Raw genomic sequence first — 71,820 nt, forward strand, 5'->3', positions numbered from 1 at the left:
ATGTGCGACAGACGCAAAACTTAGTTTTATGCCCACTTCTGCACAATATGCTTTGAACTCCTTGGAAGTAAAGTTACTGCCGTTATCTGTGACGATGCTGTGAGGTACTCCGAAGCGAAAGACAATGCTCTTCACAAACTTAATCGCTGACGCGCCGTCCGGTGAATTTATCGGCTTTTCTTCGATCCATTTTGTAAACTTGTCGACAGCAACAAGCATATACTCATAACCTCCTGGCGAAGCTTTGTGTAATTTACCCACCATGTCGAGACCCCATTGAGCAAAGGGCCAAGATAGTGGGATTGGCATAAGTTCTGCTGCTGGCGAGTGAGGTCTTGCCGCAAATCTTTGGCACGCATCGCAGGTTCGCACTATTTCCTTCGCATCCTCGATTGCTGTGAGCCAATAAAATCCTGCTCTGAAGACTTTGGCCGCAATGGCTCGGCTACTTGCGTGATGCCCGCATATTCCTTCATGCACGTCCTTTAGGATGATCCTTCCTTCTTCGGGTGTAACACACCATTGTAGCACACCCGAAATACTGCGTTTGTACAGCTCCCCTTTTACCACAGTAAAAGCTTTTGATCGCCTAATTATTCGCCTTGCTTCGACTGGGTCGTCGGGTATGGTTTTCCTTAAGATATATGATATGTAAGCCTGCATCCATGGAATTTGCACCATCATGACTAGCTCTTGCTCTTCTTCTTCCTCTGCTGTGTCTTTGGCGATACTCGAGGGTTTCTCTTTTTTCTCCTTTTTTGTTTTTGCTGGCTTTGTTGATCTCTTGCTAATTTCTTCCCAGAATACACCTGGAGGAATCGCGAGGCATTGTGACCCGATGTTTGCGAGAACGTCGGCTTCATCGTTGCTCATCCTGCTGATGTGGTTTACCTCACAACCATCGAATAATTTCTTCAGCTCATTGTATACTTCTTTGTATGCTATCATACTTTCGTTGACTGCATCGCATTGGTTCATGACTTGCTGTGCCACCAACTGTGAGTCGCCGAAAATTTTCAGTCGGGTTGCACCACAAGCTTTCGCCATCTTCATCCCGTGTATGAGGGCTTCATATTCTGCTTCATTGTTAGATGCGTTTGGGAACGTCGTCCGCAGAACATACTTCAACTTGTCGCCTTCAGGTGATACTAATATCACGCCTGCTCCAGCACCTTCCAGTATTTTGGACCCGTCGAAGTTCATGGTCCAAGTTCTCGATAAATCCGGGGGTCCCGTATTTTGTAGCTCCATCCACTCGCAATGAAATCTGGTAAGACCTGCGATTTTATTGCTTTTCTTTTTCATACGTGATGTCCCGAGGAGAAAGTTCTATTCCCCAAAGGGAGACACGACCCGTAGCTTCCGGGTTGTTCGAGTATATTTGATAAGGGAGCCTCGTTGACCACTATTATCGGGTGCGCCGAAAAATAGTGTCGCAATTTTCTTCTTCGTCGTGAATACTCCATATGCTAGCTTTTGATATTGCGGGTACCGCTGTTTTGACGGAGACAGTACTTCGCTGATGAAATATACTGGTCTTTGAACTCCATGAAGCTTGCCTTCTTCTTCCCTCTCGACTACTAGGGCCGTGCTGACCACCTGAGGTGTGGCTGCAATATACAAGAGGAGCGGTTCTTTCTCTTTTGGCGCCACCAATATCGGTGGTGTCGAAATTGCTCGCTTGAGATTCTCGAAAGCTCTATCTGCTTCCTCGTTCCATTGAAATTTTTCCCCTTGTTTGATCAATGCATAGAACGGCAGCGCCTTTTCTCCTAGCCTGGCGACGAATCTGCTTAAAGCTGCAACTCGCCCCGTTAGCTGTTGTATTTCTTTCAGCTTTGTTGGCTTTCTCATAGTGACGATGGCCTGTATTTTTTCGGGATTAGCTTCAATCCCCCTTGCTGATACTAGAAAACCGAGAAGTTCTCCTGCGGGAACTCCAAAAGAACACTTTGTCGGGTTCAACTTGAGGCAGAATTTGTCGAGGTTGTCGAAGGTTTCCTTCAGATCTTCGATCAAAGTCGACCCTTTCTTTGATGTTATTACGACATCATCGATGTAGACTTGTACATTTTTCCCGATCTGTGTTGCTAGGCACTTCTGCATCATCCGCTGATATGTTGCTCCCGCGTTTTTCAGACCAAAGGGCATTGTTTTGTAGCAAAACACGCCATAAGGTGTGATGAACGCTGTCTTGGCTTCATCTTCTTCTTTTAATCTGATCCGGTTATAACAGAATATGCGTCCAAGAAGGAAAGACGTTCGCATCCTGCCGTGGAGTCGATGATTTGATCGATCCTTGGGAGGGGAAAGTGATCCTTGGGACAATGTTTATTGAGACACGTGAGGTCGACGCACATGCGAAGGACTATTGTGTGTTTTTTCGGCACCATCATTGGGTTAGCTACCCATGTGGCTTCGTAGATATTTCTCCGATGAACCCGAGCATCTTTGAGTCGATCTATTTCGATAACATGGCTTTGCGGCTAGGTTCGAAAAACGCCGCAAAGGTTGCTTTACTTGGTCGTGCGAGAGGATCCAAATTGAGGTGGTGCTCGGCAAGTTCCACAGGTACTCCTGGCATGTCGGCTGGACACCATGCGAAGATTTTCCAGTGCTCACGGAGGAACTCGACGAGCGCGCTTTCCTATGCGACATCCATGTTTGCGGCAATGGACGTCGTTTTCTTTGGATCTGTCGGGTGGATCTGTACCTCTTTTGAATCTTTGGTTATATTGAAAGTTGGCTCCTTAGAAGATCTTCCTACCTCTGGCAGCACATCATAATCAGTGAACCTTGGTGCCGCATATTCTGCTTGCATCCCGAAAGTTTCTGACAGACGATGAAAATCTTTGTCGCATTTATCGGATAATGCAAAGCTTCCTTTGATTGTGATAGGTCCTTTAGGCCCAGGCAACCTCCACAACAGATATGTATAATGCGGCACTGCCATGAACCTGGCATACGCTGGTCGTCCCAACAAAGCATGATACGGTGACGGGAAATCCACCACTTCAAACTCCAGATTCTCTATCCTGTAGTTTTCTCGGGTTCCGAACTGAACGTCGAGGTTGATCTTGCCCAATGGGTAACTTGGCTTCTCTGGTGTAATCCCGTGGAAACGTGTGTCAGTTGGTTTCAAATTTGCTAGGGATATGTTCATCTTCCTCAATGTATCCGCATACATAAGGTTTAAGCTGCTGCCGCCATCTATGAAAACTCTCGACACGTCAAAACCGGCGATTACGGCGGGTAAGATGAGTGCCGATTGTCTCGGTCGAGGGACTTGCTGCGGATGGTCTGCGATTGTGAAGCCGATGTCTTGCCCCGACCAATTTAAGTACTCGACTGTTGGTGGAGGCATCTTCTCTGCCATGAACACTTGTCGAGATATTACCTTCTGCGCCCTGTTGGACGGCCTAGCTTTCTGAATCATCGAGACCACACCGTTAGAGTTGGGGTCAACATATGGAGGTGGATGTGGTGCTGCCGCAATTCTAAGCTGGTGTCGGTTTTCGTCGGTAATTGCGGGAGGAGGTGGGAGGTGAATCTCGCTCCTTGGCTCCCGAGGATTTCTGTTATTTGCTTGGGCATTTGCGATTCCTGCGGCTCGCAGCATTGCCTGAAAATTGCGGCAGTCTTTCTGGAGATGTCCTGACTGTCTCTTTCCATTGTTGTCGAGGTAAAAGTGCATTTGACACGGACCGTTCATCATCTCTTCGGGAGACACATAAGGTCTTTGAATCCTTGGTCCACTATTTTGCCTGTTGCCACGGAAATCACCTCTATTGTCGCCTTGCTGCTCATTACTCCTTTGATAGTCATCTCGACTATTTCCTCCAGGATTTCCTCGGAAACCAGCCGATATATGGCCGGGCGCGTCGTTGTTGTAAAACTGGCGAGAAAATCGTCTTCTATTTTGATAGTTTCGGCCACGATCTTCCTCTGGCGACCTGTGTCGCTTGTTGTATATTGCGTCTTCTCCATCTGCCCATTTATTGGCTATCTCCATGAGTGCTGATATGGTCTTAGGGTTTGTTCTCCCTAAGTCCTCGATGAAATCTGCTCGGCGGACTCCTGCCACGAACGCATCTATTGCCCTCTCGTCAGATATATCCTCTGCCGAGTTCTTTATGATGTTCCATCGTTGTATATACTTCCTCATCGACTCGTCGTGTTTTTGTCGGCATGCCCTCAGCTCTTCCAACGATGCAGGTTTCTTGCACGTGGATCGGAAGTTTTTCACGAAGATGTCCTCAAAGGTCTCCCAGCTGTCGATGGAATTTAAGGGGAGTTTCTTTATCCAAGATCTCGCGGCACCACTCAGGTGAACTTGGATACTTTGCATAGCTGTTGCTCTGGTCCCTCCTAACAGCTTTACCATCTCGAGATAATCCACGAGCCAATCCTCGGGATCTTGCAGGCCGTCGAACTTCTTGAAATTTTCGAGTAACTTGAACCCTTTTGGGACTCGAGTTTTTCGAACTCTTCTCGTAAAGCACGGGAGCCCACACATATCTTCGTCGGCAAGCTCTGGCGAGTGCTGACGCTCCCTCCTTTCTTGTCGCGCTCTGTCCACCCTTACTTGGACTGCTGTGTCTCTTGCTCCACTTGCTCTTGGTGGGTCTTGAACTGCTACAGTGGATCGTGGACTATTTTGCCTAGGATTTTCTTCGGGAGGCGTTGTTGCAAACGCTGTTCCCATAACTCCTACTCCAGCCATCGCCATATTGAACAATGGTTCTCTCGGGTCCCCAGCCGGTGGTCTGGATGCCAAGATATAAGCTTTTGTTGCCATGTAACCTGCCTGCGGCGTTTTTGGGATGATATTTCCTCTTTCATCGATCGACATAAAGGACATGTCGAGATTTTGGATTATGTTTCCTCTCTCGCTTCGGGTATGTTTTGCAGCCGAGACATTGCTCTCCTCCGAGCTTCTCTGTGATTGTCTCCCGAAGTTCTAGATTGTCGACTTAAATACTGCTCGGCGTCCGCTTGATGCGAGAGCTGCTTCTTTTCTCCTATTCGGGGATGCTTGTCTGTTTTCCAACTCTCCGCTTACTCGAGCAAGTCTATATTGATATGCTTGAAGTTCTTGTACGATAGCAGTGGTGGTCATAGGTTCTGAACCATCCATGGCTTTCGCGGCCCTATCCCACGCTTCTTGCGGGAGCTGTACTCTTGCGCGAGTTGAAGATCCAGGATATTTAGTGCCTAAGCCATGTCTGAGATCAGCGGGATCGACGTATGGATTTCCCAACTCGTCGAAAGCCTCTGATGTTTGCGGGTCTGATGTGCCTGCCCCTTCTACCACATAGATCTGATGATATTTTGTGCATTGATTTTTATCAGGATTGGTGACACCATCATATAGAGTGGTGAAGACCTTTCCGATGGCAGCAGACTTGTCGATGAAGTTGAAGCTGTCGACGCTGTCGGAGTCGCTGCTTATAAAGGAGTCCGCAGACGACTCGAAGGATGTATTGCTGAAGATCTTGGCAAGCTTTGCGCTTGCCTTGTTGTTGACGAAGTATGGCGACGAAAACTCCTCGTCACTCGACGAAAAGTTAGAATCGACCGCTGAAAATTCCGACGAGATCGGAACTTCGAGACGGTAGGATCCTTCCTTGTTGACGCCAAATCGGAATTTTCCGAACGTCATGGTGATGGGCTCCTCCAGATAGGCACATGCATCCATACGGGAGGGCGGGTGAGGAATAAAATTGAATAGATCAGTTTTTCCCTTGTTACCTCGATCCATCGCGTTGCTTGCTGTTGATGAAGTCGAAGATCTTGAACGTGCCATCGAGATCAGATCCTTGCAGCCTCTAATTCCCACAGACGGCGCCAATTGACAAAGGATTAACTTGTCAATGCCTACAGATTGTAGACTAGGGTTTTGCTAGAAGTAGAGGGCAAGTAGATCTCGAAGGTTTAGGCGAAAAGTACTCGACGATTATGAAAACTAGGGTTATGTTGACAATAGATTCGATCCTTTCTTTGTCCCTCGACTCCCCTTATATAGGAGGCGGAGCCGAGGGTTTCGTTTTGTACAAGTTACAGAGTCCGGGACGGTTTCTAACTCATCCCGCCAGATTTACAAATAACACTTCCTATTACAACTCTAGCTTTCCTTAATGTATCTTGGGCTCCCGAATCTTCTTATTCTTCGGATAGTAGGCCTTCAGTAAACTCCGGGTACTATATTCGGCAGGCCCATTTGGGGTGCCTATGTCACACAGGGCCCCCCTCTGGCGGCTCTCGGGTGTTCTGGATGTTCCGGGCAAAATAGGAACCTGGGTGTTGATTTCGTCCAATTCCGAGAATATTTCGTTACTAGGATTTCTGAAACCAAAAACAGCAGAAAACGGAAGCGGCACTTCGGCATCTTGTTAATAGGCGGTTAGTTCCGGAAAATGCGTAAATACGACATATAATGTGCATAAAACATGTAGGTATCATCAATAAAGTAGCATGGAACATAAGAAATTATCGATACGTTGGAGACGTATCGGCATCCCCAAGCTTAGTTACTGCTCGTCCCGAGCAGGTAAAACGATAAAAAAAGATAATTTCTTAAGTGACATGCCATCATAACCTTGATCATACTATTGTAAGCATATGAGATGAATGCAGCGATCAAAACAATGGTAATGACATGAGTAAACAAATGAATCATAAAGCAAAGACTTTTCATGAATAGTACTTTCAAGACAAGCATCAATAAGTCTTGCATAAGAGTTAACTCATAAAGCAATAAATCAAAGTAAAGGTATTGAAGCAACACAAAGGAAGATTAAGTTTCAGCGGTTGCTTTCAACTTATAACATGTATATCTCATGGATATTGTCAACATAAAGTAATATAACAAGTGCAATATGCAAGTATGTAGGAATCAATGCACAGTTCACACAAGTGTTTGCTTCTTGAGGTGGAGAGAAATAGGTGAACTAACTCAACATAAAAAGTAAAAGAATGGCCCTTCGCAGAGGGAAGCATCGATTGCTATATTTGTGTTAGAGCTTTTATTTTGAAAACATAAAGAGAGTATAAAAGTAAAGTTTTGAGAGGTGTTTTTTGTTGTCAACGAATGGTAGTGGGCACTCTAACCCCCTTGCCAGACAAACCTTCAAAGAGCGGCTCCCATTTTTTTTTTGGGTGGCACTCCTTCCAACCTTTCTTTCACAAACCATGGCTAACCGAATCCTCGGGTGCCTGCCAACAATCTCATACCATGAAGGAGTGCCTTTTTATTTTAGTTTTATTATGATGACACTCCTCCCCACCTTTGCTTTCTCAAGCCATGGCTAACCGAATCCTTCGGGTGCCGTCCAACAATCACATACCATGGAGGAGTGTCTATTTTTTTGTTAATTAATTTGGGACTGGGAATCCCATTGCCGGCTCTTTTTGCAAAATTATTGGATAAGCGAATGAAGCCACTAGTCCATTGGTGAAAGTTGCCCAACAAGATTGAAAGATAAACACCACATACTTCCTCATGAGCTATAAAACATTGACACAAATAAGAGGTAATAACTTTTGAATTGTTTAAAGGTAGCACTCAAGCAATTTACTTTGGAATGGCGGAGAAATACCATGTAGTAGGTAGGTATTGTGGACACAAATGGCATAGTGGTTGGCTCAAGGATTTTGGATGCATGAGAAGTAATCCCTCTCGATACAAGGCTTAGGCTAGCAAGGTTTATTTGAAACAAACACAAGGATGAAGCGGTGCAGCAAAACTCACATAAAAGACATATTGTAAACATTATAAGACTCTACACCGTCTTCCTTGTTGTTCAAACTCAATACTAGAAATTATCTAGACCTTAGAGAGACCAATTATGCAAACCAAATTTTAGCATGCTCTATGTATTTCTTCACTAATAGGTGCAAAGTATATGATGCAAGAGCTTAAACATGAGCACAACAATTGCCAAGTATCACATTATCCAAGACATTTTACCAATTACTACATGTAGCATTTTTTCAATTCCAACCATATAACAATTTAACGAAGAGGAAACTTCGCCATGAATATTATGAGCTAAGAACACATGTGTTCATACGAACCAGCGGAGCGTGTCTCTCTCCCACACAAGGATGAACTTTATTCAGAGAACTAAGATAACAAAACAAAACAAAAATAAAAGCACACACAGACGCTCCAAGTAAAGTACATAAGATGTGACCGAATAAAAATATAGTTTCAAGAGAAGGAACCTGATACTTTGTCGATGAAGAAGGGGATGCCTTGGGCATCCCCAAGCTTAGACGCTTGAGTCTTCTTAGAATATGCAGGGGTGAACCACGGGGGCATCCCCAAGCTTAGAGCTTTCACTCCTCTTGATCATAGTATATCATACTCCTCTCTTGACCCTTGAAAACTTCTGCCACACCAAACTTCAAGCAAACTCATTAGAGGGTTAGTGCATAATCAAAATTCACATGTTCAGAGGTGACACAATCATTCTTAACACTTCTGGACATTGCACAAAACTTCTGAAAGTTAATGGAACAAAGAAACTCATTCAACTTAACAAAAGCGGCAATGCGAAATAAAAGGCAGAATCTGTCAAAAACAGAACAGTTCGTAAAGACGAATTTTAAAATGGCACCAGACTTGCTCAAACGGAAAAACTCAAAACTAATGAAAGTTGCGTACATATCTTAGGATCACGCACGTAAATTGGCATAATTTTCTGAGTTACCTACAGAGAATTAGGCCAAGATTCGTGACAGCAAAGAAATCTGTCTCTGCGCAGTAATCCAAATCTAGTATGAACCTTACTATAGAGACTTTACTTGGCACAACAATGCAACAAAACTAAGATAAGGAGAGGTTGCTACAGTAGTAAACAACTTCCAAGACACAAATATAAAACAAAAGTACTATAGCAAAATAAACACATGGGTTATCTCCCAAGAAGTTCTTTTCTTTATAGCCATTAAGATGGGCTCAGCAGTTTTAATGATGCACTCGCAAGAAATAGTATTTGAAGCAAAAGAGAGCATCAAGAGGCAAATTCAAAACACATTTAAGTCTAACATGCTTCCTACGCATAGGAATCTTGTAAATAAACAAGTTCATGAAGAGTATAGTGGCAAGCATAGGAAGACAAAACAAGTGTAGCTTCAAAAATTTCAGCATATAGAGAGGTGTTTTAGTAACATAAAAATTTCTACAACCATATTTTCCTCTCTCATAATAACTTTCAGTAGCAACATGAGCAAAGTCAACAATATAACTATCACATAAAGCATTCTTATCATGAGTCTCATGCATAAAATTATTACTCTCCACATAGGCATAATCAATTTTATTAGTTGTAGTGGGAGCAAATTCAACAAAGTAACTATCATTATTATTCTTATCATCAAATATAAGAGGCAAAGTATCATCAAAGTAAATTTTCTCCTCAATGCTTGGGGGACTAAAAATATCATGCTCATCAAAGCCAGCTTCCCCAAGCTTAGAATTTTCCATATCATTAGCAACAATAGTGTTCAAAGCATTCATATTAATATGTTCCATGGGTTTTTTAATTTTTGCATCAAACCATCCATGTCTTAAATCAGGAAATAGAATAAAAAGGTCATTGTTGTCCATTATACCTAACTAGTGTAAACAAGAAACCAAATGTCGCAATTGCAGAGTCTAAAGGAAATAGCTTCGAGCACACACACAATGGCGCCAGAAAAGTATTGTTACCTGGAACCGGAGTATGAGTGTCTTTTACCTTTCCTCCCCGGCAACGGCGCCAGAAAAGTGCTTGATGTCTACGGGTGCTTCTATTCTTGTAGACAATGTTGGGCCTCCAAGAGCAGAGGTTTGTAGAACAGCAGCAAGTTTCCCTTAAGTGGATCACCCAAGGTTTATCGAACTCGGGGAGGAAGAGGTCAAAGATATCCCTCTCATGCAACCACTGCAACCACAAAGCAAGAAGTCTCTTGTGTCCCCAACACACCTAATAGGTGCACTAGTTCGACGAAGAGATAGTGAAATACAAGTGGTATGAATGAATATGAGCGGTAGTATGGCGCCGGAAAATAGCTCGCCGGCGTGCGGTTGATGGTAGTAATATTGTACGAAGTAAACGAGCAGTAGTAACGCAGCAGTAGTAACGCGATAAAACGAGTAAACAAGCAGCGATAGCGATATTTAGGAACAAGGCCTAGGGAATAGACTTTCACTAGTGGACACTCTCAACATTGATCACATAACGGAATAGATAAATGCATACTCTACACTCTCTTGTTGGATGATGAACACATTGCGTAGGATTACACGAACCCTCAATGCCGGAGTTAACAAGCTCCACAATTAAATGTTCATATTTAAATAACCTTAGAGTGCATGAAAGATCGAAACGACTAAACCAAGTACTAACATAGCATGCACACCGTCACCTTCATGCTTATGTAGGAGGAATAATACACATCAATACTATCATAGCAATAGTTAACTTCGCAATCTACAAGAGATCATGATCATAGCATAAACCAAGTACTAACACGAGTGCACACACTGTCACCATTACACCGTGCAGGAGGAATAAAACTACTTTAATAACATTGCTAGAGTAGCACATAGATAAATTGTGATACAAAACACATTGCAATCATAAAGAGATATAAATAAGCACTTCACTATGCCATTCATAACGAGTGAATAAGTATTCTGTGAAATATAGCCTAAGAGACCCACACGGTGCACACACTGTCACCTTTACACACGTGGGACAAGGAGTCTCCGGAGATCACATAAGTAAAACTCACTTGACTAGCATAATGACATCTAGATTACAAGCATCATCATATGAATCTCAATCATGTAAGGCAGCTCATGAGATTATTGTATTGAACTACATAGGAGAGAGATGAACCACATAGCTACCGGTACAGCCCCGAGCCTCGATGGAGAACTACTCCCTCCTCATGGGAGCGGCGGTGGTGATGAAGATGGCGGTGGAGATGGCAGCGGTGTCGATGGAGAAGCCTTCCGGGGCACTTCCCCGTCCGGCAGGGTGCCGGAACAGAGACTCCTGTCCCCCAGATCTTGGCTTCGCGATGGCGGCGGCTCTGGAAGGTTTCACGTACCGTGGCTTCCTCCGTAAGGGTTTTCGATGCAGGGGCTTTATATAGGCGGAAGGGCAGCCTCGGAGGGTCGAAGGGGCGACGACACCATAGGCTGGCGCGGCCAGGGCCCAGGCCGCGCCACCCTATCATCTGGGGCCCACGGGCCCCCCTCTGGCGGCTCTCGGGTGTTCTGGATGCTTCCGGGCAAAATAGGAACCTGGGTGTTGATTTCGTCCAATTCCGAGAATATTTCGTTACTAGGATTTCTGAAACCAAAAACAGCAGAAAACAGGAACTGGCACTTCGGCATCTTGTTAATAGGTTAGTTCCAGAAAATGCGTAAATACGACATATAATGTGCATAAAACATGTAGGTATCATCAATAAAGTAGCATGGAACATAAGAAATTATCGATACGTTGGAGACGTATCACACGTACCGTTGATGGCGCGGCGGTCCGGCGATGCTCCAGTAGGATGAAGGTCGTCGAGCTTGCTACGAATCGACCCGCGCAACCACGAATCGGCGGCGGGAGAAATTTCCCGATCAACCAAAACGATCTTGGCGCGAGGGGAGGCTTGGAGCGGCGGTGCACGAAGCTCTCCGTGGAGAAAGTTCGCTGGAGTCGAGATCTGACGGGCGGCGCGGCGCGAGGAGGAAGATGAAGTGGTGAGGAGGTGAAAAGAATGGGAAGTTACCGCACGTAGGGGTATTTATAGACCTCACGCGGAGATTCGCGTTTCGGATCTGACGGTGGAAACTGAACGGTCTCACCGTTGGATGTTTGACGTGTGTCTTAGGTTAAAAGCGGTAAAATGACGTGGAGGTAACTTAACCGTGCGCTCCCGAAATTTCCGGCTGAAGATTCGCATCTGAAAATTTAGCGCGGGAAATTAGGAGGTTGTGCGCGGGAAAGAAGGAAACTCCGTTACATTATCGTTATTGAAGGACATATGTTTTCCGAGCAAATGATGTCGGAAACAAGAAAATTTGGAAGCTCTTCAAGATTCTCTTCGGATCCGAGTTAACTAAAATTGGAGGAATGATGAATCTCGGAGAACTTCGGGGGCTACTGTTGTGGGTATACTTTATGGGTATATCAACGACATGGCCTGGATCCGGCAAGCCCGGGTGGCCCACAGACGGTGATGGTGGCATACGGCCCATCGGGCGGTCCAGTTGCTGTTGATCATTAAGGATGAAGTCCAGCCCAGGAACGAGGAGCCGGATCCCAACCGACCTACGAAGGAGGCCGGATCCGTGGAGGCCCATAAAGTATCCGGATCCAGCACGACCAGGAGGAAGGCGGATCCTTGACGTACACGGCAAGATATTGTACCGTAGTTAGGCAACTTGTATTCCGGCTAGGACTCTCCATGTAAACCCTAGATCCGTGCGTCTATATAAGCCGGATCCCGGGAGCCCTAGAGGCACAACCACAACCATTGTAACAACGCGCAAGCGCCCAGATAATTCCAGACAAGCAGCAGTAGGCCCTGTCATCGTGCAGGTGTTCCTAAGCTGGGTAACTCGCGTACCACCGTCCCGTGTGCTCTCCGCCCTATGGCCCCTACTTCTTCTCCCCCTCGTGAGGATCCCTCCTCCGAGGTATTGTCGATTAGGCAACGATAGGGCGAGTAACTTTCAATATAAATGAGTTGAGAACATGTTACCGCAAGGAGGAACATTGGATATATGATAGTAGCAAGATAATCAAAAGACTTGGCTTGATATAATATAAATGATGAAGATCCCTTAATTCTTCATGATGTAGCCAAGTCTCCAATGCCCTCCAACAAGCACCTATTGATCAAGTTTTGGATTGTTGGTCCCCAACTAAGTTGGGTCCTAAGAGGTTAGTCACAATAGGCTTGGCAACCCAAATGGTTCTTTTCTTGACACCACTTTGAGCACCAACATATTTGGCAAACACATTGCCACCCTCATCCTTACGAAGAGAATAAACATCATCAATGGTGATAGAGTTGGATGAGGTACCAATAGTGCAAAAGGAGGAGATGTGGCCCTTCTCACGACATATGTAGCAAGTTCTTTTCTTCTCCTTCTTCTCACTAGATTTCTCCACAATGGGAGCATTGGCTTGATTCTTCTTGGGAAGTGGAATTTCTTCAACTTGAGGTTGAATATGAGTTTGAGCTTGAGGCCGCTTCCCTTTTTGCTTCTTCTTCAAAGGGCAAGATCTAACATGGTGCCCTTCAATTTTGCACTTGAAGCAAACAATCTTGGCCGGGTCTTTGACTTGTACTTAGCCCTTCTTGTTGTTGTTGTTGGACTTGTTCTTGTTGATGGATTTGAATCCAAGTCCACTCTTGTCATTGGGGGATTGTTGCACACTTAACATCGTGTCAAGTTTGCATTTCCCTTCATGACTCTTTACCAAGTCGGTCTTCAAAGAAGTGACTTGGGCCTTGAGCTCTTTGATTTCCTCTACATGGTTAGTAACAACACAAGTACTAGAGGAAGTAGAACCTTCATTGTTAGAGCAACAAGGCAAGAAAGATAATTCATCACAAGATTTAGCAATACTATGAGTGGATGAATTACTAGGACTAGCACATGGCAATATAGCTTTTTGGGTAGTAGTGCTAGTATCCACATGAGGCTCACAAGGTGTTGCCTTTGATATGATAGCCTCATGAGCTAACTTTAGCCTATCATGGGAGGCTAGAAGATCCTCATGGGAGCTAGAAAGCTTTCCATGATTTTCTTCCAATTTCCCATAATTGCTAGTTAGCAATTCAAGTTGAGCCCTTAGCTCAACATTCTCCTTCAAGATAGATGCTTCACAAGAAGTAAAGTTAGTAGCACAAGCATCATCACAAGACATATTAAGAAGAGAGGGTAACATAGCATGCTCTTTTAAATAGGAAGCTTGAAGTTGCTCATGGGACTTGGTGAGGATAGAGTGTTCGCTCTCCAAGACCTTGTGGGCCTTGTCTAGATCATCTAGATCCTTAACAAGTTTATCATGACCAACACCAACTTTGGGATTTCCCTTTTTAAGCATTTTTACTTGAGCTTTAGCATGGTCTCTTTACTTAGTGAGTTTAGAAACTATTTCATTCTGAGACACTTCAAGGGTTTCAAGTTGCTCTTCAAGAGAGGCTATGGTCTCTTGTTCTTCTTCAAGGTCATTCTTTAGGGATGCTACATCATTGGCATACTCTCGTTCAAGAGCACCCTTTTTATCAATGGTGTTCTCATGCATCCAAATAAGTTTTTGGCTCTCAATAGCGATAGTCAAGATTTCAAAGAGGTGAGTGCTAGCAATTTTATCTTTGCAAATAACCTTGAATACGCTCTCACCCTTATCGCGTAGAGAGACAACCCAATCCTCTTCTTCATATTCATCCTCATCCTTATCACCACGAGACATATTAGGTTCCATGGTAGGAGGTACCGTGGAACCCTTGGCCATAAGGCATATATGAGGACCGTGAGATAAAGATGAGGAGTTACTTGAGGCTCCTTTCAAGATCTTGTCTTGACCAATAGAATCTTTGGTTTCCTCTACAATGTTAGTCAAACAACAACTAGAGGAAATAGAAGCATTTTTATCATGGCCACAAGACAAAGCAAGCATATCATCATTAGATTTATTCAAGCAACTTACACATGATATGCAAGGACTATCAACACAAGCATGTAAATCATTTCTAGTGCTAGATGTGTTTAAGTCCAAAGATGAACCATTGCAATGAGATAGAGATGAAGAATCATCAATAGTAAGCTCAATATCAACATTGCAATTTTCATCACCACTCACCATATCATTACCTTGTGTCTTACCACACTTTGGTGAAGTGGATGAAGATGAGAACTCATCACGGCCGGAAGTGGAAGCAATACAATCATCCTCAATAATATTGGACACATCATATTTATCTTGAAGCTTTGTCCATAATTCATGAGCGCTCCCAAAAGGCATGATTGACGAAGTAACTACATTGCTCACAACAATGGAAAACACATGAGAAGCAAGAGCATCGAGGCAAGAGTTTTTCTCCTCCTCAAGAGATAAATTTTGAGGATCCTTAGGAGAAGAAAAACACATGCCAAGATATTGCTCCATGTCCGGGGACATACCCCGTAAGATTTTAAGCACATAAATTTTCCATAGATCATAATTTGTGCCATCAAATATAAACAAGTTATTATGCGCTAATCCCCTAACCGACATCTTTACTCTCAAGGCGGTGAAGCCTAAGAATGAGAGACCTTGCTCTGATACCAATTGAAAGGACACGGATGTCGCCTAGAGGGGGGGTGAATAGGCGATTTAAATTTTTTACGAGATGGGCTTAACAAATGCGGAATAAAACTAGCGTTTATTTTGTCAAGCCCAAAGCCTATATACTATTGTTCACCTATGTGCACCAACAACTTATTCTAAGCAATGGTTCACCTATGTGCACCAACAACTTATGCTAAGCAATACAAGCAAGTATGTGATAGCAAGATATATATAACTTCAAGCACGATGGCTATCACAAGGTAAAGTGCATAAGTAAAGAGCTCGGGTATAGAGATAACCGAGGCACGCGGGAGAAGATGATTTATCCCGGAGTTCACACTCTTGCGAGTGCTAATCTCCGGTGGAGAGGTGCGGTTGCTTAGTGCTCCCGAACGCCACAAGAGGCTCACCTTGAGGTGTGGTTGCTCGATGCACACCAACGCCACAAAGGCCTCACCCCAAGATGCGGTACTCACACCACACACCGAACGCCACGAAGGCGCCTCACCTAAATCTCCGGTGACCCTCGCCACAAAGGCCTAGGTCACGGTTCCACTAAGGGATTTCCTTCGAGGCGGAAACCAGGCCTTACACAAAGGTTGGGGCACACATCCACAACTTAATTGGAGGCTCCCAACAAATCGCCACAAAGGCGTAGAATCCGTCTAGGGTTCCAAGAACCCAAGAGTAACAACCTTCTTGCTTTCACCACCACGAATCACCGTGGAGAACTCAAACCGATGCACCAAATGCAATGGCAAGAACACCACAAATATGCTCAAGTCCTTCTCTCTCGAATTCCAACAAAGCTACAAAAGCTATTGGGGGAATAAGAGAGGAAGAACAAAGGAATTCACAAAGAACACCAAGATCAAGATCTAGAGGATTCCACTCACAAAGAGATGGATTTGATTGGTAGAAATGTAGATCTAGATCTCCTCTCTCTTTTCCCTCAAATGGGGGCAAGAATCATGGAGGGATTGAGAGATAGAGCAAGCTTCTCTAGTTCAACAATGGAGGAGAGAGAGAGTGAGAGAAGCCACAGCCCAAGGAGGAAGAAGGGGGGTATTTATACCCCCCCAAGAAAATCGAGCCGTTGGGCAAAACCAGGGCCGGATAATCCGGCCTAAGTAAGGGCTCGGATAATCCGCCCCCCCGGATAATCCGGCCTCAGGGACAAAACCTGGTAAAAATCCGGCCAAAAGTCCGGCCCCTGTCCAGAGCTGCTTTTCTTCAGGTCCTTAGCCAATTTCGAGGGGGCCGGATATTTCCGAAATATCCGGCCCGGATAATCCGGCCCGGAAAATCCGGCCTGGCAAACTGCAGAAAACACCAAAACTAAAACGGGCATAACTTTAGCATCTGGACTCCGATTTTGATGATCTTGTAGGATAACGTAGCATAGAAAACAAAAATTTCCCTACCGCGAACACGCAATCCAAGCCAAGATGCAATCTAGAAGACGGTAGCAACGAGGGGATTATCGAGTCTCACCCTTGAAGAGATTCCAAAGCCTACAAGATGAGGCTCTTGTTGCTGCGGTAGACGATCACTTGCCGCTTGCAAAAGCGCGTAGAAGATCTTGATCACGGCGCCACGAACGGGCAGCACCTCCGTACTCGGTCACACGTTCGGTTGTTGATGAAGACGACGTCCACCTCCCTGTTCCAGCGGGCAGCGGAAGTAGTAGCTCCTCTTGAATCCGACAGCACGACGGCGTGGTGTCGGTGGCGGTGGAGAAATCCGGCGGAGCTTCGCTAAGCGTGCGGGATATGGTGGAGGAGCGGGGCGGCTAGGGTTTGGGGAGAGGAGGTGGCCGGCCACTAAAGGGGGCGGCCAGGTTGTGGTCTTGGTGTGGCCGGCCCCCTCCCCTTGGCCCCTCATTATATAGGTGGAAGCCCCAAGTGTTGGACTACAAGTCTCCGAATAAGACCCGAACCCAAAACCTTCCATATGGTGGGAAACCTTCCCAAGCTAGGACTCCCACTAGAGGTGGGAGTTCCACCTTCCATATGGTGGGGTGGCCGGCCCCCAAAGGGGGAGTCCACTTGGGAGTCCACTTGGGACTCCACCCCACTAGGGTTGGCCGGCCATGGAGGTGGAGTCCCATGTGGACTCCACTTTCCTAGGTGGTTTCTTCCGGACTTTTCTAGAACCTTCTAGAACCTTCCATAGAACCTTCCGTATCATTTTAATTCACATAAAATGACATCCTATATATGAATCTTATTCTCCGGACCATTCCGGAACTCCTCGTGATGTCCGGATCTCATCCGGGACTTCGAACAAATATTCGAACTCCATTCCATATTCAAGTTCTACCATTTCAACATCCAACTTTAAGTGTGTCACCCTACGGTTCGCGAACTATGCGGACATGGTTGAGTACTCACTCCGACCAATAACCAATAGCGGGATCCGGAGATCCATAATGGCTCCCACATGTTCAACGATGACTTTAGTGATCGAATGAACCATTCACATACAATACCAATTCCCTTTGTCACGCGATATTTTACTTGTCCGAGGTTTGATCATCGGTATCACACTATACCTTGTTCAACCTCGTCTCTGACAAGTACTCTTTACTCGTACCGTGGTATGTGGTCTCTTATGAACTTATTCATATGCTTGCAAGACATTAGACGACATTCCACCGAGAGGGCCCAGAGTATATCTATCCGTCATCGGGATGGACAAATCTCACTGTTGATCCATATGCCTCAACTCATACTTTCCGGATACTTAATCCCACCTTTATAACCACCCATTTACGCAGTGGCGTTTGATGTAATCAAAGTACCTTTCCTGTATAAGTGATTTACATGATCTCATGGTCATAAGGACTAGGTAACTATGTAACGAAAGCTTATAGCAAATAACTTAATGACGTGATCTTATGCTACGCTTAATTGGGTGTGTCCATTATATCATTCATATAATGATATAATCTTGTTATTAATAACATCCAATGTTCATGATTATGAAACTAATCATCTATTAATCAACAAGCTAGTTAAGAGGCTTACTAGGGACTCTTTGTTGTTTACATATCACACATGTATCAATGTTTCGGTTAATACAATTATAGCATGGTATATAAACATTTATCATAAACATAAAGATATATAATAACCACTTTTATTATTGCCTCTTGGGCATATCTCCAACAGATCTTGGGCTTGTTTTGAAGCTAGGAACAAGCCCTACAAGATCATGCAGGAAACCATCATAGTCCAACAAGGGAGGATAGAAACAAATGATGAAAGGTTTGACCTATCTAAAAAAGACTTACCGGTAGATGGCACCCATGTTGTCACAGTAGATGACTAGTGGGTCCAATGCACTAGGAACCACACCGAGCTCTACAATGAACCTCTTCATCCATACCGCTTCTGATGAAGCCTCCGAAGCCGCTATGTATTCCGATTTTGTTGAGGATTTCGCCACCGTGCACTGCTTCGAGCTTGCCCGGCTGCTTGCAGCACCATTCAATATAAACACGTACCCGGACCGAGACTTAGAGTCATCGGGATCGGTGTTCCAACTTGCATCGGTGTAACTTGTTACAACGAGCTCTTGGTCACCTCCATAACAAAGAAACATATCCTTAGTTCTTTTCAAGTACTTCAGGATATTCTTGACCGCTGTCCAGTTTTCCATTCCTGGATCACTTTGATATATGCTAGTCAAACTAACATCATGTGCTATATCCGGTCTAGTACATAGCATGGCATACATGATAGAGCCTACTGCCGAGGCATAGGGGATCTGACTCATCCTTTCTCTTTCTTCTGCCGTAGCCGGACCTTGAGTCTTACTCAAGACCTTGCTCAGTAACATAGGTAAGAATCCTTTCTTACTTTCGTCCATTCTAAACTTCTTTAGAATCTTGTCCGAGTATGTACTCTGTGATAGCCCTATTAGACGTCTTGATCTATCTCTATAAATCTTCATGCCTAATATATATGATGCTTCACCAAGGTCTTTCATTGAAAAACTATTATTCAAATAACCCTTTACACTGCTTAATAATTCTATATCATTCCCAATCAATAATATGTCATCTACATATAATATCAGGAACGCTACAGAGCTCCCACTCACTTTCTTGTAAATACAGGCCTCTCCATGACACTGTATAAACCTGAAGTCTTTGATCACCTTATCAAAGCGTCGGTTCCAACTTCTTGATGCTTGCTTCGAGTCCATAGATTGAACGCTGAAGTTTGCATACTTTGTCGGCATTTTTAGGATCGACAAAACCTTTGGGTTGTACCATATACAACTCTTCCTCAATGTCTCCATTAAGGAACGCCGTTTTGACATCCATCAGCCAAATCTCATAATCGAAAAATGCAGCTATTGCTAACAAAATCCTCACAGATTTTAGCTTCGCTACAGGTGAGAAAGTCTCATCGTAGTCAACACCTTGAATTTGTCGGAAACCCTTTGCGACAAGTCGAGCTTTATAGACAGTAATATTACCATCAACATCTGTTTTTCTCTTGAAAATCCATTTATTCTCGACAGCCTTGCGGCTATCAGGTAAGTCTACCAAAGTCCATACTTTGTTATCATACATGGATCCCATTTTGGATTTCATGGCTTCTTGCCATTTGTTGGAATCGGGCTCATCATCGCTTCTTCGTACGTCGCGGGGTCTTCATCATTGTTATCCACAATCATGACATTTAGACAAGGATCATACCAATCGGGAGTGGCACGTTCCCTTGTCGATCTGCGAGGTTCGGTAGCTATCTCATTTGAAGTTTCATGATCATTATCATTAGCTTCCTCCGTTGCCGGTGTAGGCGGCACGGGAACATCTTCCGACACTGCGCTACTCGATCAACGAGCGAGAGATTCTTCAATCTCATCGAGTTCTACTTTTCTTCCAGTCACTTCTTTAGTGAGAAATTCTTTCTCAAGAAAGGTTCCGTTCTTAGCAACAAAGATCTTGCCTTCGGATCTGTGATAGAAAGTGTACCCTATAGTTTCCTTAGGGTATCCTATGAAGACGCATTTCTCCGCTTTGGGTTCTAGCTTGTCCGGTTGTAACTTTTTTACATAAGCTTCGCAATCCCAAACTTTTAGGAACGACAACTTAGGTTTCTTATTAAACCATAATTCATACGGTGTCGTTTCAACGGATTTTGATGGTGCTCTATTTAAAGTGAATGCGGTTGTCTCTAATGCATAACTCCAAAATGATAACGGTAAATCAGTAAGAGACATCATAGAACGAACCACATCTAAGAGAGTTCGATTACGACGTTCGGACACACCGTTTCGTTGTGGTGTTCCCGGCGGTGTCAATTGTGAAAGTATTCCGCATTTCTTTAAATGCATGCCAAACTCATAACTCGAGATATTCACCTCCGCGATCGGATCGTAGAAATTTAATCTTCTTGTTACGTTGATTTTCTACTTCACTTTGGAATTCCTTAAACTTCTCGAAAGTTTCGGATTTATGTTTCATTAAATAGATATACCCATATCTACTCAAATCATCTGTGAAGGTTAGAACATAATGATAACCACCGCGCGATGCTACACTCATTGGTCCGCACACATCTGTATGTATGATTTCCAATGAGTCAGTAGCTCGCTCCATCATACCCGAGAATGGAGTCTTAGTCATTTTTCCCATCAGACATGCTTCGCATCTATCAAGTGACTCAAAGTCAAGTGATTCAAGTAATCCATCGGTATGGAGTTTCTTCATGCGTTTCACTCCAATATGACCAAGACGACAGTGCCACATATAAGTAGAATTATCATTCAATTTAATTTGCTTAGCATCAATGTTATGTATATGTGTATCACTACTATCGAGATCTAACAGAAATAAGCCATTCTTTTCAGGTGCTCGACCATAAAAGATATTATTCATAAAAATAGAACAACCATTATTCTCAGACTTGAATGAATAACCGTCTTGCATTAAACAAGATCCGGATATAATGTTCATGCTTAACGCGGGTACAAAATAGCAATTATTTAGGCTTAAAACTAATCCCGAAGGTAGATGTAGAGGAAGTGTGCCGACGGCGATCACATCGACTTTGGATCCATTTCCAACGCGCATCGTCACTTCATCCTTCGGCAGTCTTCGTTTATTCTTTAGTTCCTGTTTCGAGTTACAAATATGAGCAACCGAACCGAGTATCAAATACACAGGTACTAGTACGAGAACCGGTGAGATAAACATCTATAACATGTATATCGGATATACCTTCTTTCTTCTTCTTGACAAGGCCGCTCTTCAGATCCGCCAAATACTTGGAGCAATTACGCTTCCAGTGTCCCTTCTCCTTGCAGTAATAGCACTCAGCATCGGGCTTAGGGCCAGCCTTAGGTTTCACAGGAGGCGTGGAAGCTTTCTTGCCACTCTTCTTGTTCTTGCCTTTAGACTTGCCCTGTTTCTTGAAGCTGGTGGTCTTGTTGACCATCAACACTTGGTGCTCTTTCTTAATTTCAATCTCAGCAGATTTTAGCATGGCGAAGAGTTCGGGTAACTCTTTGTTCATGTTCCGCATATTGTAATTCATCACAAAGTTCTTATAACTAGGTGGCGGTGATTGAAGGACACGATTAATCCCCGATCTGTTAGGAATCACTATTCCCAAGTCACCGAGTTTCTTCGCATGCCCGGTCATGGCGAGCATGTGCTCACTAACGGAGCTGCCTTCTTCCATCATGCAAGCCGAAGAAGTGTTTCGATGCTTCATAGCATTCCACGGCCGCATGAGTCTCAAAGATAGTCTTCAACTCATTGATTAACTCATGTGGATCGTGGTGCTCAAAACGTTTTTGAAGATCGGCTTCCGGACGCACGGGATGGCACACCGAACTTGAGAGTACCGAGTTTTCCGAGTCGCGTAAACATTCTTTACTTCATCGGTTTCAGTTTCTGCAGGAGGGTCACCTAGCGGTGCATCAAGCACATATTGCAGGTTTCCGCCATTGAGGAAGATCCTCACATGACGGAACCAGTCGGCGAAGTTGCTACCGTTGCTCTTAAGCTTTTCTTTCTCTAGGAACTGGTTAAAATTGATTGGGGACGCCATATCTACAACATATTTGCAATAGTTTAGACTAATGTTTATGACAAATTGAGTTCAAATTTTAATTTAACAAAATTAAAAACTAGGTGAACTCCCACTCAAAACAATATCCATCGCATTGTCTTAGTGATCACACGAACCAAATCCATCACACCTATGCCCGATCATCACGAGACAAGATGTAATTTCAATGGCGAACACTCAAAAGTGTTCATCATATCAATCATATGATTCATGCTCTACCTTTCGGTATCACGTGTTCCGAGACCATGTCCGTACATGCTAGGCTCGTCAAGGCCACCTTAGTATCCGCATGTGCAAAACTGACTTGCACCCGTTGTATGCACTTGTTGATTCTATCACACCCGATCATCACGAGATGCTTCGAAACGACAAGTCTTGGCAACGGTGCTACTAAGGATGAACACTTTATTATCTTGAAATTTTAGTGAGAGGGATCATCTTATAATGCTACCGTCGCGATCTAAGCAAAATAAGATGCATAAAAGGATTAACATCACATGCGGTTCATATGTGATATGATATGGCCCTTTTGTCTTTGCGCCTTTGATCTTCATCTCCAAAGCACGGACATGATCTCCATCATCAACGGGCATGATCTCCATCATCGTCGGCGTAGCGTCAAGGTCAATGGCGCCGTCTTCATGATTGTTCTCCCATGTAGCAACTATTACAACTTCTTTGAAATACTACTCAACATGAAATTTAAAGACAACCATAAGGCTCCTGCCGGTTGCCACAATACAATAATGATCATCTCATACATATTCATCATCACATTATGGCCATATCACATCACAAAACCCTGCAAAAACAAGTTAGACGTTCTCTAATTTGGTTTGCATATTTTACGTGGTTTAGGGTTTTCGAGTGAGATCTAATCTACCTACGAACATGAACCACAACGGTGATACTAGTGTTGTCAATAGAAGAGTAAATTGAATCTTCACTATAGTAGGAGAGACAGGACACCCGCAAAGCCACTTATGCAATACAAGTTGCATGTCAAGCGTGGAGCAAATCTCATGAACGCGGTCATGTAAAGTTAGCTCGAGCCGCTTCATCCCACTATGCCACAAAGATGCAAAGTACTCAAGCTAAAGACAACATAAGCATCAACGCCCACAAAACCATTGTGTTCTACTCGTGCAACCATCTATGCATAGACACGGCTCTGATACCACTGTAGGATAACGTAGCATAGAAAACAAAAAATTTCCTACCGCGAACACGCAATCCAAGCCAAGATGCAATCTAGAAGACGGTAGCAACGAGGGGATTATCGAGTCTCACCCTTGAAGAGATTCCAAAGCCTACAAGATGAGGCTCTTGTTGCTGCGGTAGACGATCACTTGCCGCTTGCAAAAGCGCGTAGAAGATCTTGATCACGACGCCACGAACGGGCAGCACCTCCGTACTCGGTCACACGTTCGGTTGTTGATGAAGACGACGTCCACCTCCCGTTCCAGCGGGCAGCGGAAGTAGTAGCTCCTCTTGAATCCGACAGCACGACGGCGTGGTGTCGGTGGCGGTGGAGAAATCCGGCGGAGCTTCGCTAAGCGTGCGGGATATGGTGGAGGAGCGGGGCGGCTAGGGTTTGGGGAGAGGGGGTGGCCGGCCACTAAAGGGGCGGCCGGGTTGTGGTCTTGGTGTGGCCGGCCCCCTCCCCTTGGCCCCTCATTATATAGGTGGAAGCCCCAAGTGTTGGACTACAAGTCTCCGAATAAGACCCGAACCCAAAACCTTCCATATGGTGGGAAACCTTCCCAAGCTAGGACTCCCACTAGAGGTGGGAGTTCCACCTTCCATATGGTGGGGTGGCCGGCCCCCAAAGGGGGAGTCCACTTGGGACTCCACCCCACTAGGGTTGGCCGGCCATGGAGGTGGAGTCCCATGTGGACTCCACTTTCCTAGGTGGTTTCTTCCGGACTTTTCTAGAACCTTCTAGAACCTTCCATAGAACCTTCCGTATCATTTTAATTCACATAAAATGACATCCTATATATGAATCTTATTCTCCGGACCATTCCGGAACTCCTCGTGATGTCCGGGATCTCATCCGGGACTTCGAACAAATATTCGAACTCCATTCCATATTCAAGTTCTACCATTTCAACATCCAACTTTAAGTGTGTCACCCTACGGTTCGCGAACTATGCGGACATGGTTGAGTACTCACTCCGACCAATAACCAATAGCGGGATCTGGAGATCCATAATGGCTCCCACATGTTCAACGATGACTTAGTGATCTAATGAACCATTCACATACAATACCAATTCCCTTTGTCACGCGATATTTTACTTGTCCGAGGTTTGATCATCGGTATCACACTATACCTTGTTCAACCTCGTCTCCTGACAAGTACTCTTTACTCGTACCGTGGTATGTGGTCTCTTATGAACTTATTCATATGCTTGCAAGACATTAGACGACATTCCACCGAGAGGGCCCCGAGTATATCTATCCGTCATCGGGATGGACAAATCCCACTTTGTTGATCCATATGCCTCAACTCATACTTTCCGGATACTTAATCCCACCTTTATAACCACCCATTTACGCAGTGGCGTTTGATGTAATCAAAGTACCTTTCCGGTATAAGTGATTTACATGATCTCATGGTCATAAGTACTAGGTAACTATGTAACGAAAGCTTATAGCAAATAACTTAATGACGTGATCTTATGCTACGCTTAATTGGGTGTGTCCATTATATCATTCATATAATGATATAATCTTGTTATTAATAACATCCAATGTTCATGATTATGAAACTAATCATCTATTAATCAACAAGCTAGTTAAGAGGCTTACTAGGGACTCTTTGTTGTTTACATATCACACATGTATCAATGTTTCGGTTAATACAATTATAGCATGGTATATAAACATTTATCATAAACATAAAGATATATAATAACCACTTTTATTATTGCCTCTTGGGCATATCTCCAACAGATCTTGGGCTTGTTTTGAAGCTAGGAACAAGCCCTACAAGATCATGCAGGAAACCATCATAGTCCAACAAGGGAGGATAGAAACAAATGATGAAAGGTTTGACCTATCTAAAAAAGACTTACCGGTAAAACCTCCAATCTCGAAAATGCAACAAGTTGCCCATGCAAAAATCATTCTTGATGAACTAGAGATTGTCATGAGAATAAGCACAATCTCTAAATCATCACATGGATAAGATCCAAATAATCAACCAAGAAAGATGATGAATCAAACTCGAAAACGCAACAAGTGATCTATGCGAAATCCGTTTTCGATGAACTAGAGCTTGTCATGAGAATAAGCACAAGCTCTAAAACATCACATGGATAAGGTCCAAATAACAACCAAGAAAGATGATGCAAGGATGCAAAGGTTTGAGCTCTCTTCGAACGATACGATCGAGTTACTCACTCGAGAGCCCTCTTGATAGTACGGCAACTAAACTATAAACCGGTCTCCAACTACACTATGAGACCGGTGAGAAAGAAACCCTATCAAGAGCAAACCTCATACTTGCGCATTCCACTTGAGCTCGATGACGACGATCTTGACCTCAACAAGATGGAACGCCTTTCTTGCTTGTGTTTGCTTGACGAAGTCTTGTGGATTGCTCCCCCATAATCCACCATGGGAGAGCTTCTTCTTCGGCGCATCTTCACATAACCATGACCACCATGTGGATTGCTCCCCCATAATCCACCATGAGAGAGCTTCTTCTTCGGCGCATCTTCACATATCCATGATCACCATATGGCTCATCTTGAACTTGCACTTCATTTCTTCATTCTTCATCATGTTGATGTCTTGAAGTAACTTGAGGGCTCACTTCATATTCATCTTCAAGACATACTTGACACTTGATATCCTTCATTAATTTCTTCTTATTGCAACCTAATACAAACATGTTGATGTCTTGAAGTAACTTGAGGGCTCACTTCTTCTTCATCTTCAAGACATACTTGACACTTGATATCCTTCATCAAATTCTTCTTATTGGAACCTTGAAGCCAACATATGGTTCAAGAATTGCCTATGGACAACTCCTACAAATATAACTCAATGCAAACATTAGTTCATAGGGATTGTCATTAATTACCAAAACCACACATGGGGGCTCCATGCACTTTCAGGCGGAGCACCCCAAACGCACGCACAAAGCGTCAAATAGGAGCTCCCCCGCGTAAACCCCAACTAGAGCCGAAGCTCCATGCAACCCCTTATTTTTCATAATTTGAAAAATATGTTCAACTGGGAACTTTTTTTGGGGAAAAATTATAGAAGAGAATGTTGTACTTTAGCAACATGTAAAATCTCAACTCGAAATATCCTACAGTCGGAGATACTAAAAAAGGACAAAATCTATTACATTTGAGAGGTTGAAAATTTTGCAATCTTCACTACTTTAGGTGTCAAATTTTGTCAAGTTGTGTGTAGCTTTGAATATAAGGTATTTTGAGTTGATATTTTAAACGTTGGTAAAGTCCAACATTATCTACATTAAGATATTTGTTTCAGATCTTTTGGATCTCCAAATTGTTGCTTTTAAATTTTCCAAAAAAAAAGGCTACATGGAACCCGAGCTCCATTTGTCCACCCCGCTCCCCCTGATTGTATTTTATTTTCTCATTTTCAGGTTGATTTCATTGTGTGTGTACCCTTAATATAAGTTATTTTATTTTAAAAATTTGTAAAGTATAAAATTATCTAATCCATCTAAGTATTTGTTTCAGATTTTTTTTAAAATCTCCATATTGTTGCTTATGAATTTTTTTTTTAAAAAAAGGCTAAATGGAGCCCGAGCTCCATTTGTCCACAGCCCTCCCCCTGATTGTACTCCATACTTTAGTTCCTTCGATATGATGCAATAATGCAATTGTGTTACTTAACGAATCGTCAAACCATCCCAAATTCACCTCCGAGTTTGGATTGTTTGCTATGGAACAAATTTACAACTAATTAACTTTGCATTTCTTGCAGTCCGGGGTACATCTGGAAGATCAAGTTATTCGAGGAGCAACTTATTTCGTAACATCGTACAGAACACACTTGGCAAACCGATCGCGCATCTATCGTTCAAACTACCCACATGGAAAGCACGCGCCAGAATTATCACACAGAATTATCGGGCATCTGAAAATCAATCACCGAGCTGAAGTTTCAGTTTCAGGGAGTCTGCAGGAGCGAGCTCCCGAGCGCGGCACGGAGGCTGCCGACCTCGTCCTTGGGGAGCACCGCCGCGACGACGCGGCCACGCCCGTCGGAGTCCGGCTGCACCAGCACGGCGCCCTCCTCGCCGACGCCAGCCATGCCGTACTCCACGTGCGCCGGCCGCTGCCCCTTGATCTCCAGCCCGTACAGGTCAACCTGCTCCATGTCCACGAACGTCAGGTTCGCGCCGTAGACGATCACGTCCCCAGGGAACCCCACCACCGCCGCCGTCTCGTCGACCAGGTTCTTGGCCAGCATCGCCGCCAGCTCGGACACGTCGGTCTTCGCCGGCGGCGAGCCCGTCTCCACGTATCCGACCGTCTGCTCGTTCGCCAGCGAGTTGCCGGTCCTGGCAGACATGTCGTTCTTCACCACCGTCACGGTCTTCACCTCCTTATTGACCCTGATCTTCGCCACCGTCTGCCATAGGAGCGCCGAGATGAGCTCGAAGGCGCCGGCGGCGGCCGCCGACTCCTGCTGCTGCAGCCTCTTGAGCATGGGCTCGGTGACGTGGAATGAGTAGCATGCCATGTCGACGCCGGTGGGTGCCAGCCAGTAGTCCTCGATGGGCCCGACCTGCCTGACGGAGCGTGGCGGCGCCGCTGCGGCAGGTGCACGGTCTTGCGGCTCCTTCACAGGGTTGACGGTGATGGCGTCCGGCTTCTTGCCGGCGAGTATCTGAGCCCAGTTGTTGAAGCAGGTGGTCGCCGACGCCACGTCGCCGATGAGGTGCGCCCAGCTGAACCCGAGCGCCATCGCTCCACATTTGAATTTTGTCACCTGTGAATCATCATTCAGTCAGAACAAAGCAGTAAAGCACCTGTGACTAACAAGATTCAGGTTTCATGCAGGGACACAGATCGAATAGAAATTTCAATTAGCTTGAGACTGAAATGGGAAACAGAATTAAGCCTGTCTTTGTTCAGAAAAGAAGCCCAGCAAAATGAACTGCAGAGATTGGATGGAATTAGCTAGATACGATCTGGCCACATAGGTTGAGACACGGTGGTCCTACATGCCAAAAGCTGATCATAATGCACCACCGGTACTGACGGCGATCCATCTAACATTGTTGCCAAACCAACACACACAAGTATGACTAACTTAAGTGCTCAAGTACAGGGATTATTGCTCTCTGATGGACCGAAAATTTGAAGGGCTACTGTGGTACTAATACTGGTGGGATCGACGGTAGGGTTGAGATTCAATCTGAGAAGTGGTAGCTGAGATGTGCAAGGGAAATTGAATTATACGAAAGAAAAGAAGCTGGGTCTCTGTCTGAGAAGCTACACTTGTTCAGAGCAGACGTGGTGCAGTGAATACTGTCGATGCTAGTTATTGGCAGACTCGGTACGCAGGACACGGTACGGGTAAGTGCAGATGCAGCAATGAATGGTGCACATGATCTCTCCAGACTCATGCTCCAAAGCATTTTTCATCTCAATACCGTGTCCGGCGTCCCGAGATCATCTCCATCCGATAGAGCACATGTTGAACGCGCCTAATGCAACATGGTGATGACGTGGCGAGTGGCGGGACAACCATGTCATAAACACATTGGATGTGTGCCGGATTCCTAGGCATGCGCAGTGGGGCGTCATGTCGCCGTCGCACCGGGGTGGTGTGGCATGACATGGCGGGATAGTGCCGGTGTTAATGCGCGCCACCGCTCCCTCACGTGTCACCGTCATTAAATTCACCTCGGGCGACACCCTCTCTAGTCTCTTCACACACCCTCCACGGCTTGCCTCATTAGAAAACCCTAGAGCCACCCTGCACCAAGAGACATAACTATTATCGCCATGTCGAGTCGCCGCACCAGTGGAAGTGTCGCGGACGCCCGGACGGCTTTGCGCCACGCGGCCTAACCGTCTCCGTGACATGGGCTCTTTACAGCGTGTGGTACCCGGTCCCGTCAGACATGCACCTGCTAAGTGGCGTTGGACCCAACGACGCCGTCAAGGACGAGCCGAACCGACTTGGACTACTAGTACTTCTTCGAGTACTACTACCGCGACACCGCCATAGCCGCAGTTAAATTTCATTCAGAATGCGTAAAATATTATCAAATGTGGATGAAATTTTAAATTATCATTTAAACTTGTTGTTTTCAAAAAAAAAAATTGGGGACACGGCTGGGAACAGGGCTGCCTCAGATGTGACATCGCGCGGCAACGTCCATAGATCTGACTCGTTTGGAGACTTGACTGGAGGAAGTTTTTGACACCAAACACTTGAATAACCAATACATGAGGGAATGTTGGGACAAACATTGCATGCACCGGTGCTAGCAGGATCAAAGCAAATTCAGGTCGATTTTCTCTCTGTTCCTCTGGTGCAGTACGTGATGGATTTACGGGTAGTTGGGATTCAATCTGAGATGAGTGCAATGGGAATTGAATTGGAGAAGCGTTGCGTGATTGTGTCTTCCCTCTCCGATGGCAAGGTGCATTCACTCTTGTCCTAGATCGAAGTGGTGCAGTTAATACTGTCGATACCTACTGTCAGACTCGGTTACGCTGGACACGGTACGGGTAAAGGCGCGGCATGAATGATGTACTAACATGGTGTACTGTATATAGGAGTATCCAGAGTAGATCAGTAGAACAGTATAACTTTGCACTCTTTTGAAGTAATTTTGCACATTTTTCGCCTATACATGACAAATTCACCGCATCCCAGACTGCTTGCGAAGGTGGAATGGGTGGATGAACGGAGATCCCTCATCAGTTCATCGCCACAACCCACAACTAATCGTGGAAGAATATCTAGTCGACAAAACCCTTATCGCGCACGAAACTGCCTCATTTGCTTGGTGTGATCAATTTGCTTCTGCGCCGCGAACACTTGAAGAAGAATAGCGTGGGCAAAACGGCCTTTCAGCGATCAGTTTTGCCCCAAGCAGCTACCACAGGGCAGCAATAAAAGTTTCCGTTTCGTGGTCCATGGTCAGTGTTCTAGCATAAGTTCTTGATGGCTACAGCTATGGCCGCAGCTGCGAACCGCACCGAAAGCTACGTCTCCTTAGCTCATCGATCCCATGTCGCGGCCCAACCAACCAAATCGCCGACGACGGAGACCACGCGAACTGGTAGTGAAGAATTGTCTACAACGATTTTTTCCAGATAATGTTTAAAATCCTCACGACCAGATCGCGAAGATTCAACGGCTGAGTTTGTTTAATTGAAGAACATGTATTCCGATAGTTGGGTCGAAATTCTGTAGTGGAAGGAATAGTCAGCGGTTTTACCTGGACGTAGAGGAGCGGGGAGAAGAAGAGCTCCGGGCCGAGCACCTTGTCGTAGCAGAGCTGCGCGACGCGGTCGACTTCATCATCGCGGAGCCACTCGTCGAGGCTCCGGTCGCACTGCGCCTCCACGATGCGGACGCCGCAGTCGTTGCACTTGACGTACGGCCTGCGCGACGCGCCTCCCCCGTCCTCCTGCTGCTGCGGCTGGTCGTCGGCGGGGCGGCGGACGCGGCCGGCGACGGGGTAGTAGGCGTCGAGCCAGGGGAACATGGGGTCCTTGAGCACCTTGGTGGTCACCCCGCGCACGGCCTCCCCCGCCGCGTAGTAGTACGCCCCGCGCAGGTAGTGCAGGCGGAACGCCAGGTCGGGGTCCGCCAGCCCGTAGCTCTCCACCTCCGTCACCGAGCTCGGCACCACCGTCGACAGCCGGTGCCCGTGCACCGCGCCGCCCGCCGCCGCCGCCGCCGACTCCGTCTCCAGCCCCATGCCGATCGCGCCGCGCAACCGCTGCTACCTAGACCGAGAGCTAGCCTAGGTGTGGGCGTGGGTGCACGGTGTCGGTTGGCCGGTGGGACGCGTGTAGTGGCGTATATATCGCGAGATCAGATAGCTCACGACAGCTCCTCCTTCGCCGGTACCGTGGCTGGCTGGTGGTGGGAGGACGAGCACGGGCAGGGGGGTTAAATACGGCTGGGGAGGAGGTGGTTGGGGAGGTGAAGAGCGGGCGGTGACGGATGAATGGAGTCCACTGTGGTGCGGTGTCGACGGCGGGCGAGGTGTGCGCATGTCCGGCCCGATCGGTTTACGGTTGCGCGCGCCGCCGGTGAGAATTGATTGCCGGCCGGCGCACTGTTTTGCCTGGCTGTTTCTCTGAATTCTGGTTCCTCGATGATGGTCCTCATCTGATCTGTCCAAGGATGGATCGAGGAATGTAAGTACACCAGCAGTGTCCAGTGTCCAGTGCCCAGTGGGATTGGATCTGGGTCTGGGAATCTCTGATCGGACCGATGCAACGCGGTGTCGGCGGCGCGCGCGCTGGACAGTGTGTGCAATAGTAGCGGCGGCGACGGTGGCGTCTCCTCGTGCGGAGTCCGTAGCAGGTGGTACCACGGATGGACCGAGCAAGCAAGAGGCGGTGGACGCTGTTCAAGACTTGAAGGTCACGTGAAGGCATGGCCCGTTGCGGCGTGAAGCAGCTGATATCTGTACCCAGCCAACTAGGACCAAATCGGACCATGTAGGCTGGCAAGTTTCAGAATGACACTAACAGAAAATTGACTGCCCTGTCGATCTCCATTTTGTTGTGTATACTGTCAGAACTCTTTTGTACGTAAAGGCTGCCAATATTTGTTTTGCCGATACTTGGCAATGTACCCGAAAATATAGGGTTGGGCTTGAAATCTTGGCCCGACAATCGGGCCGAGCTTGTGAAGCCCGAGAACATGGTTTAACGTGTTAGATTATTAGGTAATTTTTGTGTAAGATTAATTACCGAAATAACATGACAGATGCACAAGTATACTTAACCACACACATCAGACTAAGCACATGCATCAGATCCGAACATGGAACAAGTAGCAGTGCAAGGTAAGAGAGGAAAATCACGTAAATCGCGACCGGGAAGGTCGCACCAGCAGCAACACCATGGTCATTGTTGATGTCGCCCATGGTGTAGTCGGATCAGTCGAGGAAGCAGTCGAACCAGCGAAGATAAAAACAAACAGCAGCGAGCAGTCGCGCCGAGACGCTCCCCAAAAATCTTATCGCCCGCCTCCCGATGCAGGATCTCGACGGACAGGGTTTCGGAGGCCTGCTCTCCCGGATGGCTGTGCACGAAGTCGCCGGGATGGGAAAGACTAGAGAGTAGCGCATCAAAATGAACTTCTGCGTGAGAGAGGCAGACTAGAGAGTTCTGAGCGTGTGCCTCAAGATCTGTTATGTCTCCTGGTATAGCCAGGGAGTAGAGCCGACCCGACAGCGTTGCCACGCGTAGGAACGCAGGGACACGCGCCCGATCGCGTAGAAAGCCAGGGAAACGCGGCGAGCATGCACATGCAGGTCGACACGTGACCAACTCAGGTGGTGCACCAAGCAAAAAATTTAGGCTTCCTTGAGTGCGTCTCGAACTCGAACTCGAGTCACGAAACGCGACGTGCGTGACGAGGCGAGGCGGGGCGGAGGAGGAGGAGTGCGCGAGGGCTCCTTCTATTCTCACTCACTTGGAAGGACTAAAATAGTAGCCCTTATATACCACTCCAACTCCCTCCCAACTAGCAATGTGGGACTAAATTTTGTTTCCCAAGGCTGTCCCAAGCTGCCAACGTGATGGGCTTTGAGATTTCAGGAATTTGTAGGCTACATGGGCTGCCTTACTGGGCTGCATCCCATCTACATCCAACATAACGTAGCGACCCAGCTCGCTGGTGAAAGAACATCTCTCGAATTATGTTTTAAAATGTTTGATGTCAATATACGAGAGTGGATTTTGTACACCCAACACTAATGTTTGATGAAGTGGCGCATAGATTATATATATATACATGTATATGGATGTTTTGTGTGAAAAAACGAGACAAAAAGAAGCAGGCTGTTTTTCTCCAGGCCGGATTTACCGGGCCGGATATTTGCAAATATTTGAATTATTTTCTCTAGCAATATATGCACATAGTTGTATATATATAAGTTTCCAGCGAGGAAAGTAAATGTAGTGTCATAAGGCCATTTACATGTTCTGAAATACATATTTGTTTCGCATTTTTTTTACATTTTTATGATTCATAATTACATTTCTTAAGTTAATTGTTCAATTGCTAGTCAATGTGAACATAATTATTTGTGTATACCAAACACAAATACTATGCATCCTAGGTGTTGAGCATGGTGCGCTTATTAGGATGGAACAAGCTTGTCACCGCCCCTCGCATAAATCACGAGTCGACACCAGCCCATCCAGTAGCTTTCCGGGTTTTCTTTCTCCTAAACCAAAATCGAGGATATGATAGAAATACAAATTCCATTGTAGCTTCTCCTTTTGTGTAGAAATATAGACTTTTAGGCAACATGTTTATGCTTTTGCACGCTGCCTCCGTGTGGTTAGCTCGGCCTCCGTCGCCCTCCATGATCCACATAGAGCTCACCTTGTCTCTTTCTAACGAGCACTTGCCAGTCTTAGGTGTGCACTTCTTTTATCGTGATGTCAGCAAAAAAATGTTGGCAGTCGATCACGGGGACACATTTGGCAGGGTTCCCATGGCTGGTCACCCTCAATTGGGACGACGAAGCCTCCATGGCGTCCTATGGCGAAGCACCTCTTCCATTGGTGGTGTCACCGCCGCGGCAGACGATAGTTGGGCATGTGGTGCTAGAGAATCTAGACAACGACTACTTGGACGAGCTTCTCTGATTATCCGATGACAAATTTACGGCATAGGCAAGGACGTGAGGAACTTATGCCAATAATACGACAGGTGAATACGGAAGGATTTGTATTATGATGGTATTCTCAGATTATTTTAGGGAACAACATATAGAACGGAGGCAAAAAAAAATTGAGGCGCAGTTTGATGGTTGCCTCGCACTCGCAGAGCACACAAATATATGAAGTTGCAAAATAAATGCCATAAAAGCGGGCCAATGACACGATAAACTATTGCTTACCTACTTGTAACAAAACCGAGCGAGGTCATTGCAACAACATAGACAGTACTTGCTGTATTGTTGGCAGATTTTCTTATAAATAAAATAAAATTTCAAAAAATATCGAACTACTTTTGTGAAAATACACATACTTGTATTTTTTTACGTATGCAAAGTTACGTGAAGAAAATATGGCTGTTATGCCGTTTGTAGGAAAAGCAAAAAGCATATTATAATAAAGCTTATTTTGTTTTGCATCAAAAGTGTTTTTCATTGCTCTGCGGTCAGACACACCTACCACTCAAGTTTGCTCCACGGCCATTTCCACCATCTTGCAGGGGACAAACGGTTGGGCTGGAGGCCAGTACGTGCACCCGAGTTCGGAGACACACGTGAATACCGCGAATCAGATTACTTCGTGCAACGTACAATAAAGAAAGCAGAGGTTGGTAGTTGGGGAATTGATCGTCATTACTAATTTAGCATTTCCTAGCCAGCTTAAATTTGTCAAATAAGCATGACACCGACGTGAACAGAGGACGACACGTCCACATAGCTAGACATGATTTTTTTTTTTCCATTTGTGTTGGTTAGGCACAAATCAATGAAGTCTAATCTATCTAGTAATGGACAAAGAATCGACCGCATTAAACCAGTGTTAGTGACCAGGAGTAGCTGTGCCTTTCAGATCCACGGATCAACCACCTTAATCAAAAGCTTTGACCGTTGTTTTTTCGAATTGATGATTAGCTTTCGTTAGTATGTTTAAATTTCAGTAGTGTCAGCCTCAACAACGGGGGTGTAGCTCATATGGTAGAGCGCTCGCTTCGCATGCGAGAGGCACGGGGTTCGATTCCCCGCACCTCCAGCACTAAGTACCTTTTTTGCTAATTAATCAGCCTCCTCCAAATTATGAACAGTCCGCCTTTTGCTCTCGAAAACGTATTCAATCCCCGAGCAACTCCGTTTTCCGCCTCCGACGCGTGGCTGATTGTGCCGTTCATTTCCCATCCTACGGCTCCGCAACACCAGCGTGCGGCGCCGTCTCCTCCCGCAAGAAAGTGTGCCCCAAAAAGAACCGCCGAGAAAAAAAGCTCAAAATAAAGCGAGACCAGAAAGTGGAGGACTGGAGGGCGACGAAGCCGCGGCCGCCATGGACGCAGCCACTAAGTACCTTTTTTGCTAATTAATCAGCCTCCTCCAAATTATGAACAGTCCGCCTTTTGCTCTCGAAAACGTATTCAATCCCCGAGCAACTCCGTTTTCCGCCTCCGACGCGTGGCTGATTGTGCCGTTCATTTCCCATCCTACGGCTCCGCAACACCAGCGTGCGGCGCCGTCTCCTCCCGCAAGAAAGTGTGCCCCAAAAAGAACCGCCGAGAAAAAAAGCTCAAAATAAAATAAAGCGAGACCAGAAAGTGGAGGACTGGAGGGCGACGAAGCCGCGGCCGCCATGGACGGGGAGCTGGATGAGGCCATCCGCAAGCTCGCGTGGCTCAACTTCGACTGCTCCAGGAACGAGCTCGGGTCCTGCGTCGCCCGGCTCTCGGAGCTCAAGGTACCCCACCCACCCATGGCTCGACTTCCTTTACGCCCTTTGAATTTCCTCAAGGGAGTTCTGGAGTGGCGTTGACGAATCAATCCGGTCGCTACGCGATTTTACTGCGGTCTGATGCCATGTGGTGGATGCCTAGGGTTTAGATGTGGATTATCTGTACTTCTGGTGTTCCGCAGCGCGAAGGATGCGGTTTATGAGCGGGTTTTGTGGTGTTCCGCAGCGCGAAGGATGTGTTGGATGGGTCGGGAATTCGGGATGTGCTTTCCATGATCCATACATCCCCGAAATGCCCCGATTGAACCGCGATTGGTTAGGGTTTGCGCGACTTGTTGGAAATGAAGAGGGGGATTGGGGGCGAGGGTTTGCCATTTTGGAGATGAGCAGCTCCGTTCCCACATTCACAATGCACTACTGATGGTAGTTGCTAGTTTCCCTTCAATTCATCGTTTATCCATCATCAGACTTGGGAGGTGGATGCATGGGTGTGGAGTTCGTGATGTGCTTTCCCCAGGTCCCTGAAATTTCCCAACTGTACTTCGATTGGTTAGGGTTTGTGCTACTTGTTGGAAATAAGCAGATGAATTGGGGCGAGGGTTTGCAATTTTGGGATGTGCAGCTCTGGTTCCACATTGACAATGTACTGACGCAGGGCTGGTTCTGAGGGTTTGCAGTAGGACGAAATGCTGTGCTTTTTTGTTTTGAGGATTTCCCTTAATTCAGTGTTTATCATCAGGTGACACGTCTCTTCCTGTTGTTGATTTCAGATTCTCCTCACAAAGTTTCCTAGCCTGCCACCAACATTTGAGATGACACCTAATGCAGTGGAGGAGCTGAAATTCGCAAGTAAGCACTTGGTTTGGGATATATACATGATGAAACATTCTCATTTCCAGTAAATGTGGGATCCTGAATCAATTTAAAAGAATTGCTCCTGTACAATGTAACCTAATATGCTGCGTTCCATCCAATTAGAAGTTGCTATGTAGCTTTTTTGAAAATGAGTTGCTATGTAGCTGAAGGTGTTTTCTGGAATACTTAGTTCAGGTTGTATGTGTGTTCACTAGTCATGGATTACAGCGAAAAGTCTACAAAGCATTCTGCTGAAGAGAACATTGTCATAAGCCATAACTGAAACTCTTCTTTACACTGTTCTGGAAAACTCTGTTCTCGTTTTTCTTGATGCTGCATTTTGGCATTGCAGTTTATCACGTGTGTAGTTGGTTGTTGTGGGTAAGCATCCGTGTTTTTGTAAAAAAATGTTTGGTGACTTAAATTGTGAAACTTTCAGGGGCTGTATACGAGTTTGCTGTTATCTTGAGCATGGAAATGAAAGACCAAGAAGCATTTGAGAGGGACTTAGTCCAACTAAAAGGTTTCTACATGGATACAAGGTTTCTTTCCTACTTTAACTCATTTTGGCCTTATGTACTGTATAGATTTATCCTATGTAAGCAAGCATTTTAAATATCTTTCTAACTTATTTTTCTCTTGTGATCACATTTATATTTTTTCCCTGAAAATCACGTTGACAGTTGAAACATTCAGATCACGGACATACATTTATTGATACAATCTACTTCGTTCTGGTGGTAGTTGTGACCATTAACTGTAGGTTTAATCTTTGGCCATTAACAGAACCTGTGAGGTGCCAGCAGAACATCCTTGATTTAAATAGTAAATACAAAGATTAAGATTCCTCTCTGCACTCAGTCTCAACATTTGTCACTTGTCAAGCTGTCGTTGTTAGGAATACATTTGTGTTAATTGGCCTCCTGGACTTTACGAGCACAGTTATGTTGTGGCTAAATGCTGCTGAAGATTTCTACATATATATTGTATTCTGGAACGGTGTATTTTCTGAAATAATGTTTGTTGAGTGCTATTTATACCGTTTTTGCTTTGTGATTGTTCATCAGAGGCATGATCCCACCCTCACCAGACGAATACCCAATATTGGGGCTTAATCTTATGAGGCTTCTGGCTGGGAACAGAATAGCCGAATTCCACACTGAGCTGGAACTTCTGCCCCTGGGAGCCCTACACCATCCTTGCATCAAATATGCAGTAGAGCTTGAGCAAGCCTTTATGGAAGGGACCTACCGATTAATCAATGATCGAAAAGCTGTGCCACATGAGTCATACCGCTACTTCATGGACCTTCTTGCTGAAACTATCAGGTGAATGAATTTACATTATCCTTTCTACTTGGCTTCTGTGGTGAATTTCCTGATTGTGTGTGTTCTCTACGTGTTCCTTTGCAGAGATGAAATAGCTGATTGCAGTGGTCAGGCATATGATCACTTGCCAGTGAATGATGCCATGGAAATGCTGATGTTCTCCTCTGACCAGCAGCTTCTGGAGTACATATCAGAGGTAAATCTTCTTTTATCTCTTCTGCCCCCATCATCATGTTTCGATATGAGCAATGATTTAAGGGTGGCATCCACATCTTGTTAAAGGCATAAGTGCATGTGCATCCACTAAGCTGCTGCTCTACTGGCTAAACCAGATAATAGATTTCTGTACCACTTCTGACTATGCAAGTACTCCTGTTGATGGCAGAAACAACATGAATGGGAGGTTCAGAACCATTCGGTTCATTTTCACATGGCGAAGCCCCAACCTCGTGTCGGTGTACACTCGTTTAAGCTGATCAAGCAATCTCTTTGCTACGCGCTGGAGCTGGAGCAGGTAGTGTAATTTGCAAAGCAAGGTGGACTTTGTTCTGATGTAGGTAGTCCCTAGACAACGATGAACTTAGACAGCCATGTTTCGTGATTTGCGTTTTCTTCCCTGCTGAAATGGTGGAATTTCTGTTAGAAACACTGCTGATGGCTGCTCGAGGTGCTAAACTCAGCACTGTATTTTCGTGTCAGTGTTGACCCTGTCTAAGCTAACACGATGAAGATATGTTCACTTGCAGTCTGATGCTTCTGGTAAATTCAGTTCATTTCAGTTGGATGTGTTTTTAAATCAATCTGGATGCTTTGTTGGCTTGTTGAAATATCATGGTGAGCTAGTAGCTGTCAAGTCAAATGTCCGTAGAAATATGTAGAAACATCAGGACGTTAAGACCTTTTTAGACCACAACTCACCCAGCCATGAGAATTTCAGTTAGTAGCAAAAATCACTGTACATAGGGCATGTTGGGCAACAGAGGAGCAACAAAACAATTGATTTTATTTGTTTCTGCATGAGAAGGGAGAAGGAAACAGATGTGGGCTGTGTCGAGGCCTATATGCCTTGAGTGAACCAACTGTCTTATTCCTTGCCATTTCCTTGCCGTGGATTAGCATCAACCCATAGAACGAAGTGAACAAAAAAAAAAGGGTCAGCCAAGAATCTGCGGGACTCTTCATGAACCGGTTCCGATCATTGACTTGAGTATCTTCTTCAGGGTATCCACAATGCTCGAAAATGGAGGGCGCTGCCTTGGATCACTGAAAATAAAGCATAATCATGTTAAACATAGCGACTGAGCACAAATGGATATAGTTGCTTAAATTTTCATCAAGGTAGCAGGAAGATCATAGAATATGCTTACTCAGTCCAACAGGATTCAACAAGAGCAGCTAGTTCTGGAATGGTATCTTGTGGGATAGGGAGCCTTCTGTTTTGGAATGCAACTGCTCCTACTACCTGCAAATGTTTCTCTAATGAATCACAAACAAGCATAGCCCTTTTTCTGAATTGTATTAGAGAACACAATAAAAATGAGATGGGAGATTACTTGTGCGGGGCCTAGGCCGCTCCATGGTTGCTGCATTGTCAGGAGCTCCCATAAGATCACACCGAAACTGTACACATCACATTTCTCGTTGGATGGTTCGCCACGGAGAAACTCTGGCGCCATCCATTCTGGCTGCAGTTTATCGGAATTCGAACATAAGAGTCTAAAAGGGTAATGACAGATTACTAACGGAGCTAGACTGTCATATGAAGCTTACTGTTCCAGCGACTGATTTGGACGATATGAAGGTGGTAGCCTTGAATCTGGACAAGCCAAAGTCACCTACCTGAAGTCGTATCAAGGATAGTAAATAAAGAGACAAAAGCAGAACATATCCATTCTTGACCGTGCGATGCTAGGTTGGATAGGAACTCTAACTAACCTTCACGGACCAGTTCTTATCCACCAGCATGTTTGGTGTCTTCAGATCCCAATGTACAATAGGAGGGTTCAGGCAGTGGAGATAGTTGATACCTTTTGCCTGCATTCCAAGCACAACAACGTGTCATGCGACATTCAGGAGAACTAATAACATGCTACCTGCAAAAGCCAGTATTCCGATACATACAACATCTAATGCCATGCGCAAGCGACGCCGTAGATCGAGCAATTCTCCACTAGCCGCTTTGTTGATGAGACGGAAGAGGCTCCCTCTGTTCACAACATCAGGATTCAGGTATTTTATTTTGTTGCAGGAAATTAGCTCATATTGAACTGGTGGAGGTTTACCGAGGCAAATACTCGGTTACTATCGACAAATGTGGGCATTTTGTCACTGCACCCATGAACAATACCACATTTGGATGGCGAACTCGTTTCATGATAGAGATCTGCAAGAGTTAAAGAATGAGACATATTGAGATCCATACTAGGGATAAGTAATGTTTTGATGCAAAAAAGAAGTGTTGAGTTACCTCTCTCAGGAATTCCTTAAGCTGAGCTTCGCCAACATCCTGGTCTGTAAGCACTTTGACTGCAACATCCTACATACCCATAAGTATGGTCTTAGTTTCGTGAGCTCTCCAAAGGATACTTAACTCACTTGCAAAGAGAAAAAGTTTCCATAGAGAAACGTTTAAGGTACTTACAGAACCGTGCCAGTCAGCTCGATAAACGGTACCAAATGAACCTGCATTATTCCAGTGAAGAGTGATCACTTTCACATCAGGCAGCAAGTTGAATAAGAATACTGAAGCTAAAGAAGTACCAGCGCCTACGCGTTCCTTGAGGTCAAGCTCATCCCATGATATCTCAAGCCAATCCATGGCGAAAGAGGGCTCAACGATCAGGCGTTTCGGGATTGCAACACCAGGGATGTTCTCCTTATTGACTAGTATCTCGGCACCGACCTCCATCGCCTTCAACTGCTTTGATACTTGAAACACTGACATGTTGTTGCAGTTGTCATTCTGCATGACCTGGCCGCATTTCGAGACCGCACCTTCCACGGCGGCTGCTTGAATAGAGTTCTTGTCCCCTGCAACTGCAGTAGAACATGACCAATCAGTACGTGCATCTGCATGGTCTAGACATTTGATATCGACGCGGTATAATGATGTTGTAAATTGTACCTGAATACTGGGAATTTGAGAATATCGAATTGCAATGATCATCATCTACCGGACGATTCCTTGTTGCGACCGGTGTGATATAGTTTGCCAAACCTGCTGTGCAAGAAGTCTTGAAAGGCGAAGACACAGAGGAGAGCAGCTGCCCGTTGATGGAGGAGTCTGGATTGGAGATGCTCCCTGGCACAACGACGAGGTCCACGACGTACTCCCTGAAAAAGCACCATCATCATTGTAAATAAAGTGTTTTGGCTAGTAAGTAAAAAAGAGGTTGTGCAAGTTCAGGTCTACAATATTTATAGCTGCAAGAATTCTCCGAGCACATCTGCACACACCTGGTATATCTTCTCTCGTCGATTTTGACGAGGCATGATGATCGGTGAGGCGCGGAGCAGTACTTGCAGCCTTGCGCAATCCGGCATGGCAGGCCGACGAAATCTGCCAGCTCCTGCGTGGATTGATTTGAAAGACCGCTACTTACTGAACCTGTTGGCTAAACCACAATGCAAGCGCAGCAATGTCGGCGAAAGTACCTTGAACAGAATAGCACGGTGCCTGCAGAAGCCGATGGAAAGGCGGCCGATGGGGACGACGACGCTCTTCTGCTGCTTCCTCAGCCGCTTACTGACCGCCTTCCACCGCATGTACAGGTCCCCGTCCTCCGACCTCAGTGCACCCCTTCAAAAAACCCAGCAAATTGAGCAATGTGCTGTGCGTTGTCTGCTCAGCTAACTGGACACATTTTCATCAACAAAGCTCAAGTTCTATATGATTAAAAAAAAAAAGCTCAAGTTCTATATAAACAGATCCAGTACAGACAGAAACGTGACTATGTCACCATGACGGTCGCAAAGTCACCACTGAAATTGAAGTGGTGGTCACATGTTCGTCAGTTACCAGGTTCGGAGGTTCACGGACAAAAAATCGCGTCCCTCCCATGTCTGACTGTCCATCGGTCGCACGCGGCCACCGTCAGTCACAGGGAGTGCATGCACAGCACGGACATAGTACACACAGGAGCGAGACATTACGTCGACACGGACCAACCAAACCTTTTTTCTTTGTAAAGCAAAATCACGGGCATGCACCGATCGAAGCTACAGCAGCAACTAGGATAACGTACCCCATCTGGTCGGAGACGAGGACGGCGAGACGGCGGACGAAGTCGAGCGTGGAGCCGAGGGCTCGGTGGAGGTCGAGCGCGCGTCGCTCGAGGTCGACGAGCACGGAGTCGCCGCACTTGTCGACGAGCAGCACCTCCAGCGACGACTGGTCGCTAGCGTCCACCTCCCGCAGCGCGGCCAGCGTGGGCAGCCGGCGGCCTTCGTCCTCGTCGGCGTTGCACATCGCCCACAGGTGCGGGTCGATCCCCATGATGTTGTAGAACCCGTGCGCGATCTTGTCGCCCCACGGCAGGCACCCGTTCACCTGCACGCGCGCGCCATGCACATTGCTAATCAATCAAGCTGATAATGATGTTTACTCGAGAGTCGAGAGCATCCAGTTAGTCAGTAGCTCTTGATTAAAAGAAAGATCTAGCCAATGATGGAGCTGGAGGTTGCACGCCTTGATTTGCTTCAACTTGCAGTTTTTAATGAGCGAAGAATCGAAACATAAAGAATTGGATGGAGAAGAGAGACTAGCCGCACTGATTAGTTTAGCGTCAGCTCAGTGATGATATGCCTAATCTGGTCATGACGCGTGGACATTGAATAATTGTGCGTACCCAGAGCCGGTAGGAGACGGCGGCGGCATCGGCGGGCTGTTCCGGCTGTTCTTCGCTGGGGCCGAGGCGGTGTAGGAGGAGCTCAGGCGGGACGCCGGCGAGGAAGGCCTCGGAGGTGATGCGGACGGCGAAGGACAGCTGCAGGTAGTAGCTCTCCCTGGAGCGTTGGACCCACGTGTCATCCCTCCCGCCGCCACCGCCCGCAGTCGAAGGCGGCGCCTGCGAGGAGACCGTGGCCGTGGCGGTGGAGGCGGTCGCTGGCTCGGTGCTGCTGCTGGTGAAGGCGCTGCTCCCGGCGCTCCAGTGCGTGGACGGCGGCGCGGCGGGGACGTCGACGGGTTTGAGGCGCGCGTAGTCGGCGAGGAGCGGCAGCCGCGCGTCGGGGTCGGCGAGGTCGAAGGCGGTGTGGGCCGGGGGCAGCGGTGGCGCGAGCGCGTGGAGGCGGCGGCGGTGCGGCATGGCCGGATCGAGGAGCTGGCTAGAGGCTACGCGTGCATGGGCGAGCTAGCAGATCGAGGCGCTGGTGCCGGGTTGCCGGAGACAGCCAGAGAGAGTTTGCGTGTGGAATGTGACGGCGGTGTTGAAAAACTCGGTGGAGCGGGCGGGGGAACAATGGAACGGCTCCAACTTGCATGTTAGCCCTTGAGATTTCCGTCGCCTTTCCTTTCCCAAACGGGATCACGAGGGTGCGCGAGCAAAAGGGCGCCGCCGGTGCACGTGGAAAGCGGAGCTCGTGGCGCCATGGCGCGCTGCCGCGTGTGGCAGCGAGGACACGCGTCGCCCGCCGGGCCGTCGCGTCGCGCGATGCGGCCGTTCTTGACTTGCGACGCCAGAGGCAAGTCCGCAACCGCAAGGCATTGGCGGATGGGCAAGTTCGAGCCGCTTTCACTCGACTGCGCGCCACCGGAACGACACCCCAGGCCCGGCAGGAACACGCGGTCGTCTCGACACATGCACCAATCAGATAGTCCCTCCTTTCCTTCCTCAAACTTGTGTAATTTTATTTTTTTCTTAAATCAAAATTTAAAACTTTGACTAGTTTTATTGATGGATGGGTGGGAAGTTAGGTTCTAGAGGATAAATAGCTAGGTAATATGCCACACTTGAGAATAATATCCGATATTGTATAATATTGTGCGGCACAAAAGCGATACACTCGTTAAGGTGATTTTTTTTCGAAAATGGGCACTTTATTACTTGCGCAATAGACCCGGCCTCTGCATAACTAAGATGCACACAGCCGCACACAAATTCGTTACAAAAACAGAAATGTGTTCAAATGGTAAAATAAGGTTCAAAAGACAGAAACAAAGACTAGCTAGGAGGATCTAGCCGAAGGTCACGCTGCCACCCATGTTGGGAGAAAATATCCCTCGCCGTATCCTCCAACCGTGAAGACACCTCCGTAAAGAGGTCCCGGTGCTCGACACGCCGCAACGGTATCCATGAGCGGAGCAAAGCCGTGCATCGGTAGATGACACCGCAAAAAAGAAGAAGAAATATTATTGAAAATCTTGTCATTTCTACATAGCCATAGCGACCGGATAATTGCAATCGCTCCCATCCTAATAAGACGTTTAAACCTAACATCCACACCATTGAGCCGGTTGCCAAATAAATTGACAACACTACGTGGTGGGTATAAGGTAGACCCTATTTGGACGGCTGACCATATAGACCTAGCTAACTTACATTGGAAGAATAAGTGGTTAATTGTCTCGTCTTGATGACGGAAGACACACTTTTACTTCCATGCCGGTTGCGTTTGGCAAGATTATCTTTAGTAAGGATTACCCCGACGAAGATACCAGGCAAAGATTTTTGTTCTCGGCGGTATCTTCATCTTCCAAATCTTTGAATTATTATCGATCGGGAGTTACGGCTGAATTAAAGCATTGTACATGGAAGCCACCGAGAATGAACCATTCCCGTAAGGTTCCAACGAAATACATCCGGTCCCTGCGTCAGTTGAACTAACTCAAGACGCTGTAACAATTCCTGCCACGAGGTTTGTGCAGGACCGATGAGACTTCTTCTAAAATCCACATTTGGTGGGAAATCTTCCAACACCTTAGCGATAGTATCGCTTTTGTGGCGCACTATATTGTACAATGCCGGATACTGTTCTCGGAGCGTGGTGTTACCCAACCATATATCCTCCCAGAAACGAATTTCCGATCCATCCTTAATAGAGAAAGATCCATATGGAAAGAAAAACTTCTTTGTTTCCATAAGACCAGCCCAAAAAAGGTGATGAAAACTTCACCACCAAATGTGCGTTTAGAAGAAATCTCATTGATCCTAGACAAGCATCTTGGAATGCTACAACGTCTAAATTCGGTCCTTGACGGAGGGATCTCAATGAGAGTGGCAAATTCTCGGTAGATTCTATGTAATGTTTTATCCAACCTAATGTACCAGTTGATAATAATTGCAAATTTTGAAACATGAAGATCCCGCTTAAAACGAAAGTGCTTGCATGGTATCTTCGTTGAGGGATAATTCTTACTAGAGATAACCTAGCAAAACACAATTGGTATGGAAGTACACGTGTGTCTTTTATCATCAGGACGAGACTATGAAAACTTATTCTTCTAGTGTAAATTTGCTAGATCCATATGATTAGTCATCTAGATAGGTTCAACCTTGTACCCACCATGAAGGTTTGCGAATATATTCGGCAATTGGCCTAATGATGTGGATCATAGACTTAAGATGCTTATTAGGATGGGGGCGATTGCTGTTATTTGATCGCTATGTGTAATATCCCAGGATTTGGGGTTACAAAAATAGAGGAAACAGATGTGTGCATTGCATTCATGCATAGAAAATCCGGGGAATTTTCGCGCTTTAAAGTAAAACAGTCACAGTAACTGAAGTTTCACTTGACCTTGATGGAATTGAAGTAGCTCATCAAGTCAAGCGCTATAAACCTCAATGTGACCTTTCTTTAAAACCTTGTTTTGGGTAGAGTTGATTTGATCTAAGGGGTTAGATCAAATGGAACTAAAATCAACACAACAACACTTAACTCAATGATCAATTGTTGATCTTATGAAATATTATAATATGGTATTCTTTGCTATATCATATGAACAACTATTCAACTATAAATCAAGTAGTAATAAAATGGATAAACCATTCTTCACTCATCTTTTCCATGTCTTAAACTAATCCATGATCCTACCATGAACTTCATGGTATTCATTTTACCTCATTCTTGGAAACTTGACAATAAGATCAACTCTAGATATATATATTCTTCTCCATTCCAAATTATTATACATCAAACCTAGAGAGGTGAGAGTTCTATGTTAATTATTAGAGAAGCAATGGCAAACTTTGAGCTAAACCTTGAATATACATCCTTGTGTTTAAATCATCATCCTTAAGAGGAACCCTAGGATACTATTCAAGACAATCCCTAGAGAGAGAAACCATTTATGTTAAACATAGATATTGATGATCACATCATTCTCTATGGAGCCTAACATTAGGTTAGCATTGAAGTCCTTCCCAAATGAGAGAGACCATTGATACCAATATTAGTTGTACCTATTTAAGAATCAAGAACAACTTTAAACTTAAGTATTAGAATGTAAACCATTTCACCTTGGAATGGTGAGATAACCAATATCAAATGGAATAAAACTATATCCATGAACTGATGAAGAAAAGTAGTGACTAATCCAATTAAGTTATCTAGGTGGATGATAATGCGTGAAGCACACATCCGTTGGGAACGCCAAGAGGAAGGTGTGATGCGTACAGCAGCAAGTTTCCCCTCAGAAAGAAACCAAGGTTATCGAACCAGTAGGAGATGAAGGCCACGTGAAGATTGTTGGTGAAGGAGTGTAGTGCGGCGCAACACCAGGGATTCCGGCGCCAACGTGGAACCTGCACAACACAAACAAAATACTTTGCCCCAACTTAACAGTGAGGTTGTCAATCTCACCGGCTTGCTGTAAACAAATGATTAAACGTATGGTGTGGAGAATGATGTTTGCTTGTAGAAAACAACAGAGAATAGAGATTGCAGTTGATTGTATTTCAGATGTAAAAGAATGGACCGGGGTCCACAGTTCACTAGTGGTGTCTCTCCAATAAGAAATAGCATGTTGGGTGAACAAATTACAGTTGGGCAATTGACAAATAGAGATGCACATACATATATCATGATGACTACTATGAGATTTAATCAGGGCATTACGACAAAGTACATAGACCGCTATCCAGCATGCATCTATGCCTAAAAAGTCCACCTTCGGGTTAGCATCCGCACCCCTTCCAGTATTAAGTTGCAAACAACAGACAATTGCATTAAGTATGGTGCGTAATGTAATCAACACAAATATCCTTAGACAAAGCATTGATGTTTTATCACTAGTAGCAACAACACATCCACAACCTTAGAACTTTACATCATCGTCCCAGATTCAATGGAGGCATGAACCCACTATCGAGCATAAATACTTCCTCTTGGAGTCACAAGTATCAACTTGGCCAGAGCCTCTACTAGCAACGGAGAGCATGCAAGAACATAAACAACACATATATGATAGATTGATAATCAACTTGACATAGTATTCACTATTCATCGGATCCCAACAAACACAACATGTAGCATTACAAATAGATGATCTTGATCATGATAGGCAACTCACAAGATCTAAACATGATAGCACAATGAGGAGAAGACAACCATCTAGCTACTGCTATGGACCCATAGTCCAAGGATGAACTACTCACGCATCAGTCCGGAGGCGGGCATGGTGATGTAGAGCCCTCCGGTGATGATTCCCCTCTCAGGCAGGGTGCCGGAGGCGATCTCCTGAATCCCCCGAGATGGGATTGGCGGCGGCGGCGTCTCTGGAACTTTCTCCGTATCGTGGCTGATGAGGCGGTTCCTCGGCAATGCCCACCATGAGGGGCTTGGGTTTTAGAGAAAGGCGACGACGGAAGTTTCGGGAGCGAGACGGTACACGACGTACCCAGGTTCACGTCCCCACGGTGGAGGATCGCTACGTCCTGCTAGCAATCCACTATATGAATATATGTATACAGGGGCCGCCATAGGCGGAGTTGTTGGATCTAGTCTAGTTCTAATCCGCGGGTTGCGGTGTCTAGGCGTGTCGCCTCTATGATTATGTTTCTGATTGCGTGTCTAAGGGGTGCCCCTGCCTGGCTTTATATATCAGCCAAGCTAGGGTTTACAAGAGTCCTAGTAGGATTCATATTGGAGTCTTCTTTCCTTGTAGTCCAAGTTGAGGCGCGTGCAGGTCCAGCTTGCCGAGTCCTCGTGCTGGTCCACCTTCATAGTTTGCACCGGGTATGGCAATGTCGAGTACCCGAAGGGTTATGCCCACGTCAGTAGCCCCCGAGTGTCTGGCCGAAGTGAAGCTTCGGGCAGGGACTAAAGTTGTCTTCGCCGAATGACTTGATCATCTGTTGAATCTTGTGCTTGATGTAGAGTCGAAGTTGCTTTTGGTCGGGTGCGCGAAGCGCTCCCGATGGGAGTAGCCCCCGAGTCTATGGGCGGGTGCTTGCAGCCACACATAGACTCAAGTTGTACTACTCGAAGATCTTGATTGTTGATGCTGATGTCTTCAACTTTATCCTTCTTTGTTGGCGAGGTTGCCATATTTTTTTATCGGGTGCGCGACTAGCGCTCCCGATGGGAGTAGCCCCCGAGCCTGTAGATAAATATGAAATAGTTATGTATAGGGTGCAAAAAATGCTAAGTCAAACACCGTAGGCTTTTTCAAGTTCCGAGAACTTGATGCCGATGACTCTGATGATGCCATAGATAAAGGAGTTGATGATTCAGATGATATCCCAGAGGAGCCGATGATTGAGATGATGGCCCTGAGGAGACGATGATTGAGATGATGGCCCAGAGGAGCCGATGATTCGGATGATGGCCCTCAGGAGCCGATGATTCGGATGATGGCCCAAAGGAGCCGATGATTCGGATGATGGCCCAGAGGAGCCGATGATTTGGATGATGGCCCAAAAGGAGCCGATGATTTGGATGATGGCCCGGAGGAGCTGATAATTTTATCGGGTGCGCGTCCAGCACTCCCGATGGAAGTAGCCCCCAAGTCTGGGCACTGATGCTTGCAACCGTGAGTAGACTCAAGTCGAGCAGCCCGGTGTTTATAGTTTTCTTCAGGTGCCGTTGACACATTGTTGTATATTTCAAGGGGATATCCTCAATGCACCTTTGAGCATCGTTGATGCCATTATTCGTAAGTTTTTCGGTAGATACATATATATGCACTTTTACCGTGTCAATGCCGTTGGCAAATTTTGAAGGAGCAAATCTTAATTGCCCGTTTAAGCGTATGTGTATTCGTTGGTCAGCAAATTGTTTGAGTGATCAGCTCGTGTTGCAGGTCTTGCTAAACCCATTGTATGTGCTACTTTGCTTTCAACCGATGTATGTTCTGCCGATGAGCCCGTTGTTCTTTGATATTTCCATAAGTAAAATATCGAACGTGGGTTGTTTTATATATATTTCATGATCCTTGCTATCTGCGGCACTCTTTGAGGCATCTATAGCAAAGGAAAAAGAGTAAAGGTCCCCGTTGCTTCATGATCCTTGCTATTTGCGGCACTCTTTGAGGCATCTATAGCAAAGGAAAAGAGCAAGGTCTTCGTTGCTTCATGATCCTTGCTATTTGCGGCACTCTTTGAGGCATCTATAGCAAAGGAAAAGAGCAGTGTCCCCGTTGATTACCATCCATTGCAGCACTCGTATTTTTAGAGGCTTTTAGATGATAACTTCATGTATAAGAAGTCTTCATTTCCTCTTGAATTACACCAGCGCTCCCGATGGGAGTAATAATTCCAGCACACCGGCGCTCCCGATGGGAGTAATAGTCTTCATATCTTCTTGAATTCCAATACACCGGCGCTCCCAATGGGAGTAATAATTCCAGCACACCGGCGCTCCCGATGGGAGTAATAGTCTTCATATCTTCTTGAATTCCAATACACCGGCGCTCCCGATGGGAGTAATAGTCTTCATATCTTCTTGAATTCCAATACACCGGCGCTCCCAATGGGAGTAATAATTCCAGCACACCGGCGCTCCCGATGGGAGTAACCGCAATAGCTCGAAGATATTCCAGGAGCCCCCGAGTAATTCAAGCGCTCCCGAGAGTGCATCAGGAGAAGATATATCCAGGGCCGAAGAGGATAAGTCCATCGAGTAATCATAAATGATGAATCCATTGAGCCGAAGTAGTCCATGCGGCGGACGCAGTCGAAATAATTCCGCCACCCGAGATAGTCCATGCGGCAGGCGCAGCCGAAATAATTCCGCGGACAGAGATAGTCCATGCGGCAGACGCAGCCGAAATAATTCCGCGGACAAAGATAGTCCACGCGGCACCTAGCAGACGTGGCCGATGAAGACGACGCGGTTGACATAGCCGATCCGCTGCGGGTGAGCATCCGAGTATATCGGTTCCGTAATGTCGGGTCCGCGGCAGGCGAGCCCCCGAGTAAGAAGAGTGTGCGATGGCGGGCGCGATCAGCCGAGCAGGGCAGTCAACGGGCGAACTCTCGAATATATCAAGTCCGTGATGCAACGAGCGAGCCCCGAGCGTGGCGACTATGCGTGGTGAAGCAGTCGAAGCTTGTTCCGATCTGCAGTCATATTACAGCGCAAAAAACTGTGCACAAATAATAGTACTAGCCAAAAATAATAAATTTTACGTAATTAGAAATATAGCACCTGATTATTTTCGTCGGATGGCGATTTTGTGATGGCGAGGTCGAGCCGCATTTGGTCGAAAGAGGTCGACGATGCGGACGGGGTCGGCGAAGTTGTCCGTACTCATCCGAGAGAATTCCGTCTTGAGGAGTCATGATACTTCGGGTGTCCCCCGACGATTGCCGGGCGGACGTGTCGCAGGCACTCGACAATAGTAATAATTATTTCCATGTGGTTCCTTGTCAGCTTCCCGGTAGTGTGCTATTTTACAGCATTTTCTTGAAAATTCATCCTTGCCCATAACATGTATCAACTCGTTTTTGTCTTCATGGGAGCAACTTCCAATTGGAACGGGATTTTGATCTGCCCGGGATGTATGCGGCTGGATCCGATATGCTGTCTTCACGCGTGACCTGCATGTCACACCTGATCCAATATTGCTATGCCCCTGGCTGATACTTCCTTTGTTTGATTCTTTGATACCCGCGTACGCGTAGATCGGTCGGAGAAAACGCTGGTGGCAGTGGCCGTGGTTGGAGCTGCCGATCCATGATTTAAATCTCATCGCTTGATTTAGATGAAGTAGCAAGGACAAATTGCCTCTTTCCTCTAGAGTTTCCCAGCCAGCAGATTGACCTGATTGTTTTTACGTCTTTTTCTTCCCAGCAGTCTTGCGTCGCGAACTTGGATATCTTGGGATGGTTCCGCCGAATTGGTTCTCTTTTAACTGCTGCAATGATGTCTTTGATGATCCGCTTGGTGTAGATGAATTTGCCAGATGTGTTTTGGCCGCCGATGTAGATGAAGAATCCCGCCCGGATGACGAAATCCAGCGTCGCTATTCCCACAGACGGCGCCAATTGATGAGGTGGTTCCTCGGCAATGCCCACCATGAGGGGCTTGGGTTTTAGAGAAAGGCGACGACGGAAGTTCCGGGAGCAAGGCGGTACACGACGTACCCAGGTTCACGTCCCCACGGTGGAGGATCGCTACATCCTGCTAGCAATCCACTATATGAATATATGTATACAGGGGGCCGCCATAGGCGGAGTTGTTGGATCTAGTCTAGTTCTAATCCGCGAGTTGCGGTGTCTAGGCGTGCCGCCTCTATGATTATGTTTCTGATTGCGTGTCTAAGGGGTGCCCCTGCCTGGCTTTATATATCAGCCAAGCTAGGGTTTACAAGAGTCATAGTAGGATTCGTATTGGAGTCTTCTTTCCTTGTAGTCCAAGTTGAGGCGCGTGCAGGTCCAGCTTGCCGAGTCCTCGTGCTGGTCCACCTTCATAGTTTGCACCGGGTATGGCAATGTCGAGTACCCGAAGGGTTATGCCCACGTCAGTGGCTCTCGGTAATAGGGTTTTCGCGACGGAGAGTTTAAGTAGGCGGAAGGGCAGAGTCGGAGGAGGCACGGGGGCCCACACCATAGGGCGGCGCGGGCCCCTCCTTGGCCGCGCCGCCTTGTGGTGTCGCCACCTCGTGGCCCCACTTCGTATCTCCTTCGGTCTTCTGGAAGCTCCGTGGAAAAATAAGACCCTAGGCGTTCATTTCGTCCAATTCCGAGAATATTTCCTGTGTAGGATTTCTGAAACCAAAAACAGCACAAAACAGGAAATGACGCTTCGGCATCTCGTTAATAGGTTAGTGCCGGAAAATGCATATAAATGATGTAAAGTGTGTATAAAACATGTGAGTATTGTCATAAAACTAGCATGGAACATAAGAAATTATAGATACGTTTGAGACGTATCAGTGGAGAATTAACCTTTTCATACCCAATGAGATATTGAGAGTACACCATAAACCCTAGAATAACTATTCCTATATGAGAGAGCTCAAGCTAGGGTATTACACTCAAGTTAGTTGAGGCAACACTTGGAATTGAGGGAGAGAATTATCCATACACCCAGATGATTATATCATCATTGTTTAAGTAGAACCCTAACAGAATATCTCAGGCATTCTCCTGGGATATAAACTATTGAGGCAACCAAAGTAGTCCCATCCAAGAAAGTAAATTAGAGGTAGTATACCCTAGTAGATAAATACAATACTTGATCTTGGAATGAGAAAAACTTAGTTCATGAGAGACACTTTAGGAAGCCAAACCTTTGATCATTACAAATTGGTTAATGATCTTATACTCTAAGAATAGGGAGTTGAGGCTATTGAGCATAAGTTGCTCATGATAATTAATAAAACATGCTTTGGAGAAATGGAAGAATAAGCCATAAGTCAGACTCTATATGATAAGTAGATATCATTCACCACATGACATTATAGGGAGATCACTTGTAAGCAAACATAGGCTTATATCTCAATCCTAACTTGTGATTCACTTGGTGATCATAAGTAGAATCTTACCACATTTATATTCCACTTATTCCTCAATTATAGAACATGAGAAAACCTTAGAGTCAAAATCTATACTTTATATGGTGAGAAACCATTCATCATTATAACCAAAGTTAACTATAAAAAGAACCATAGCCACTTTAATTACTTTAATAATAAATTAAGGATAATAATAGAAGTCTATTGGTAGGAAGTAAAACCAATTCTCAAGTCCTTAGTAACTAAAGGAGAACATACATTATCAAGCAAGTAACCACCTTATTAAGGATAGGGGAGATTAAGCCTTAGCCAATGCAATATGGTGTCATCTCATCTCTACAACCTAGAATTATATCTCAACCCTAGTTTATGCATCACCAGGGTGATCCCAACTAAAACCTAAACCACAATTAAGATACAAGCTCAACCCTACCTTTTAAACTATGCATATGTAGGTGAACCTAACTAATGTCTCCAAACACCTAAAACTCATTAGGAGAGGAATAAGAAATACTTAAGTATTTAAAGACAATGGTTTAATAAAGCAATACCAATGACTATAGAATAAACCCAAAATTAAGTAAGCACATGAAATCATGCCCATAAAATCACATTCCTATATAAGAAACCAAATAGTTGGCTTTACTTTGCAGATTATTTCTTGCAAAGCAATACCACATAAAACCATAACCATCATGAGATAATTAGTGAGGTCTTTTGGAAATTAAATTAGAACCCTTTTATAATTGACATATGAAACCAAACATGTGTGAAATAATCTATTCAATACCATTAATTTGTATATGTCTTAAGACACATATACAACATCCTAAACCAACAATGTTACTCACACCTTATCATTTAGTTCAATCAAATTGAAATAGGTAAAAACCTGCAAAAACAAAATAGAATTAAAATTAGATTCAAATAGAAAATAAAAAAAACAGAAAATAAATAAAAGAGATAAAGGAAAGGAGCCTCACCTAGCTGAGTCAGCCCAGCACGCAGCCCATTGCCTCGGCCCACCAATCGACCCAACCCAAGTAACGCTTAGCGTTATTTCCACGAGAGGGGACAAGTTCATCCCCTACCTCCGTTCGAGCAAGCAGCTCGGTGGAGGCACCACGGCCACCGGCCGCTCCAAGATGTGCGCCGCCGCCCCCGAACGTCTAAAAGAACCGTCGCGTCGCCGCTAGGAACCCTAAGGAGCCATTCCCCTTTCTCTCTGAAAATTCCGAAACCCTAGTCGCTCGGCCGATTCTTCTCGCCGTCGATTGGAGCACCCTCGAGCCGCGTCGTGAAGCCGTAGAGCTCCGCCTCGTCTCCAGCTACCTCATCGCCTACGCGCTCTTGCCGGGAAGCTCTGAGCCCGACGAATCGAGCCCTCATTTCTCCGTCGGTCACCAGCAGACGCCGACGTTCGCTGTCGATATAGGCCACCACAAGTCTCACCGACACGCCCATCGTACTCGCGGTGAGCTCCTCTACCGCATGGCATGCTCGCCTTGCTTACTAGACCGCCGTAGCATCGCCGCGTCGTGCACCCGTGACCGCCGCCGCTGTTTGTACTCGCTGGAGTTACTCCGGTGACCAATAGGGGGCGGCGCCGCTAGCACTAGATTCGTCTCGTCTCCCCGGTTCCAACGAGCCCACGCGCAGCGCCTCGGAAACCCTCAATCGCCGGCGATCATCGCCAATTGCCGCCGGCCAGCAGCCCCGACGTCACGGTGGCAATTTTGACCTAGTCAAAGCCCCCGTGGCGGATGAGGTGGACACGGTCCCACCAGTCATAGATTGTGTGGGTGTTCTGTCCGGGTAGCTTTAGCATATTTTTGTTTTATTTCAAATTCATAAATTGCTGTAAATTCAAATAATTATAAAAAATTCATTTTAACTCAAAAAAATATTAATGAGACATCAAAATTCTTATAAAAATAAAATCTACACAATAAAAATATAATATGAAATTTTTTATTTTCAATAAAAATTTAATTATTTAATACTTATTATTTAAGCCTTTTCTTTTAATTCTAAATTCAATTAAAATTCAATAATTAGTAAAACTTTTCAAATTAAATAAAAACTATTAAGTAAATAAAGAAAAAATTAAAAAAATTTCTTTATTTGTTATTTTGTTAAATCCTTAATAGAAGGATTTAAACCTTAATTAATAATTGTCTTAATTATTAATTCTTTAAAAACAAGAAAATGTCAAATCCAATATTGTTTTTATTTCAAAGTTAATAATTACTTCAACTTTATAATGAGGTTATTAACCTAAGAACTATATGATGATTAGGAAACCCTATCCTTATTGAATTATAGTACAACCTTATCATTTCATGTGAACCTTAATTTGTTTCTAAACCTAAACTCTAGGTTAGAACATGTGATCATGATACTTTGATTTCATTCATAGCTCCATAATAGCAACTAAACAATTGCCATGTCTTCATAAAATAATAGAGACCCATCTCTAATACATTGGTATTACATGTGTTCATGCCTAGATGATCAAATAGGACCAACCCTAGTTCCTATCTTCTGAGACACCAACCTTAAGCATTCCTAATTAGCATCACACCATTGTGATGAATTTCAATAGCATCTATGCCCAAGATTTATCATTACATAACTATAGTCCACTAAACCCTACAAGTGCTTCATAATTATGAACCATCCTATTTAGGAGCCAATTATTCCTTACTGAATAGATCCAATAGTAAAACCTAGACCACCTCAACCCTAATTGCAATACTTCTTATTACTTAAGAAGTATGTTCTTCAAAAGTTATTCTTTTGAAGTAATCAAAGAATCATCATCAACCCTGCTTATAAGGATCCATAAACCCTAGCTAGCTATCACCAACAAGGTATACCAACCTTGATAGCACCTATGTATAATAAATTTCTTATGATATGCTTCACTAAAACCATATGATCTCTAGCTATTGATGAATCCAACTCTGTTGTGATCCATCTAATACTTACTCTAACAACTAGTTGCAACCATAGGAAACCATAGAACCCCACAAACCCAATTGTCATACTTGTTCTTTATTAAAGAATATGTTCTTCAAAAGTTATTATTTTGAAGAATATAACAAGTAATCATTAACCATGCCATATAGTACTAAAACTGCCAACTGTTCTTTACATATTAACAATATGCCAATTATAATTCCTTGTGTGCTCAATTGATTACTGTGCTTTATTATATAACTTGTACATGATACCAAGTAATCAAAACCCTAATAAGAACCTTGTTTGTAAATCACTCTAAAAGTGCAACACACCCAAAACTAATCATTACAACTCACTAATCCTAAATCATCAGGGTTAGGTCACGCTTAGAGCGATTGCATTTCATACTTATGCATGCGGCGTGGGCCGGGGGCAGCGGTGGCGCGATGGCGTGGAGGCGGCGGCGGTGCGGCATGGCCGGACGAGCTGGCTAGAGGCTAGGCGTGCATGGGCGAGCCAGCAGATCGAGGTGGTTTTCGTGGCTGGTGCCGGGTTGCCAGAGACAGTCAGAGAGAGTTTGCGTGTGAAGCGTGACGGCGGTGTTGGAAAACTCGGTAGAGCGGGCGGGGGAACAATGTAATGGCTCCAACTTGCATGTTAGCCCTCGAGATTTCCGTCGCCTTTCCTTTCCCAAACGAGATCACGAGGGTGCGCGAGCAAAAAGGCGCCGCCGGTGCACGTGGACAGCGGAGCTCGTGGCGCCATGGCGCGCTGCCGCGTGTGGCAGCGAGGACACGCGTCGCCCGCCGGGCCGTCGCGTCAGGCCGGGGAATGGCGCGATGCGGCCGTTTATGACTTGCGGCGCCTGGGCGCCGGCGGTGACCGCAAACAAGTCCGCAACCGCAACCGCAGGGCGTTGGGGGAAGGCAAGTTTTTCGATCTGTTTCGTTGACCTGGGCTCATTCACGTTTTTGTATAGCATGTGTCTTAAACACTTTTGGGATAGGCCTCTGGGGGACCGTTTAGAGGATAGGTCCTGGTGAGACGAAAATCGATAACGTCGTTCGCGTGGACGCTTCGCCTTAGCATGGCGGGAGAAGCCGAAATCCCAGAGACCTAGATCTGGTAGCGCATCTCCCATCGGTCTGTAGCGCTGGACCAAGGTCATTGTTTTCGGTCGCGGCGGAGCCTGTGCACATTTGAGGCGGTTTTTGGCCGTGTCCGTCGTCCGCCATGACGAAGTAAGGGGAAACTTGCGGTGACCCAGCATAGCACTGCATTTTGTAGTATACAAGTCATTGATATGACATTTATGACGAGACTTCTTCACAAATATCACATCCCTCAGAGTGGTACAACAGAAACATTGCAGATCATAACACTCAAGATTATATTACAAACATGGTTCTTAACAAGTTGGTATTCTCACAGGTCCGATGAATACACCCTATGCTATTACTTAAGTATCATTACAACTCAATCTTAAAAGACATGATGAGCTCAACAACTTATTTAGGTAAGTCACTACACTGCTCGGCTCTGAGATGTCTAGGGTAAGACTCTACTCCTCCGTCTCCATGTTGTCAACTCCGTAGACTATCTGATGTGGGCATTACCCTTCGGGTAACTAGTATTATGATACCTCATACAGCCCAACTAGGGGTCTATGAAGATCATCCACTGACCGAGGTGGACCATTATGTCGGTTCTAAAGAGGACCCTTGAAGAACAAGGCAAGAAGACGAAGAAAACAAGGAAAATTTAGACATAGAACTCTTTGTAACCTAGTCGTACCCGGATAGACCTCTTGTGACCTGGCTCACAATATAAGGACCAGGAGAGGGTCTGGCTAGGGACACACAATCTACTTAGCGATAACCACCGTAAGTCTAGAGATAGGTCATACGAAATATTAGCTTCTCGACGAGTTCATAGTCGAAGCCTTTGGTTACCCCATTGTAACCCGATATTCTAGATAATCAAGATCAGACAAGCAGGAAGTAAGGGTTTTACCTCATCGAGGGCCCGAACCTGGGTAAATCTCTCTCCCCGTTTGTTTGGTATCCGATGTCTCGTGTCAGCCTGCAGGATTCCGTCAACCCTAGGCCCCAAAAGATGGGCATTACCGAGGAGTGCCCTCAACAATTGGCGCCATATGTGGGAAACCTGTCGGTACAAGGCACGCCATCGACAGCTCCAGTCACATCAGCAACGTTTGTACTAAACTCAGAAACACTCTCAAGTCCAAGAAACTCGGTTCATTGTGGTTCCTTTGAGTACACACCGCGCGTTGAGGCCTCGCGTCCGATCTCTTCGGAGTTACGCGGCGATATGGATACAACCTTCGGAGGGGTCCACTTCATCATTGATTCCAAGGGATTTCTCCACTAAGTCACTGGCGCACCGGGGGCTCGCCCCATATCGCAAGCTTCTAGCTTTCATGGAGACGTCGTCGCACCATGGGCTCGCCCCAAATCGCGAGCCTCCATCTTACATGGAGACGCTGTCACGCCAGGGGCTCCCCCGAATCACGAGCTTCCAGTCTAAGGGCATCTCCAACGGGGCGATGCAAACGGACGCTGAGCGACCGTTTATGTTCGCCATGACCAAAAATGCGTCTGAGCCGTGCTCCAGTGGGGCGACGCAAAGTGACCGGACCGTCCATAGAGACGCAAACCTGGCCAAATATGCGCCATGTTTGCGTCTCCGTGGACGCTGCGCGGACGCGCCAAGTGTCCGCGGTGGTTGCATCCGGGCTCGGTCAGCAGTGACTAGGTAACCATAATATTTGTTCATTACTATTGATTGGCCAAAAAGGATCATCTTTACATAGATGGTTAGTCGAGTTAACCTAAAAACACGACAGCCGTACCTACTCGCCGTCGCGCGGCCTACCACGACCTAGGTTACTCGCAGTCGCACGGCCTACTACTGGCCGTCGGAGGGGCCAGCGCCGTCGTCGCACCGGGAGCGCTTGACGCCCTCCGTGCGCCGCGCACGTCGGCGATCGGACATCTCGTCCTGCCGCCTGCGGCGTTCGAGGGCCTCGGCCAGAGAAGAGTCCCACAGGACTCTCCTGGCCTCCGCCTCCGCCTGGGCCGCCGCCTCCTCCTCCTGGGCCGCCTCCGTGGCCGCCTCCTACAACCCCGCCAGCTGGGCGTGGAAGCGGGCCATGTCCCTAGCCACCTCCGCGACCGCTCCGTCCCTGGCGGCGATGGCGCCCGCCAACTCCCGGTTCTCCTACTCGACCCGCGCGGGAGAAGTGTTATATTGTGATCCAAATTCATATACTAAAGGGAGGCTTCTGACGAGCGGAGCGAGGCCCGTCGGATCGTTGCCACCGTCTATATATATTCCCTGTAAGCCGCCGCTAGGGTTTTATCGCATCATTGCACACCCACGGCGTTTGTAAACACCACCGAAATAGTGAAGTTTTGCTGGCTGGCGTCCGTGGTTTTTCCCTTGTGTGTTGCAAGGGTTTTCCACGTTAAAATCTCGTGTCCCCTGCAGTGTTTTACTTTTCGTTCTTCGTTTATTTTACATCTCGATTATAACAAGTGGTATCAGAGCCCGTGTTCTTTGGATCTAGGGTTTACGAGATGTCGTCACTAAAGTTCGATCTACCGCAGCTAGACTACACCACGAGATTTGCTTTGTGGCAAGTGAAGATGAGGGCGATTCTCGCCCAATCTTCAGATCTGGATGAAGCGATCGATGCTTTCGGCGAGAAAGCGAAGGATACCTGGACCGATGCGGAGAAGCGGAAAGACCGTAAGGCTTTATCGTTGATTCAACTCCATCCGTCCAATAATATTCTGCAGGAAGTGTCTGCAGGAGAAAACCACCGCCGAGTTATGGGTCAAACTAGAGGAGATCTGTTTGTCCAAGGATCTCACGGGCAGATTGCACGTGAAGATGAAGCTGTTCTCGCATAAGTTGCAAGAGGGAGGTTCGGTAATGAATCACCTATCTTCCTGGAAAGAGATTGTTTCTGATTTGCAGTCTATAGAAGTTAAGTATGAGGATGAGGATTTATGTCTTCTTCTTTTATGCTCGCTGCCTAATTCTTTCAGTAATTTTCGTGACACCATATTATTGAGCCGTGACAAACTAACTCTCGCGGAAGTTTATGATGCTCTCCAACAAAAGGAGAAAATGAAATCTATGGTGCAGGCTGAAAGTTCGTCCTCCAAGGCGGAGGCATTAGAGGTCCGTGGCGAGGCCTGAGCAGCGAGATAACTACTACCACAACAACGAGAGATAAGAGCAAGGGCGACGAGAGGTCGCTCAAAGTCCAAAGGACGTGACAAGTTCTGCGAGGTATTGTAAGAAATCTAACCACAATATTGATGATTGTTGGAAGCTGCAGAACAAGGATAAAAGGAACGGAACTTACCAACCGAAAAATAATGATGGTAATGGTAAGGCTGCCGTTGTCACCGGTAAGGGTGAGGCTGCTTGTTGTTGCTTGGTAGTGATAGTTCCGATGGAGATTGCTTAGCTGTCTTGGCTGCATGTGTTTCACGTGATGATGAATGGATTCTTGATACTGCATGTTCGTTTCATATTTGTTGTAACAAAGATTGGTTCAGTTCTTATGAGTACGTGCGAGTGGAGATTTTGTGCGTGTGGGGAATGACAACCGAGTGTAGCATTGTTGGCATTGGTTCTGTTCGGATCAAGACCCATGATGGGATGACACGCACGTTGACAGGAGTGAAACACATACCCTCCATGGCGAGGAATTTGATCTCTTTGAGTACCCTTGATTGTGACGGGTACAAGTACAAAGGTGGGAACAAACTTTTGAAGGTATCATCAGGTTCTCTCATTATTATGATTGGTGATATGAATTCTGCGAAATTATATGTCCTTAGAGGTAGCACTTTGCCTGGTATTGCTGCTGCTGTTAGTTCTGATGAAACTAGTAAGACTAACCTTTGGCATAAGCGTCTTGGACATATGAGTGAGCTTGGCATGGCAGAATTGGCAAAGAGAGAGCTAATTGATGGCTGCGATTTAGGTAATCTTGAGTTACGTGAGCACTTGCATCTTTGGTAAGCATAAAAGAGTAAAATTTAATGCTTCCGTTCATACCACCAAAGGCATTTTAGATTATGTACACGCTGATGTTTGGGGTCCGTCCCGTAGAACTTCTAATGGTGGTGCTAATTACATGCTTACTATTATTGATGATTACTCAAGGAAAGTGTGGCCATATTTCTCGAAACATAAATCTGATGTTTTTAATGCTTTTAAGAAGTGGAAAGTTATGGTAGAAACCCAAACTGAAAAGAAGGTTAAGATACTCCGTGCTCGACAATGGTATGGAATTTTGTTCAAATGAATTTGATGAGTTTTGCAGACAATGATGGGATGGTAAGACATCATACCATTCCGTACACCCCTCAACAGAATGGCGTGGCTGAACGCATGAACAGGACCATTATTTCGAGGGCTCGTTGCATGTTGTCTAATGCAAAGATGCATAGAAGTTTTTGGGCTGAAGCAGCCTCCACCGCATGTTATCTCATCAACGAGGTCATGTTCGTTCCACTTGATAAGAAAACTCCAATTGAGGTATGGTGCGGTTCGCCCTGCTGATTATTCAGATTTGAGAGTTTTTGGTTGCACTGCTTACGCTCATGTTAATAATGGAAAGTTGGAGCCAAGGGCTGTTAAGTGCATCTTCCTTGGTTATGGTTCAGGAGTTAAGGCATACAGATTATGGAATCCTGAAACTAAGAAAATTGTGTTGAGCAGGAATGTCGTTTTTAATGAGGCGGTTATGTTTAATGATAGGCCGTCTATCGATATTTCGATGCTATTGATTCTCCCGATGTTTCGATGATGAGCGAGCACGAGAATTGGCGTGCGAGGTGGAGCACGCAAAGGAGAATGAAAATGTGGTTCCTGAAACCAACAATGATGATAATGATGTTCCACCTTCACCACCTATTGTTCAGCGACAAGGACGGTCTGTTGCTGCTGACCGCCCTCGGAGAAATATTGCACCTCCTACCCGATTAATTCAAGAATGTGATATTGTTGATTATGCTTTGAGTTGTGCTGAACGGGTGGAGCATGATATTGAACCAGCTACATATACTGAAGCCATTGCTTCGGTTGATAAAGAGAAGTGGGTAGGTGCGATGCAAGAAGAGATGCAATCGCTTGAGAAGAATGGCACATGGGATGTTGTGCACTTGCCTAAACAAAAGAAGGCTGTCCGCTGCAAGTGGATATTTAAAAGAAAGGAAGGTTTGTCTCCCAATGAGCCTCCACGGTTTAAGGCAAGGTTAGTAGCAAAAGGTTTCAGTCAAATTCCAGGTGTTGATTATAATGATGTATTCTCCCCGGTTGTGAAGCATAGTTCTATTCGTGCTTTTATTGGTATTGTTGCTATGCATGATCTTGAGCTTGAGCAGTTAGATGTAAAGACTGCTTTTCTGCATGGTGAGTTGGAGGAGGAGATCGATATATATGGACCAACCTGAAGGTTATGTTGTGCCTGGTAAGGAGAATCTTGTTTGCAAATTAAAGAGGTCCCTTTATGGTCTGAAACAGTCGCCACGACAGTGGTATAAAAGGTTTGATTCATTTATGCTTACACATGGTTTTGAGAGATCTCAGTATGATAGTTGTGTGTATATCAAGTTTGTTAATAGATCACCTATTTATTTGCTGCTATATGTTGATGATATGTTGATTGCTGCCAAGAGCATGAAAGAGATCACTATTTTAAAGAATCAATTAAGTAGTGAGTTTGAGATGAAGGATATTGGTCCTGCTAAGAAAATACTAGGCATGGAAATTAAAAGGGACAGAAAGTCTAGTTTGTTGTTTCTTAGTCAGGAAAAGTACATTGAGAAAGTTCTTCATCGTTTTAATATGCATGATGCAAAGTCAGTTTCTACTCCTATTGCTTCTCATTTCAAGTTGTCAGCTTTGCAATGTCCTAGCTCTGAAGATGATGTTGAGTACATGTCTCGAGTTCCCTATTCTAGTGTTGTTGGTTCCTTGATGTATGCCATGGTTTGTTCACGTCCTGATCTGTCATATGCTATGAGTTTGGTCAGTCGATACATGGCTAATCCTGGTAAAGAACATTGGAAAGTCTGTTCGGTGGATTTTCGGTACCTTCGCGGTACATCAAAAGCTTGCTTGAGGTTTGGCAGGATTGGTGAGGGACTCGCCGGATATGTGGATTCAGATTATGCTTGGCGATTTGGATAAGAGAAGGTCCCTCACAGGTTATGTGTTTCTTGTTGGTGGATGTGCTTGTTAGCTGGAAGGCTACTTTGCGGGATGTTGTTGCACAATCTACTACCGAGGCTGAGTACATGGCTATTGCTTGAGGCGAGGTAAAGAGGCTGTTTGGCTGAAAGGTTTATATGCTTGAGCTTTGCGGAGATAATTCTTGCATTAAGTTGTTCGGTGACGAGTCAAAGTGCTATTTATCTTACTAAAGATCAGATGTTCCATGAGAGGACAAAGCACATTGATATTAAGTACCACGCAATCGAGAGATGTGGTTGCAAAAGGTAAAGTGAAGGTATGCAAGATTAGTACTCATGATAATCCTGCTGATATGATGACTAAGCTCTGTCCCTGTGTCCAAGTTTGAGCTTTGCTCAAGCTTGGTTGGTATAACTTGTTTAGCCCAAGTGGCTATTGGCGCCAACAAGTGTTTTCTTTGTTGATTCGGTGATTGTTGAAGTTCATGCTACAAGGAATTTGTCTCAAGGTGGAGTTTGTTATATTGTGATCCAAATTCATATTCTAAAGGGAGGCTAACTTCTGACGAGCGGAGCGAGGCCCGTCGCCGGAGGCTTGGGCCGATGCTTGAGCCCATATGTCGTGCCCTACAGGGACGCCTACGGGGGGCGCGGTACGGATCGTTGCCACCGTCTATATATATTCCCTGTAAGCCGCCGCTAGGGTTTTATCGCATCATTGTACACCCACGGCGTTTGTAAACACCACCGAAATAGTGAAGTTTTGCTGGCTGACGCCCGTGGTTTTTCCCTTGCGTGTTGCAAGGGTTTTTCCACGTTAAAATCTCGTGTCCCCTGCAGTGTTTTACTTTTCGTTCTTCGTTTATTTTACATCTCGATTATAACAAGAAGGGCCCCTCCGTTGGAGCGAGTCCAGGTCGGAGCACATGTACCCCGAGCCATGGCGACCGCATAGCTGTGGGCTTCCTCCTCCGCTGCCCAAGCCTGACGGCGCAAGGCGTCCCCAGCCAGGGTCTCGAAGGACGCGAGCATAATCCGCTGGTCGTCGGCGCACTCGAAGCGGCCGGGCACGGCGTCGTCGTCGTCGACGATGTCGTGGATGACGGCGTCCGCAGGTGGGGCCGCCATCGTCGTCCGTGCCTCCGCGAGTGCCGCCCTGGCGCCGGCGAGCTCGACCCTGGCGACGACGATTTCTGCCCTGGTTGGCGCGAGGCGCAATTCCGCGCGCTCTGCCGCCTCCGCAACCTCCGCCTACGCAGCCGCTGCCTCCAGATCCAGCTGCTCGGCCTGAACGGCTGCGGCAACTAGCTCCTCGTCCTCCTCCGGGTGGGCGTGGCGACACATCTGAAGTACCTGATCCCAGCTAAGGTTGTGATCGGCCATGGATGTGTGCTAGGGTTTAGCTGTAGGTGTGCCCGTCACCCCGCCAGTGTCCAGCATATATAGCCACGACGGGCAGGAAACGGCGTTGCCGTGCAGGTCATTTCCCGCGCGCGCGAAACGCCGGCGAAACTTGCCAATGTATTGGGCACGCGCGAGAACGACCGTCGCCGCGCGGGAACAGTTAATCGCCGGCAGTAGTCCTCGACGGGAAGTAAAACGCCATTAACGACCTTGACACTGTCTCCGCTAAAAATATGCGTCCGCACCACTGGAGGTACCCCCGACGCAAACGATCGTCCTGAACATGGCGTCCGCGACCCGACGCAAACGGACACATTCGGACATTTCGGCGTCGGCCCGTTGGAGATTCCCTAACGCGGCATTCGCAGTCCTCACCATGAGTTTCCCGAATAGTATAGGCTACATGAACTGAAGCTTCGTGGGAGGAACAAAAAAATCTCCTTGCAAATTAAATCTGGGCCATAGAGAGAAAAGGAGGGCCGAGATTTGCCCATCTCCACGCGGTGGAGTTTTTGCCAACTCCAGGGGATCCGAACACCCTCTTGAGTCTTGACCCATCTGTTTGTTAAAAAAAAAAAAAAATCATATCCTAGATTAGTTTCACCTTCCACCCTAACCCACCGCGGTAAGCCGGCGTTATTCCGCCCAACTCGGTAACTAAATTCCTGGATTCATCCAATCTGATTTTTGTTTCCACCTTTCCCCACCGCGTTTGCGCAACGCGACCTGCTCGACAAAATTAATCTGGAACGGCGCGACACAAACCATGGCCAGCGGCGGCCCCGACCGCATCAGCGCCCTCCCCGACGAACTCCTCCACCACGTGCTCTCCTTCCTCCGCGCGCACGAACTGGTGCGGACGTGCGCGGTTGCGCGGCGCTGGCGCCACCTCTGGAAATCCGCCCCCGCCCTGCGCGTCACCGGCGTCAAGGGGTGCAAGAACTCTGGATGGTTCGTCAACTTCGTCCGAACCTTGCTCCAGCGTCGCGACCCCGGCGCCCACCTGGACTCGTTCGAGCTCGACCTCGACGAGCGCGACTTCGATTTCGTCAAGCCGTTCCTCCCCGCCAACGAGTGGCACGTGAACGGCTGGTTCCAGCTCGCCGTGGCGTGCGGACCCCGGGTGCTGCTGGCGCTGCGCACCACCAGTGGCATCTACGAGAACCCGGGTGACTACGAGACTCTAGAGCTTCTCAATCTCCCTCTCATATCCCGCCACATCACGAGATTGGAACTCCAGATGGTGTCTGTACGTGGGAGGACTCTCAATTTCTCCGGGTGTCCGGCGCTGGCTGATCTCAAGATGGAGGAGTGCGACATTATGGGGAATATCTCTTCCCGGTCCTTGAAACGGCTCAGCATCATCTCGGGTAATTTTCGGACAGATCCCTTCCGCGCCCGGATCTTTTTGCCTAGCCTTGTTTCCCTCGAGCTCATCGGCGCAATGCGTAGGGCTCCGGTACTGGTCGAGAGCATGCCACTCTTGGTTTCAGCAATTGTTAGACTTGATTCTACCTGTGTTGATTCTTGTCCTAAGAGTGACTACGGAGATTGTCATGATCGTCAATGTTATGGTTGCTATGGTGCCGGTGCTTATGATAGGCGTGGCCAGTCCGTGCTTTTGAATGGATTGTCGGAAGCTGCGGAGTTGGAGTTGTCAGTTGATTCTCAAGTGGTATGCTTTTCTGCACCTGATTTTTTTTTCTTTACTGCTTCAGATTCTCAAAGTTAACTTTATGTTGCTTACTCATACTGGCTGCGGTGCTATTAATATTGTCTATGCTACTGACATCACATAATTTTAAGTCAAGTACGTCTAGTATGAAATATATACGGGGTCTTAACCTGCATTAGTTTGTTCTAGTTTGGCATCTTGAGCTACATAAGTTTAGCAGCTTCCTTATATGCATGATTGTTCCTTTTCTCAGTTTGTTATCAATCGGGATTTGAAATTATGCCCTACATTTAGCAAATTAAAGACCCTGTTGCTCAGCGAATGGTGCCCCGATATTGCTAGTGACCTGAATGTGTTAAGTTGCTTCCTCCAACATTCACCAATTCTTGAGAAGCTCACACTCCAGCTCTCTGAGGTATGAGATATTACATTTTTTCGATGAACAACCTTGTCTTACTGAAGTGGATTGCCACCCATGATTGATTGATTTAATAAAATATCTGAGTGCTTTATTAGGTACCTAAAGTTCCAGTGGGGACACAAAGAAGTTACACCCCATCAAATCAATATTTTGCAGGCAGCCATCTGAAGATTGTTGAGATCAAATGCGACGAGGATGATGCGAGGGCTCGCAAGGTTATGAACATCTTGAGCACCTACGGCATACCACTCAGGAAGGTCAATATCCAGATAAATAAGAAAACTTCTGGATCTTAATGTCAGCTAAGCATTTTTGATAGGGGAATTTTGGTTATGCTACTGACACTTATGCTACTTCTGTTTCGGCCTTGTGCTAATGAGTGTGTAAATTATGAACCAAGACATAAAGTAAGTGTCAAACTTAACCACTAGAAAATAATTGTTAGAATTTGCATGTATCTGGAAAAGGTGCAGATTCCCTATGTCTTGTTGTAAAGAGGAAGATATACATTTACATCTATCTAGTTAGGATATTTATATATGGTTAGAATCAACGGTTGGTTTTGAGGCTTATCCCTGGAGTTAGCTCAGCGCTCCAGTTTCTTAAGTTTTGTAAAGCCCCGGAATTTGCCATCGCAAAGAAGTGGTTAACAAATCAATTCTGGAAATGGACATGTTCTTACTCCTTAGTTAGCTTTATTTCTTCAGGATTTAGAGTTATCTGCTGTATTACAATGTTATCCACAAGTTAACTACTAGAAGTAAAGGATACTACTTCAGTTCTCCATTGAAGTCAGAACATAACTTTTTGTTTTGTAATTTGGAAAAGAACAAGAAGCAAGCTTATTCTGAAAGCCAAGTGGCGAGAGGTGCCCAGATTGCGTTCAACCTGCCAGTGACATAGCAAGCCAATTGTCTGACCAGAGTTCATATAACAAAACCATGCGGGCGATGGTCCAGGCTATGCTCATGTTATTTAACCGCAATTACCACATCGCGTTGCGTGTGTGTGCAACTTCAGATTCAGAATTCAGAGCCGTGCCATCGAAAACAAATGCTCATGCCATGCAGTGGGACGCAGCATAAACACGCAGTGGCCAAATGCAGCTCTGTAAAGTGATGCAGCACTGTAGGATAAGATGAGAGTCTTCTGAAGGTGGCAACATTCAGACAGAGAAACAAAATAAAAGGGTTGTTGCGTCATGGCACTGCAGACCGCCGTCTTCAGAAGACACGCCACAATTCTGTGCTTCTTTTCTCGAGTGTACCTCTGCATTTCGTTCTCATCACCACTGCACGGCTCAGGTTCGTCAACTTTCCCTCTGATCTAAATTAATTGACTCAACTTTGTATAGATATGGATGTATACGTGTTTATTGACTAGATATGCCTATGTTTAGACAATTAATATGAATCGGGGGAGTAACTATTTTGATGTGTAGGCTGAAAGGCACATATACCTTTTTATTCTGAATCTCAATACTGACAACCACGCCTGCATGATTCAGTTCGGCCACGATTCGGCGAGATCCTGCATGCTACTAGCATACTAGTCGAGTTGCTCAAACTTGTAGGCTCAGGAGGTCGGCCGACCCCTCTTAATTAACCCCTGTGTCGCCTAACCCCAGGCGACGCAGGGGTGCCTCCGCCGCCGGCCTCAAGCCCCTTTCCCACTCTCCCTTCCCCACTCTGCTGTTAGAGGACAGCCCTCCCCCGGGGTATCCTAGGCGGCGACGAGGCTTTCTCTGTCGCGCGGCGGTGCCCGACGGCGAGCGTGATGCGGTGTCGTCTGAGAAGGCGCGGCTGCTCCACACAGAGGAGCTCCTTTCTGTGGTTGTGACCTCCATTGTCACTCGTCCCAAATGGGTCCGGGTGGGCATCTAGGCTTGCTCGTGGCAGGAGGTTAGCGCAGTGGTGCGTAGCAGTGCTGGTTCGTGGGCACCGTGGGGGTGCCTGTGGCCGGCTAGACGGCAGGGGCTGGATCCCCACCATCCATTCCATGGTCCCTGTGGTGGTCGGGTGGTTATCCGCGCCTCCTTCTCGGCTGACGACCATGCCCGCTTCTTTTTCGGTGTTGATTTTTCGATGTTCCATATGTTCATTAAATTTGTAACAAACACGTATGAGTTTTGTTGTGAAAGCACATGTGACATATTGCATCGTTTTCTAGGTGTTTGCTACAAGTTCGGGTTCCATCGGATTTTTTGATTCTTATTTTCTTTTCAAAATGCTACACACACACGTCCTTTCAATTGTTGGTGTATTGAAATAGTTGGTGATTTTGTTGCAAATTAATCTGTAGGACAAACATTATTGCTTAACCATGTATTTGTTGCTTCAAACATATGGCTATCTCGTTGTAATTGTTTATTTTTTTATTGACATAGTTGGTGGTTGTTGTTGCAAATGAATCTGCAACAAAAAAAAGTTGTATACTTTTTATTATTATTGCAAACACATGGTTATTTGCTGTAATCGTTTGTGATATTTTTTGAAATTGAATATGAATTTTTTTGGTTGCAAATCAATCACCATATTTTGTTGTTGTTTAACCACTTTTGTAGCATTACTTCTTTTAGTATGTTGCAACAATTTTATTGTAATAGTACGCCTTTCTTCTTCTGATCGATCCAATGGTTCGGACTAGGACGCGTAAACCCCGAAGGGAGATTGACCCTACCAAGACAGGACATAATAGCTTCTTAAGTAATGCCATTGTACCTGCTTTCATCATGCCCAACTCAAAAACCATTTATCCCTTTTTTCTTCCGCCTGAGAAGTCGAGACCTAACAAAATAAGTAAACCAGAAGTGTCACAAAAGACTAGGATGCTTTTGCCTCGCTGGATACCTGTTTCTGTGCCTTATTTTGCTTTTTATTTAGCTTCCATCTACCCAATGGGTTTGTTTGAATAATGGACTGGTAACCATTACTCATTTGAAAGAAGGAACAATAGGTTCGCTACCCGAACTAGAAGGGACATCGTTCGAGCTTTAGTTAAGCGACTCATAAGAGGTGCTTGTGTCAGTTCCCTCTCGCTAGTGTAGACTCATGTTGGTTCGATCATAGCTCCTAATCTCTAACAATGGGTACCAAGGGCCCTTTTGGAACTTCTTCTTTTCCGATAGAAACGGTATCAATAAACTCACCATGGCCACTTCGAGTACAAAGTTATGCCGTCTGGCGCACCTGCTACCTTTCGCAGTACAATGAACGACATTCCGGCTCCATACTTGCGCAAATTTGTCTTGGTCTTCGTCGATGATATTTTTATATACAGCGCTACTCCGTCAGATCATCTTAAGCATTTGAAGCTGGTGTTTGATACCTTGGAACCAACATCTCTCGTTCCAGGGTTGGATGCAACATTTCTATGTTATAGATAGGTGAGTTTAGCAATACTAGTTTTGAGGATTTCCACAAGTCTGTCCGAGTTGAGGTTCCCTAGGTACATTCCGTTTTCTGGAAATCCAGCAAGGATAGTAGCTGCCTTTTCGAGGACAAAAAAACAAGTATCTTTGGATCCGAGATTTGCTCTTTTTTCCAGCTTTTTGGAGTGAAAATAAGGAGTGCCCAGCCAGCTCATTGCCTGAAAGTGGAAGCTCGTATTATACACCTTGACCCCCACCTTTTTTGAATCCTTCCTCCATATATATTGTTATATAAGATAAGTCCCATAACTGCCTCATTCAGATCGATTCCAGTAGCTGGATCCTTCGGGAAGCCATAGTAGGGATTACGTCAGTACATTGTCGAAAAAAGGCAAGGGTATATGTTTATCCTTGAAGGAGGCTCTGGACCTCCAAGGTATGACCCTGTACCTGGCGGAGCTTCTGCCAACAAGAAAGATCCCTTCTAATCTCTCAATGGCATTTCCATCTCTCGATTCAATCAATCAAGTAAGTCCGGATGACACTTGTCTTGGGCTAGTGTTTCCCCAAGGCTGGGTTTCTCTTCACTCTTCAACTTCACTTATATATAAAGATACCCAATCCGCATAATCTTTCAAAGTCACTGCTTCTACGACGATTGGCGTAAAGGCATGATTAGTTCCACGAATCTCACTGCACTGACCATAGTAAACCCCTTCTCGTTGTACCGAGATGGAGGTAATATTTTATTTCACGACCTGAGGAAGATACAGCCCAACTATGAGGTACATCTGCGGGTGTTACAATCATACGTAGATGAGTTTTGGGCAAACAAAGCCGTCCGGCCCTACCAGATTAAGAATGCGAAGCTTTTGGAATCTTCCTATGAAACAAATCAAATTATGGAACAGTTTAGGACCAATGGATAATAAATAACTTGCTAACCCAACCTAGCAATCAAACAGATGCTAGCAACGGCTTTCTAGCTAGAAAACACTCGCCCCGGAATAGGCGTTATGACAAAGAACAAGAAGAAAAAGGGTTTTGTTAATGGGAAAAAGGATTTTGAATGAATTTCACTGGAGCCCGTTGGATCTTCACCAAGACAATTTCGGTAAGATGGCTCTTCGGTGGGAACCTAATAACTGGGGTTTTTGTGGGGGGGGGGGGGGCGCTACGGCAACACAGCCTACGCTTGCTGCTTGCTGGTTTTTCCATCATCCAATCCACAACAAATCGAATGAAACCGCTTCGGATTTCTTTTGATGAAAACCCTTGTTCCGCTCTCGCTCGCCGCTACTAACGGGGTCTCGGTTGATTTTCCTTCCTTTAGCTACTCAGATGTTTCAGTTCGCTAAGTTTGAAAAGTCCAAAGAGGCGTTTCCGTTCGTTTCTCTTGATGTGTTTCGGTTGCATATCGGGCCTGATCGGTGCTGACTGACTGTTCTTGCTTGTCTTGGGCCTGCTCTAGTTTTGGTGCCGCGGGTCGAATTTCGTGACTTGATGAAGAGGAAGCCGAGTAGCAATCATTAGATCATCTTCCTATTTGTCTTGGGTTCACCCTTTAAAGTATTACGCCAGCCCGCTGGAT

The 71,820-nt window shown here is 45.9% G+C and overlaps 3 protein-coding genes, 1 non-coding gene and 1 pseudogene across 4 annotated transcripts; 3 read left to right on the top strand and 2 right to left on the bottom strand.

The window, feature by feature from the left end:
- Positions 1 to 27,388: 27,388 nt before the first annotated feature.
- Positions 27,389 to 31,373, bottom strand: LOC124678700 (annotated as a pseudogene).
- Positions 31,374 to 35,318: 3,945 nt separating this feature from the next.
- Positions 35,319 to 35,391, top strand: TRNAA-CGC. Its single transcript has one exon. It is a non-coding gene; the product is annotated as a tRNA-Ala (tRNA).
- A 585-nt stretch (positions 35,392 to 35,976) lies between these two features.
- LOC124672081 (26S proteasome non-ATPase regulatory subunit 8 homolog A-like) lies at positions 35,977 to 39,006 on the top strand. The gene is made up of 6 exons (XM_047208370.1): positions 35,977 to 36,081; positions 36,846 to 36,924; positions 37,370 to 37,472; positions 37,998 to 38,258; positions 38,343 to 38,454; positions 38,644 to 39,006. Exons 1-6 carry the CDS (start codon positions 35,977 to 35,979, stop codon positions 38,779 to 38,781), a joined length of 798 nt encoding a protein of 265 aa, XP_047064326.1. The 3' UTR covers positions 38,782 to 39,006.
- A 169-nt stretch (positions 39,007 to 39,175) lies between these two features.
- Positions 39,176 to 43,564, bottom strand: LOC124675597 (serine/threonine-protein kinase CTR1-like). Its single transcript, XM_047211669.1, has 15 exons — positions 43,106 to 43,564; positions 42,503 to 42,807; positions 41,913 to 42,057; positions 41,715 to 41,827; positions 41,383 to 41,591; positions 41,019 to 41,294; positions 40,900 to 40,940; positions 40,726 to 40,794; positions 40,541 to 40,641; positions 40,380 to 40,464; positions 40,194 to 40,292; positions 40,029 to 40,097; positions 39,812 to 39,943; positions 39,626 to 39,720; positions 39,176 to 39,521 (listed from the first exon to the last, which is right to left on the bottom strand). Exons 1-15 carry the CDS (start codon positions 43,562 to 43,564, stop codon positions 39,437 to 39,439), a joined length of 2,283 nt encoding a protein of 760 aa, XP_047067625.1. The 3' UTR covers positions 39,176 to 39,436.
- Positions 43,565 to 65,529: 21,965 nt separating this feature from the next.
- On the top strand, positions 65,530 to 67,167 carry LOC124672082 (F-box/LRR-repeat protein At3g26922-like). The gene is made up of 3 exons (XM_047208371.1): positions 65,530 to 66,438; positions 66,692 to 66,853; positions 66,955 to 67,167. Exons 1-3 carry the CDS (start codon positions 65,530 to 65,532, stop codon positions 67,153 to 67,155), a joined length of 1,272 nt encoding a protein of 423 aa, XP_047064327.1. The 3' UTR covers positions 67,156 to 67,167.
- Positions 67,168 to 71,820: the final 4,653 nt, after the last annotated feature.

The sequence above is a fragment of the Lolium rigidum genome, chromosome 7 (genome assembly GCF_022539505.1).
Source record: "Lolium rigidum isolate FL_2022 chromosome 7, APGP_CSIRO_Lrig_0.1, whole genome shotgun sequence".
Taxonomy (NCBI): Eukaryota; Viridiplantae; Streptophyta; class Magnoliopsida; order Poales; family Poaceae; genus Lolium; species Lolium rigidum.

Coding starts and splice junctions, on each gene's coding strand:
- LOC124672081 (XM_047208370.1), top strand. CDS start 35,977: ATGGACGGGGAGCTGGATGAGGCCATCCGCAAGCTCGCGTGGCTCAAC. Junction 37,473..37,997: donor GGTTTCTACATGGATACAAG/GTTTCTTTCCTA, acceptor ATTGTTCATCAG/AGGCATGATCCCACCCTCAC. Junction 38,455..38,643: donor TTCTGGAGTACATATCAGAG/GTAAATCTTCTT, acceptor TGTTGATGGCAG/AAACAACATGAATGGGAGGT.
- LOC124675597 (XM_047211669.1), bottom strand. CDS start 43,564: ATGCCGCACCGCCGCCGCCTCCACGCGCTCGCGCCACCGCTGCCCCCG. Junction 41,295..41,382: donor CTCAAATTCCCAGTATTCAG/GTACAATTTACA, acceptor GTTCTACTGCAG/TTGCAGGGGACAAGAACTCT. Junction 40,293..40,379: donor TGCGCATGGCATTAGATGTT/GTATGTATCGGA, acceptor CTTGGAATGCAG/GCAAAAGGTATCAACTATCT.
- LOC124672082 (XM_047208371.1), top strand. CDS start 65,530: ATGGCCAGCGGCGGCCCCGACCGCATCAGCGCCCTCCCCGACGAACTC. Junction 66,439..66,691: donor TGTCAGTTGATTCTCAAGTG/GTATGCTTTTCT, acceptor TCCTTTTCTCAG/TTTGTTATCAATCGGGATTT. Junction 66,854..66,954: donor TCACACTCCAGCTCTCTGAG/GTATGAGATATT, acceptor GTGCTTTATTAG/GTACCTAAAGTTCCAGTGGG.